The following is a 72,089-nucleotide window of genomic DNA, read 5'->3' as shown; positions in this document are numbered from 1 at the left end:
ACTTTTGTCATGTTTTTGTTTTTTTTAGAATGTGCCGTGGGCCTTTAAAACATTAGCTGCGGGCTGCAAATGACCTCCGGGCCACACTATTGAAACCCCTGCTATAGATAATGCAAATATTTTATCTGATAAGTCTATCGATAAAGAGCAGAGCCTGGCGGCACATGCGCGTTTATCATAACGCAAATTCAGCATCTCTGCTTCAGTAAACAATGACGGTGATGACGTCTCTGTCAGCAACATGAGCGACACTTGCTAATTTGTCAGCCACTTCTCCAAGAGACTCCTTTTGAACATTCCTCGCACATTAACACTTCAAAATGCACATATTTGCCCCGTTTGTTGACCTGCAAAGTATGTTTTTGGGGTGAAGGAGTCTGGTCAGGTGCTGGTTAGCTTGAAGCTAACAGCTAGCCTGTCAGATGGTGCCGGTCATTGATTTCCAAAGTGCACAATTAAAGCAAGTAAGCTACAAAACTACAAAACATTTCTGCTGGGCGGTGGCGGATTCTGACTCAGCGTAAGGGGGCATGGTGAGGAGGGGTTAATTTGCATCTAACAACACCGCCTCTCAAAATATGGCTTACAAGTAAGTCTGTAAAACAAAATGTATGCACATTTTTCACTAAAGAACCATCATTACATGTTATGTAGAACAAAATGAAGTGTTTTAAAGATTAAAAAAACCCATAATATAACCCCTTTAACAAAATAAATTACATGTGGAAATTAAGCAAGAATGTGACATTTAGTAAGCGTTTTAAAACTTTTAATAATCTTTTTGTCATTTCCCTAGAACAGGGGTGCTCACACTTTTTCTGCAGGCAAGCTACTTTTCAATTGATCAAGTCGTGGGGATCTACCTCATTCATATATATAATTTATATTTACTTATTTATGAAATATATGTTTTTGTTAACAAGTTAAAGGTGTTTAATGATAATACAAGCATGTTTAACACATATAGTTAATATTGTTAAAAAATTAAAGGTGTTTAATGATAATACAAGCATGTTTAACACATATAGTTGATATTGTTAATAAATTAAAGGTGTTTAATGAAAATACAAGCATGTTTAACACATAGAGTTAATATTGTTAACAAGTTAAAGGTGTTTAATGATAATACAAGCATGTTTAACACATATAGTTAATATTGTTAATAAGTTAAAGGTGTTTAAAGATAATGCAAGCATGTTTAACACATATAGTTAATATTGTTAACAAGTTAAAGATGTTTAATGATAATGCAAGCATGTTTAACACATATAGTTAATATTGTTAATAAATTAAAGGTGTTTAATGATAATACAAGAATGTTTAACACATATAGTTAATATTGTTAACAAGTTAAAGGTGTTTAAAGATAATACAAGCATGTTTAACACATATAGTTAATATTGGTAATAAGTTAAATGTGTTTAAAGGTAACACAAGCATGTTTAACACTTATAGTTAATATTGTTAACAACTTAAAGGTGGTTAAAGATAATACAAGCATGTTTAACACATATAGTTAATATTGTTAACAACTTAAAGGTGGTTAAAGATAATACAAGCATGTTTAACACATATAGTTAATATTGTTAACAAGTTAAAGGTGTTTCATGATAATACAAGCATGTTTAACACATATAGTTAATATTGTTAATAAGTTAAAAGTGTTTAAAGATAATACAAGCATGTTTAACACATATAGATTCCTTTCTTTCATGAAGACAAGAATATAAGTTGGTGTATTACCTGATTCTGATGACTTGCATTAATTGGAATCAGACAGTGGTGCTGATAACGTCCGCATTTTTGAATGGAGGAGAAAAAAAGTCCTCCTTTCTGTCCAATACCACATGAAAGTGGTTGGTTTTTGGCATCTTATTTATCCAGCTTCCATACTCCTTTGTATACACTTTACAAGAAATACATTGTCGGCAAACTCCGTAGCTTGCTAGCTTGTGCACGCCAGCTTTCTGAGACTCTTATTTTGTTAGCGCAGGCAGGATGAAGAAGAGCTTTTATTGTGCAACTGTGCAGTCGGTCTTTGGAGTTTTGACGACAGGTACGGCGCCAGACTCTGTTGAAATAAAGTGTTTCTCGCCTTCCTGTCGGTAATTTTAATGAACTGGCAGCAGCCAGCGTCATCTCAGAAGACCCTCGGGTGCCGTGAATGTCAATCAAGTGACGAAAGTGACGTCATAGTGAAGATTTATGATCGCTAATTTTTAGGATTTTTTTTTTAATGCCTGGCTGGTGATCGATTGACACACCCTCCACGATCCACCGGTAGGTCGCGATCGACGTAATGAGCACCCCTGCCCTAGAAAATATTCTAGTGAAACTCAGAATATTAGAATGGTTAGTTTACAAGGTGAAACTATCATATACATAAAATGCAACTTTAGATATTTCAAGCCTTTTTTTGATATGTTAAGGATTATGGATTACAGTTTATGAAAACCTTAAATTGAAATTCTCAGAAAATGTAGTGCCTTCAAAAACTGTAAACTATGATCATCAAAATTATATAAAACAAAGGCTTGACCTATTTCACCTTGCACGAGTTAAAATCACATTTTAGTTTCACATAGGAAATTGAATTGTTGAAATAAATGGACTTTTAAATTGTTCTAAATATTTTTCAAATTTTATGAATTTCACTTGTAAAATGGAAATTACTTTTCTCAGACAACAATTGAACATTCACCTCTTGAAAATCGGGAGCACTGTGGCAAATGGGTTCAAGCTTTTGACCACAAACTTATTTACTGCTTGATGACATTCGTCGTTCTCGGCCTGAGTCATTGCACTCTTCCTTGCCACGGTGAAAAGAGAAGCTTGTGCCGGGTGGCAGACGTGGACTGGAGGTAGTACTTACTGCCCGCCTTGAAGCCAGTCAGAATCTGTCTCTCGTCTTGCTAATCTAAATGAGAAAGCAATCATTTCAATATGATAAGCGGTGAGTTAATCAATCAATCAATCAATCAATCAATCAATTCCTTTATTGTCATTGTCATAATAACACTTGAATCATACATGAACAACGAGATTTTGTTTGAGCTTTGTCCAGCGGCATAGAAACTGCATTGATGACAATAGTTTACATTTTAGCATTTTAGCATTGTCAGGAAGATGGCGAATAGAGGGACGTGGGGGTGAACAGTCGAATGTCTGATGGGTGTTACGTTGATGTTGCAGCAATGCAATGTCCAGAGCACAATTATTGAGGTGTTGAAGAGTGAGGTAATAAGATGGTCCGGGGCAGCAAAGGGGCAGGCTGTTCATTTAGCAGTCTCACAGCCTGGGGATACAGACTGTGAGACATTCTGGTGGTCCTGCCGCGAATCGATCTATACCTCCTTCCAGAGGGTAGCAGGTTGAAGAGGCCATGTGCTACCTGTTGTATTTACGGCAGATGACGTGGTTACTACTATTGAGATGAGATCCAGATTCAAAAACGCGACTTTCATTTATAGTTATTGCATGCTGTATGTTCAAATGTTTCAGCATAGCTCGTATGTCCTCTTGATGAAATAGAAATCTGACAATTATTACAAGTAGCGCTGTTGCAATCTATTCTTGCAAAATGCAGCCAAACTTCAGAACGTTTGTTCTAACCGGGCGCCATCATTCCCATCCACTGACATCGTAAAGGGAATCGTTTTAAAAACTGGCAAGTGATTCCAAGGAATTGAAACACTGGGAAGCAGTTCTGAACAAGAACCTTTTTTTGATTCCCATCTTTAGTAGCTCTGTAACAATTAAGGATACAGTACATGGCTAGAAAACACAAAATTAAGCATGTGTCTGTTGTGCTGTAGCTCTGGGTACTTTAGTATTTTCCTTTTCTGTCTCTCAGTCTCTTCTTAAATAGAAATGAGCTCTTAATTAGGGAGACACTCTTTCTCCTCTATTGTTGCTCGTTAGCAAATCCCATTCCGACTGATGTAGTTTTTATAGTTTCCTGCGACTACTGTTTTTAAGTGGAAAACCAACTGCCCCAAAATGAGGTGAGTTTAGCAGGGTAGTGTTGTGTTCAACTCAGTTGATATCGTGCAGAGGATATGAGGCACAAGCCGAGCTTAATGCCCACTGAAACTTCTTCGGATACAATTAAATTTCCTTTATTTAACCAGGTAAAAAGTCTTGAGATTAAAATCTCTTTTTCAAGAGCGACCTGACAAAGTTGGCGGCACCAACAAAGTTACAATAATAATTACAACAAGACAATACAAACGTACAACAGAACAACAGCAGTCATACCGCAACAGGTCAAAAATGATTTAAAACGATTAAGTATAAATTCAATTTAAAAGCAAGTATATTTTCCAAGAGAACTGGTTTCTCAATCTTTTAAAATGGACTTAAACTCCCCCAAAGTGGTGAATTCTGGTAGCCTCAGGTCTTTATGGATGTCATTCTATGACCAGGAAGCAGCATAACTGAATGCTTTTATTCCAAGTTCTGTGTTGGTTCTACGAACCAACATGTGGAGGACATCCTGTGAGCATAGGTTGTAATAACTGGAGTCTCGACACACAAATGAACACAGATAGGTGGGGACAAGTCCAAGAAGACATTTATATATAAACACTATCCATCGAGAAGGTCCTCGGGCAGTTAAAGATGGACAGTTTGCCTCTGCATACAGAGTACAGTGGTGGACAAGATTTCCACAACCAGTAATAAAACATAAGGCACAGTGATATACCGTGTCTAGTTTCTTCAAGTAAGCGCCTGGTGCATCCATAAAAAGCAAGTCTCCATAATCAAGTAAAGGAATAAAGGTGGATGAGATCAGATGTTTCCTAACTTTTAGGGAAAAACAAGACTTATTTCTAAAAAAAAACCACACAATTTAATTTTAAGCTTAGACACACACTTTTCTTTGTGTGCTTTAAACGATAATCTCTCATCAATAATAATTCCTAAATACTTATATGTTGAGACCAACTCAAGTTCGACCCCATGAGCAATCAATATTTTAGGGATGTTCAATGGCAGCCGTTTGCCATTTGAGAATAACATCACCTTAGATTTGTCTGCATTTAGCACTAGCCTAAGTTGGGTCAGCTGGGACTGAACAATATCAAAAGCAGACTGCAAGAGTTCAAGGGTTTGCACTGCAGAGGGGGATGAACAATATATGACCGCATCATCTGCATAGAAATGGAGCACAGCATCTGATATTTTATCACAAAGATAGTTCGCATAAATGGAGAACAACAGCGGTCCTAATATTGAACCCTGTGGTACGCCCTTCAACACAGGGAGGAAAGATGAAGACGACCCAGCAAACTGGACACATTGTGTTCTATCAGAAAGGTAATTAGAAAACCAGTTAACAGCATGCCCAGATACGCCAATCCTGTGCAATTTATCTGCTAAAATCGCACGGCTGACTGTGTCAAACGCCTTTGACAGGTCAATAAATAGAGCTGCACAATATTCTTTGCAGTCCAATGCTCCAATAATGTCATTCACAACTTTAATGGCAGCGGTTATTGTGCTGTGACATTTCCTAAAGCCTGACTGATGTTCTGATAGAAGACCATGGTTGTCTAAAAATTCATTAAGTTGTTCGCTAACAAACTTTTCAAGAACTTTCGCTAAAATACATAATTTAGAGATGGGTCTGTAGTTGTTAACAGCTGTGGAATCACTTCCTTTCAACAAAGGTAAAGCATAGGCAGATTTCCATTTTAGGAATCTCGTGACTGGACAAGGAAAGATTAAAAATATATTCAAAAGGTTCTGCAATAAAATCAATGGCTGACTTCAGAAAAAAGGGCTCAAGTTTGTCAGGACTTGCAGATTTACCAATATCCACTTATTTTAATGCCCTCTGGACCTCAGACACATCAAGAGGAGTAAAACTGAATGTTTGAGCCATATTGGTATAATGGGTTGATGAGGTACAAACCTCCTGAACATTTGAATGTGAAGGTAAGGAGTCAAATATGGAACCTGAAGAAATGAAATGTTCAATAAAACAATTAAGAATAGTTGAATTATCAGTTAGACTACATGGGGGTTTCACTCCCATCAGTGGCCTAGTGGTTAGAGTGTCCGCCCTGAGATCAGTAGGTTGTGAGTTCAAACCCCGGCCGAGTCATAACAAAGACTATAAAAATGGGACCCATTACCTCCCTGATTGGCACTCAGCATCAAGCGTTGGAATTGGGGGTTAAATCACCAAAAAAGATTCCTGTGAACTTAGTGTATATATACACACCGATATTCTCAAAAATGCTATATGACATTTTCTCCACATGGCTCATCCTTCCTAAATTGTAACTTTGGTCTTAAGATGTAACAAATCATGGATCTTAGTGTTTTATCAATAGAGACGACCCTTTTGAGCACCTTGGAGAATCTTTTCATATTGGAATTAACTAGTGCAAATTCCCAGGAATTCAACTTCATGTAGGGTCGTTAACACCTTGAGAGTCACTGAGGTCACATGATCTGTTGACCCGCTGTATGAGTCATTATGGTCACATGAGTCAAGTGTGATCATTAATGAAGGCTTTAAATGGTGGAAACTGCTGATAAGTAGTGTTTTACATCAGTTATTATGTTTCATGAGTGCAGAAAACAAATGTGAAAAAAGAGGGGTGATGACAAAACATGTCAACATGGACAAGAAGGTCAGGCTAGTCCAATGATTATAGTATTGAGCCTACAAATACAGTGCATGGAAGTTATAATATACAGTGTAGGGTTGTCCCGATACCAACATGTTGGTACCGGTATGGGTACCAACATGTATTTCGATACTTTTCTTAATAAAGGCGACCACCAAAAAATGGCATTATTGGCTTTATTTTAACAAAAAAAATATTACGGTACATTTAACATATGTTTCTTATTGCAAACAAAGAACAATTTTGACCTTAAATAAAATAGTGAACATACTAGACAACTTGTCTTTTAGTAGGAGGCAAACCAACAAAAGCTCCTAATTTGGCTGCTGACGTATGCAGTAAGATATTGTGTCATTTCCCATTCTACTATTTTGTCAAAATTTTGAAGGACAAGCTGTAAAAAAATTATTATCAATCTACTTGTTCATTTAGTGAAGTGAAGTGAAGTGACTTACATTTATATAGCGCTTTTTCTCAAGTGACTCAAAGCGCTTTACATTGTGAAACCCAATATCTAAGTTGCGTTTAAACCAGTATGGGTGGCACTGGGAGCAGGTGGGTAAAGTGTCTTGCCCAAGGACACAACGGCAGTGACTAGGATGGCGGAAGCGGGGATCAAACCTGCAACCCTCAAGTTGCTGGCACGGCCGCTCTACCAACCGAGCTATACCGTCCCGTTTACTGTTAATATCTGCTGACTTTCTCTTTTAACATGTTCTATCTACGCTTTTGTTCACATTTAATAATCACTTATTCTTCTGTTGTTTGGATGCTTTACATTAGTTTTGGATGATACCACAAATGTAGGTATTAATCCGATACCAAGTAGTTACAGGATCATAAATTGGTCATATTCAAAGTTCTCATGTGTCCAGGGATGTATTTCCTCAGCTTACAAACATGATATACATTTTTAAAAAAGGTAAAAGATTTTGTGATGATAAAAAATATCGATGTAATCATTTTAGTATCGACAAGATACGCTTTTGTACCTGGTATCATTAATTTTTTTTACGTTGAGGAGCGCTAGCTTTTGTTTGCGATGACGCCGGTGAGCTATCGTATTTTCGTACAGTGTGTAGTGAAGCATGGTTAGTTAGTCCTCGTCCTGCAGGGATAATACTTGTAAGAAACAGTTAATTTGTTGCCATGGAGGCGAGAATTTGTGATTTAGAAGTAGTTAAAATACTGCCGACTGCGTATGGATGTTAGCCGCTAGCTAGCTAGCCATGTTTTTAAGCACTTTTTGTAGAGCGGCGTTTCAGTGTTATAGCATAACATTTTAAGCCAAAATGCAGCCATTCTCCCTTTTCTATCTACACACATTGTTCCCTTGTAAATACTCTGTGACTCTGCTTGTAAAACCAGCAAAGTCACGGCGTGACTACGGCGCGCCGTCATGCCCGTTAAAAATAAATAAATAAAACCTTTTTTAAAAAGGAACCGGTGTTTTTCAAACTGAGTATAGTACTGTTGTTGATTCATTAGTACCGCAGTACTGTACTAGTACCGGCATACCGTACAAACTTATTACAGTGATACCTCAATTTACGAGATCAATTCATTCCTCGTAACTCAAAACACCCGTATCTCAAATCAGCCACACCCATTGAAATTAATTGAAATCAATTTCATCTGTGCATTGCCCTTCCAAAACACCACAATTTTAACATGTAACATGCCTCCTTAAAAATAAAAACCTTTTAGATAAGACATATTGTATTGTATATAATATCATAGAATGTAGAACAAACAACTACAGTCGTTTTATGAAATAATGCAATAATATTGTTCAGAATTTACCTTGGGCTACAGACTTTTGTCGGTGTCTCCTACGAGTAACAATAATAATTGTTATTGTTATTTATTTGAGGAATTTAGGATCGATGCCTAATCAATCCAGAGGTGTTGAAATGTGACCGACACAATGAAAAGTATTGTTTAAAGTACCAATTATAACAGAAGTCGCAGATTTGTTGGTCCATTCACACACCTTCTGAGTTTTGCCAACAAGGGAATTCTGGGTACTGGGGCTCTGTGGCCGAGGGTTTGGGGATGGTGGGGGGTCGAGTTGTGTTCTTCTGTGGAGGCTGTGGTTCGTTTACGTTCCGTCCCGATGGCTCGCCTTGGGGCCCAATGTGTAAAAACTTTCAGTGGTGTATACTGAATACAAGTAGTAAACAAAAGTATATATGTATTTTTCTGATGATTGTTGTGATGTGGTAGATGGGTGGGATTAAATAAGATATGTTTCCTCCTTCTCCTTTTTGGATAAATTGAGATGCAAAACTGTTAAATGTAGTTTTTTCACAAATGTAACCTGGCTTGTGTGTCCGTAATGAAATGAATTAAACTGAATGTTGCACACGGATGTTTGTTGAGCTACGGACCGGAGGTCAGAGTTGACAGCAAGCAATACGTATGTCTGTGTGCCAAAGGTAAAGCATGATCGTTCAGTTTGTTGAGTCAGGACTTGAGAGAATTTAGATGTTTCTGACTGCATGCGTGGGGAATGGCTGCAGCTTGTCTGATGCAGATTGACAATTTTACAGTCGGCCTGACTCACGGGTTGTGTTTTATTTGTTTGTTTCTCTGATTCGTTTGTCAGCTTCTTCTGCGCTGCACTAACTTTCTCAGTTTCGTTGGTTGGACGGCAAAATTGTTTTGATCTCTGTAACTGTGGACAGTTACAATTTTAACCAGCTGAAGTGAGGCTCGTTACTCAAATTATGTTTGCAATCTGGGGAGGCGTGGCTCGGTTGGTAGAGCGGCCGTGCCAGCAATTTGAGGGTTCCAGGTTCGATCCCGCTTCCGCCATCGAACCTGTTGTGTCCTTGGGCAAGACACTTTACCGACCTGCTACCAGTGCCACCCACAGTGGTTTAAATGTAGCTTAAAGATGTTATTAATGGGTTTCACTATGTAAAGCGCTCTGAGTGTCTGGAGTAAAGAGCTATATAAATAATATTTCACTTCACAATTTAAAGCGTAATAAAAAACTGATAGACAGTTTATATCTTATAATAAGTAAGTTCTTGTAAGTTGAGGTACTTACAAGTACTTATACTTTGATATTGACATATTGTGTGAGCTTCACTCACTAGTCACATTCTATATTAACCCTTTGGAAAAGGTGTTTATGGAATGATAAAACTTGTGAAGACTTCAAAAGTTTGATTTGCTTGTGCAACACAAGCTTGCTAGCTTCTAGTGCTGTTTTTTTTTTTTTTTTTGTACAAATCCTTCGGGTCTGTACAAGGCTTTTCCGCTCCCGTCGGAGTGCAATTAGGTTGTTTGGAGTGATGTGGTGCCAGAGGCCTCAGTATGAGCTACTTCGCACAGGCCCTTCGAGAAATAACAGAACTCACCTCCCCATAACTCTTTTAGTTCACTCACCATGCTATCACACTTTCTTTCTATCTTTCAATCTCAAATCATTTTGTTTCTCCGTTTCTGTTTTTGTTGTACTGAGCAAAATGTCAGGGTTGAAATTAATTATTGATCAGAAAGCAGATTTTTAGAAATGAATGCTGTTAACTATGACATAAAGTAAAGTAAAAGAAAAGTTTTGCTTATATAATTATTGCAGACATTTCTGTCATGAGAACATCATTACATTTTCAGACTTCATTACGTTCATTTAAATAGATAATGTGTGACTACGTATAAGAGCTTATTTTCTAGATATCATTTTTATATTTCTGCATGAGATGACGTGTCAAGCTAATTATACCTCTAATAACCATACTGTAAATATAAAAACATCAGATGGTTATCCGGTGTTAAATTCACATTTATTATTAGTTTTAGATCTTATTTTAATAAACACTGTTCTCTTATATTGCAGTGTAACGATATAGGAGTCCCTCTCTTATCTGCTGTCAAGTATGATCTTGTGTTTTAAAGATCTTTTGCCTCCAGCTTTCCTCCAGTGAGACAGAATGCACACCTAATCATTTTATTCCAGGACAGCAACGTTTGTTTTCTAACGCACAAATACTAATAGTTTTTCAAAGTGAGCTGAATTTTCGAGAAAATCTTTTATACTCTCATTTGGCACATGTTTACACATTTTGTTATTTGTTGTATGCTGCAGTGTCCTTAATACACAGTATTCAAAGAGTATGACTTAATTACCCATTGGCATTGATTTGCCCCACAAAACCAAGGACAGGTGAAGAGCTTACTGAGTCACACTTCCCTTTTCTCTTTGTCTGACTAGATTAAATGGGGTTGGAGAATAAAGAGCTACAGTATAATAAAACATTAAAAGGGAAGGGGCAAAGTGTAATAGCCGGGAATTTGTATGATTACATAGAAAATGTGGCCATGAAATAGACAGGAAGTATATTTAGATTACTTTGACGTAGATTACTGTGGGCTACTGATGCTTCTACAAAGTAGGTTTTCTTGTAGGTAGGACTGTAGGTCTTGGTCAGAGATTTCCAAACTTTCCCCTACCAGGGTCTTTACAGAAACGTTCGAGGATGCAGGGACACTCTAGGCGTCTGTCAGGACTCTACGTTACTTACAAGATGTTACTTTCACATTATCACCTTCAAGCACTTGTTGCATGTGGCCAAGTCTGCATCTATTTAGCCCCAAAATGAGGTTTTAATAACTACTTTTTTTCTGGTCTGGTTACTACTGTTCACTTTGGAACTGGTACAATTATGGAACAGAGTACCATCCCGATACCCGTCCCTCATCTAAATGTCTATGTACGATAAGTGGAAGGGGAAAATCTTCCAGAGAAACATTTTTAAATAGACATGAGGTTTTTTCAATAAATAATTAAAACAGTGATGTGTCCAATTAGTTTTAGTACATTTTTAGCATAAAAACATTGTGTGAAGCTCCAACAACATAGCTTTAAAACGGAAAATGTGTGTGTGTATATATATATATATATATATATATATATATATATATATATATATATATATATATATATATATATATATATATATATATATATATTTGTGTATATATATATATATGTGTGTGTGTGTATATATATATTTGTGTATATATATATGTGTGTGTGTGTGTATATCTGTATATGTATATATATATGTGTATATACATATGTGTGTATAAATATATGTGTATATATATGTGTGTGTATATATATATGTGTGTGTATGTATATATTTGTGTACATATATATGTGTATATATATATTTATATATGTATAAATATATATGTCTGTGTACATATGTATATATATATATATGTATACATATGTATGTATATATATATATATATATATATATATATATGTATATATATATACATATATGTGTATGTATAACCCGAGCAACGTTAATCGGTGCCCAGTAGTACAGGCTAGTTTCGGTCTGTGCCAAAAAAGTACCAAATCCAGTGCTCACCCCAATTGACGAAGCTTGATAGTAATGTAAGACATTTTCAGTTTGTAAATGCAGATAAAGCGGATGTATAGCGTAGCGCTTTTATTTTAAAGCCGGAAAAGTGTGTGATTGCTTTGAGAAATGTCTTGACATGTTTTGATTTCGGTTCGACTGTTTGCAATACAACAGTCTCCTTTAGACCTCCTGCCTACTGTCTTTCATTTCTGTTAACTTTAATGTCATCTTACTTACTAAAGCAGTTACAGTAACAATCTAAAGTGTATCACTGCCCCTTAACCATAATCTGAACATGGAAGTGAAGAACCACTCACCTGAAGGACGCGCCCAACAGGCGTTTGCTGCAGGGATGTAGCCTCTTCTCACAGCGAAAAAGAGTCCTTTCTTCTCTGTAGAACAACTTGCCGTGGCTTTCTGTAGACTTTCTTTTGTCCCTTTCTGCTCGCTTGTGGCTAATGAATAACAAGTGAACTGCAGCCAAGTTCCCCCCGCTACGGCACTGCCCGAGGGTCAAAATTGACGCGTGTGCGTTAATTACCCGTTAAAAAATAAAACAATTTTAATTTATAGTTAACGCGTTATTGTGTTAACTTTGACAGCCCTAATATATATATATATATATATATATATATATATATATATATATATATATATATATATATATATATATATATTTGAACAAACAAAGCCAATACACTTGCAAAAAAGTGTTTGTGTGTGTTTGTCTCGAAGTGACCTATTCAATCAAGTACAGGTGCTGACTAATTAATGGAAAACTTATCTCTCTCCGACAGACGATGGCATTCAGTGACCTTGACTAGAAGCTAATTGAGGAAGGACTTAAGTGCCGTAAGACTAAAGTGTATTAAGTGTGCATGCATTTGTTGTCCAAGGAAACAACTGCACTTGCATCCCATGTCAGTTGCATTCTGTAACCCTGTTTCACATCTGTTCCTTGCAAGTGTGAAGCCTCCTCCTTGTTTTTTTGAGTCATGTGTCTTGTCCACTAAATTGAGGGTTTCACACCTCCAGTCTGTCTTCAGTCAGTCAGTTTCCTTGCATGTATGTGCTAATGCATGTTTAGCACATTTTAAATCCACCTGTTTTTCTTAAGGTTTAAATGCAGTTGAATAAAAGGCTAAGCCACAAAACAAAAAATCTTCAAGCTTGTGTTTGAATGTGTTATTACAGAGAAAGTAAATGGCTTGAAGCTGACAAAATGTGACAACTTCATGTAGCCAGCAGCAGAACAAAATGCTGACCCTGTGGAAAACAAACTGCCGTTATCCAAAATAGAACAACCACTTAGCGATGGGAGGAAGTAGGGCTTGTAGGAAACGGTGGGAAGTAAACACTCCTTCATCCATCTGCAAGGACAACAAAATATAGGCTTTACAATACAGTGTATCATCTAAGGTTTAAAAATTGTGACATTGTAAATTAAAATTAATTGAAATAGATCATTCCAAAGTCAAACGGTGTCAATCATAAAAACTAGAGATGTCCGATAATATCGGCCTGCCGATATTATCGGCCGATAAATGCGTTAAATTGTAATATCTGAAATTATCGGTATCGTTTTTTTAATTATCGGTATCGTTTTTTTGTTGTTTTTTTTTAAATCAACATAAAAAACACAAGATACACTTACAATTAGTGCACCAACCCAAAAAACCTTCCTCCCCCATTCACACTCATTCACACAAAAGGGTTGTTTCTTTCTGTTATTAATATTCTGGTTCCTACATTATACATCAATATAGATCAATACAGTCTGCAAGGGATACAGTCCGTAAGCACACATGATTGTGCGTGCTGCTGGTCCACTAATAGTACTAACCTTTAACAGTTAATTTTACTAATTTTCATTAATTACTAGTTTCAATGTAACTGTTTTTAAATTGTTTTACTTTCTTTTTTATTCAAGAAAATGTTTTTAATTTATTTATCTTATTTTATTTTATTTTATTTTTTTAAATACCTTATCTTCACTATACCTGGTTGTCTAAATTAGGCATAATAATGTGTTAATTCCACGACTGTATATATCGGTTGATATCGGTATCGGTTGATTGCAGACTTAACGCCTTTTTCACCAGCATAGCCGCAACTCTTGTCAACAAGCTGTATGGCGTCACATTAGTGCCAAAAATCAGAACGCATAAAAACTGTTATCGCGCGCTGATTCTCCACTTCGTGCGCGCGCGAAACCCTTTTGCGCGCGTGCGGTGCCTTTCTGCGCGCGCGGCGCCTTTCTGCGCGCGCAGTCTCGGTCTGTGCGCTCTCTGTGTACTCCTGGCATCTCTCCTCGCGCTGTCATGTTTCTTTTTGGCACTTTGGGGGCGGGTATGCTTCCTCTTTTTGATTGGTCAGGCGAAAAATGCTGAAAAATGCTCAGAGCCAATCAGAAGTATAGCAGGGCGGGTCATCGTCAATATGTATCAAGATTTACGGAGGAAGAAGTGGATAAAAAAATGTCGGCTGAAAAAGAGGTAAGTTGAGGGACACAGTTATTTACATTATTGAACTGGTTTGGAGTGATTGTAAGGGTTTACTGACTTGTTAGAAGAATGGAGGCTCCACTGCTATCTTAGTTGAAAACATTAAATGCACTGCACATGAGTTAATAAAAAAAGCACCTGGACTTGCTAGTTCACACAGCATCCCTGCTGTTAGCCATTCATGTGTGTTGTTTCGCTTGTTGCTTGTTTTATTACTTTTTTTCTCATCATAGTCCTAATACTTGTCAAGTATCCCGTTTTGGCCGGAAACATCCTGTATTTTACACCTCTTTCCTAGCCTGACTAGCCAGCCCATCTCTTTTGCATTCTGTTGGATTGCATTACAAAATTTGAATGTAAATGAAAAATCGTGTGGGCTGGCATTCCAGGCTACCTCTTTCCCGCCATATTAGCATTTTCCCTTAAATGTCATGTATTTTAATGTAGTAATAATTGAAATACAAGTTAAGAAAAAAAATGTTTTCTCTGCCTCTCTTTTTCATTAACATGTGAAAATGAGAAAAGTGTCATATTGAACCTGTGTGGTATTTTGCATTAGCAAATTTAACAATAATTGTCTTTATGATAGGACTTAATTTGAAATAATATTATCAAGATTGAAGTAGTATATATAACCATTTGGATAAAATATGGTGGGACGACTCAATACAATTTCCCATTTTTTTAAATCCAAAACTTCACAGGTAAGCCTTATTATAGGGGTGTTGAAAATAAATCTATTCTGGGAGATATGGCAATATTACGTTGCGCGATTCTCGTATCTATTCAAAATGCAGCCATATCGATTTTTTTTTTTAATTTTTAATTATTTTTTTTTTGTTATTAGGCCTAGGGAAATTGCTTAAGGTCCCACAGTGATGGCCCAGAGTGGATTTGAAACTGCAACCCTCTGGTTGCAAGCCCACTTTTGTAATTGTTTATATATATATTGCCTTATACTTTAATATCGGGATATATCGCGATGTATTGTATCGTGACCTTTGTATATGAATCTAATTGCCAGATGCCAGGCAATACACACTGCTACCTTATTATATATTAATGTTACTTTGTGTGGCTTGCTATGCTAGGTAGAGTTGAAGGAGACTGCACAGCGGCTGGCTTCCTTGCTGCAAGCAGTCCTGCCTGGGTCATCACCTACAAACAGTGAGGATTGTTATGTTCACACTCACATTGTCTATTACCATTTCACCATTCTGTATTGACACAATATTCCTTTACAATTTTTGTTATTAAAAACAATTCTGAAGATTCGGAAAACCAAGACCAAAATGACGGACAAGGATTCCGGCAGCAGTCCTTCTCAACAGAGCGGAACATGGCCAGGTTTGTCATAGGCAGACAAAGTTTACCATTATTTAAAAAAAATTGTGACTTCACATTGAATCAAATCTAAACCTCCTGCATGACAGGTGAGATTTCTACCATCTGGACCACCAGTGCATCCGAGGTAACATTGAGTCTTGTAAGCATCACATCACAGATATGAGATGGTTACTAAGGTATTGTAAAACTCAATGTTACTAAGGATGCACTGGTGGGTGAGTGGTAGGAGTCCCACTTGTCATGCAGGAGATTTAGGTTTGATTCAATGTAAGTAGAGAGATGATGCCTTGGAGATGTGTTTTGGATCAGTCTTTGCTCAGTGGGGATGAATGAACTCCAAACTCATTGTATGCGCAGTCGTTTCACATGTTCATGGCAGACAATGTATAGTTGTTCATTAGTCAAGTTTGGGTCAGTCAGATCAATGAGAGTTTGGAGTTCATTCAGCTCCTCCTCAGTTAGAGGGCAATCGTATTCAGGCACCACAATGCCAGTTTCAGGTTCCGAGTCGTTGCCATTGTAATCAGCCGCAGTCTCCCAATCAATGTCCGGCTCTTGAAGATCCTATGTGCCAAAAGAGAGTATTTTAGTTTACACAGATCATTACAGTGTATGGTTGTTATTTATTTTCAAGGTGTTCCATTCTTCCTGGATCTTTGTTCAGTAAACGCTAATTCAATCCTCGTGTTTTGATTGTTTTCTTTTTTTTTAGCCACAAAAATACTGTCGACAAAACACTTACTGCAATGTTCTCAGAACGAGCATTACTGTTGTTCAACATCTGTCCACATTCCCACATCTGCATCGGACTTTGGTTTCCCTCAGTGCGCATTGGATGGTGGTTCCAGCCTTCAGTGAAGATCTCCAAGTCTTTTTTGAGTCTTGGAAGAAATGCGTAGTGGACACAGAATATGTCGTCTATGGACGAGATGTCCAGTATTTCATTTTCTTCAAAAGAGTACAGAAGGTTAGAATACTTGAACGATACAGAGATCCACAAATCTCGCCATAACCGCTCTATCCTATTGAGGGTCACAAAAACATAAAAATTGAATTTCCATGAAGGCAAACATGAAATTGTGTTAATAAGTGAAAGCTAGAGGAATTGTACCTTTGATTGTGGACACTCTTTCCCGAGATGAAACTTCCACGATTGTTGCCACGGACTGTGAACATAAACCGGGCGATGTCCACGTTCTCTACGCCCTGGTCAGCTCGTACCCTGAAATTGGTTAAAATGAAGGAATCAACATAACAATGTATTTGTAACTTTTGTACATGAGTACACTATCCAATTCGTATTTTCAACATTAACAAATGTGCCCAGTAATAATAGTATGCATATAAAGTCCCCTTTGTGGTTACAGCTAAAAACATGCAGTGAGACAATAGCAAGGAATCATGAGCAAAGAATATGAACTGTGTGGAGAAATGGCATAAAATATGTTCCTGTCTTAGTTTTTTTAAATCAAATAGTATAAGCACTTAATGCTGTTGTTCAGCCAAAGGATGGGGTATATAATATTATATTTGTATCTGTCATTTCTGAAAATTGCCAATATGCATAGCATTGTAATAATCTGAATAACACTACCTTGAGGGTAAACCATGTTGTTGAGTGGCCTCCAGAAAGAAGTGGAATGCTGTTGAAGCACAGTTGTTGGTCGCTGCATTTAAGTACAGTATCTACAAAAGTCAAATAAAATGTAAACCAGTTTAAAGGCATGCGTGTGCACCTGCACCAAGATTACACTTGGAAACTAAAAAAAAGAAAAAGTAAAATAAACAAGATGGCAGTTTGAATACAATATGTGGGCAACTGCCAAATTTGAACAAATGCTTTGGATAAGTTGCCTCAATAATGTGAGATTCTGGCATATTGGCTACAGGGAAGGCGAGGGTGAAATTAAAAATTATGTACAAGATCCTGTCCTGGGAGGCTTAAGTACATGGAGCAATTGGATTGAGAATGGTACTATTGTAGCCTCAAAAAAAAATTAAAAATGAAACAATCCACAGAAAGACTAATTATTATAATGTAATTTATAAAAAACAAAAATTAGGTTACCTTTCTCGAAAAAACATCAATTCCTCCAAATATGACAATGTTGTATCTGAGAAGCAAACATACAACTTGAATTTAGTCATTTACGATTTGTGCACTATACAGTGTACAAACAGTGAAATTTGGTTTAAGTGGGTAAAAGGTCCAGAATAATGCATACAAATAAAAATATTCCATATATTATGTGAAATTACATATTCCCATGATGGATAGTCACTGTACAAATGAGAACTTGTTGATTATCAGATTAGATATATATAAACATCTTCAATACAAACCTGATCAACTTGTGATTTGTGTCCACATGTACCAGGGACAAGGGCCCTGGTACAGAGTAAACTCTGCGTATGACACAGCCAAGACTGTACAGTCTTGAGATGATACCCATGGTATCAACTCTGTGCATGCATGCAGCAACTCTTCTCCATGGAACTCTGTGTCCCAGAGAATCCAGTCGGCCTTTTACCATCCTGTAGCCTGCATTTGGTAAATCACGCTTAATGTCAGAAACCAAATAGTCAAGCTCAGCATCGGTGATGAGACTATACATGGCCCTGACAGAAAGCTCATTCTCTCTCATCCTTCGATAGATTGTCCTTCTTGAAACACCCATCAGTGTGGCTATGCAAGGCACAGGAAGGTGTACGCCAAGCAGTTCCTTCAAATGCTGTTCATCGACCAAAACTTTGGGGCGTCCTTTGGTGCCTGTCTTCTCCACTGTGACATCTGGGGCTGGATGTTCCAGTTGTGCTTTCAGAAGTTCAAAGAGTTCCTGCAAAGTCTGGATAATAGGAGCTGGTACTTGAATGTGGTTGGATAGGGCCTGCAGAAGATACAGCTCCTGTCGACAAACAAATTCTAAAAAGTCCAAATTTAGTGGAGTTGTGGAAAATGCCAATTAAATTTTATCTAAAAGTCTTTGAAGAAGGTAATGTCTCATCTGTTGGGGAGAACATCACATAGTTAATGAAGTGTCAAGATCAATATCTCTCTTTCCATACACATACAACCAGTCGACAGATGTCAGTCAATGATGGAAATTATATTTTCAAATATGTTTTCTTTCCTCACTTGTCTGTTTAAAAAAATATTTTTATTTATTTAATATTTGTATATGTAAATATTGAATGTATGCCACAATGTGGGACTATTAATTTTCTTTCCTCTATCTACTTTAAGTTTACACCAGAGTCTACCCGAACCCACTTATCTATGCGTACTTCATATCGGGACCACATGATTAGCATATGGGCCTAATTATTGATGTTATGATTGCAATTACTATTTTAGTAGAATAATGAATGACAGGTTATCACTACAATTAATGCATATGGTTTTAATATTACTATAAAAAGTATTTACGTTTCTGCAAACAACTCAAACTATTGAAAATTAGATATCAGCCCAGATCAGTATAGATGGCAGAGTTAAAAATATGTATTTAAAAAAACAACAACAAAAAAAGCTAGCTCCATACATTAGGCAAATTAAATCTGAGAGATAATAGTGTAAGACTTACTTGTTCAGCCATGATAGCCCGATGAAAACGTGATTTCCTTTCTTTTTAATCCCAGGGAACTGCCATGGACTTTTCATCATAAATATGAATAAACTTTCATCATAGATATGAATAAACACTCGATGTTTCTCCAGCGTGGCGGCCATCTTCACAAAATGCTCAGAGCCAATCAGAAAGAAGGGGCCGTCTAAGCATACCCGCCCCCAAAGTGCCAAAAAGAAATATGACAGCGCGAGGAGAGATGCCAGGAGTACACAGAGAGCGCACAGACCGAGACGGCGCGTGCGCAGAAAGGCGGCGCGCACGCGCAAAAAGGCACCACGCGCGCGCAGAAAGGCACCGCGCGCGCAAAAAGGCACCACGCGCGCACAAAAGGCGCACGATAACAGTTTTTATGCGCTCGGATTTTTGGCACTAATGTGACGCCATAAAGCTGTCCCACCACTCTGGTCGCTTTGGTGTAGAACACATTAAAGCCTTCTACAGAAAGCTAGGAGTATCCAACAATGATTTCAAATTAGAAATGGTCACAGCTGATGAGGTGTTTAAAAAATTGAGCGCGCTCCACCCAAACAAGGCCACCGGCCTTGACAATATCCCCTCCAGATTCCTCCATCATTGCCCCGATCATCACACACATAATAAACCTATCAATTACACAAGGCCAAGTACCAAAGGATTTTAAGATAGCAAGAGTAACTCCCCTCTTTAAAAAAGGAAGCAAATTGGAACCTGGCAACTACCGACCTGTTTCTATTCTCAGTTCCATTTCGAAAGTAATGGAGAAAATAGTCTATGAACAAGTCGGTAGTTACCTTACCACTAATAAACTCATGTACAAATTCCAATCCGGCTTCAGAACTAGCCACTCCACTGACACATGCCTTCTCTATCTGACCGACCACATCAAACATGAGGTGGACGCGGGCAAATACTGCGGCATGGTCATGCTGGACCTTCAGAAGGCCTTTGACACTGTTAACCACGCTATACTGTTGGATAAGCTCAGAGCAATCAGATTGAACAAAACCTCATCGAGCTGGATGCAATCTTACTTGGAGGGGAGGGAGCAGGTGGTAGAGGTGAACGGCACCGTGTCCCCCCCCTCTCGGTGAGCTGTGGAGTCCCCCAAGGCAGTGTATTGGGGCCTTTACTGTTCCTAATATACATAAACGACTTGTCATCGGCATGCGACTGTGAATTGTTCTTGTTTGCGGATGACTCGGCTTTGCTGGTATCAGACAAGGACAAGTCACAGGTGGAGAAAATCCTTAGTGCTGAACTCTGTAGAACATGCACCTGGCTCGCTGACAACAAGCTATCCATACACTTGGGTAAAACGGAATCCATCCTATTTGGGTCCCACATCAACCTTAAGAAAGTCAATGACTTCACTATAAAAGTGGGTGACATTGTTATCACCAGGAAAGATGAGGTCACCTTCCTAGGTTCCATTCTAGAGGCTAATCTTTCCTGTGATAAAATGGCAACCAAGGTAATCAAAAAGGTCAACCAGCAAACGAGATTTCTCTATAGAATCTCCTCTCTGGTCAACAAAAGCACCATGAGGATTCTGGCGGGAACTCTCGTTCAACCCTTTTTCGATTACGCATGCACCTCCTGGTACCCTGGCACCTCCAAAACCCTCAAATCTAAACTCCAAACATCCCAGAACAGGCTAGTCAGATTACTTCTAGACCTTTACCCCAGATCCCACCTCACTCCTACCCACTTCTCCAAAGTGGGCTGGCTCAGGGTGGAGGACAGAGTAAAACAACTTGCACTGAGCCTAATCTAAAAAATCCGCTACACCTCCCTGATACCGAAGTACATGTCAAACTACTTCCTTAACGTAAATGACCGCCATAACCACAACACCAGGGGGAGCTCCACTAACCACGTTAAACCCAGATTCCGAACTAACAAAGGTCTTAACTCATTCTCTTTCTATGCCACATCAATGTGGAATGCGCTCCCAACAGGTATAAAAGAAAGTGCATCTCTATCCTCCTTCAAAACCACAATAAAAGTTCACCTCCTGGCAGCTACAACCCTAAACTAACACCCTCCCGGGATTGTTAATAATCAAATGTAAACAATCAAATGCAGATACTTTTTCTTATGCCTTCTGATCTCTCTCTCTCTCTCTCTCTCTCTCTCTCTCTCTCTCTCTCTCTCTCTCTCTCTCTCTCTCTCTCTCTCTCTCTCTCTCTGCCCACTACTTGCTGTCCATATCCTACCTAGTCAGACCTACACTGTTCCAATATCCATTTCTCTGTTCTCAATTGTTGATGACTGATGATAATAACCAAACCTAACGATTGACATAGGCTTTTATTCAGCAGTTTCTGAGAACTCTTTTTAGACAGAGTGAATAAACAAATGGCTATAAACTCTATACTGGACAACTAGAGTAAAAAGGAAACGTATCGCAGGGCGCAAAACAATAAACGGAAAATCACTCCTGAGGGAGGAAAAAAGGCGATATCAAAATCTACACGGATCTAATAACAAAAAACAACAATCTACGATTAGCTGCACCAAAACAAAATCCCTCACAAAGACGAGACAAAAAGCTATAAACAGAAACTACACTATAAAGGGCTAAGAAAAATCTACAAATTAAAGCGCTCCAAGAGGAGGGAAAAGGAAGACAGAGCACTATGAAACTAGCTAATAAAACTGATCAAAAAACTTTAGCAAATCAAAATCACTCTTCTTCAGAGGGTACAAAGAAATCAAAGAATAAAGCAAGGCAATACTTAGCGACTTGGACAAGACTGTGGAAGACGGCTGGAGGTACACCATCAGACGATATACTCTGGCAACAGGACAGGGGAAGACGAGGGCTATATACACATGAGGGAGGGTGACACAGGTGGGCACAATCAGGCAATCAGGAAAGACATCAGACAGGAGGAAGGGCAAGTGTCCTGAAACGAGAGGAGTATTAGACTTTCAACATAAAACAGGAAGTTCGCCAGACAACCCCAGAACAGGACTTCCCTCACCGCAGTGTGACAGTACCCCGGCTTCTAGGGCCGAATCCAAACGGCCCAGGCTGTTCAGGGTGGTCTCTGTAGAAATCCTTGATGAGAGTAGGGTCGACAACGTGGCGGGACAGAACCCACTGTCTTTTGTCAGGTCCGTATCTTTCCCAATCCACCAGGAATTGTCTGCCCCGGCCCCGGTTGCGTACTGCCAACAAGCGTTTCACCTTGTAGACTGGTCCACCGTCGATCACTTCGGGTGGTGGAGGGGACGTGGTTACTGGGACCATGGTGCTTTCCTTGGTTGGTTTAACCTGACTAGCGTGGAAGGAGGGATGGACGCGGGGCAGACGAAGTCGAACCGCTGCACGTCCGACGAGCCCGATGATTGGGAACGGTCCTACAAAACGTGGTGCCAGTTTCTTTGATGAAACCTTGAGACGTAGATCGTTGGCTGATAGCCAGACTCTCTGACCGGGTCGGTAGGCGGGCGCAGGCCGTCTCTTGCATCTTGCCGCTCTCTTCATCCAATCTCCTTGTCTGGTCAATACTTGACGGGCGGCTGCCCAAATACGGCAACAACGTTAGACCATGGCATGGGCGGAGGGGACCGACACTTCCACCTCATTCTCTGGAAAGAGAGCGGGCTGGTATCCTAAGGCACAATGAAAGGGAGAGAGGCCAGTGGCTGATGTAGGCAGGGAATTGTGCGCACACTCTAACCAGACCAGGTGCTTGCTCCATGTGGAGGGGTTTTGGCAGACCACGCACCGGAGGCCGGTTTCCAGCTGCAGGTTAAGCCGTTCGTCCTGGCCATTGGCTTCTGGATGATATCCTGATGTCAGGCTGACCTTAGCTCCAATGAGTCGGTAGAACTCCCCCCAGAACCGTAATACAAACTGAGGCCCCCGGCCTGAAACAATGTCTTTGGGGAATCCATGAATCCGGAACTCGGTAATTTAGGCATAGCAATGAATCTGACCATTTTGGAGAACCTGTCGATCACATTGAGGACAGTGGTGTTACCTTGTGAGACCGGGAGCCCTGTGACAAAGTCCATAGAGATGTCTGACCACGGTCTGGAGGGGATGGGCTGGAGAAGTCCCATGCGGGACTTGGAAGACGTCTTATTCCGGGCACAGACCGAACGCGCCTACGTACTCCCGGACCTCCGTCTCCATGGCTGGCCACCAGAACCGCTGGGAGATCACAAACATAGTTATTTAACTCCCGGATGACATGAGAGCAGCGAGGTGTGAGCCCAATGAATCACCCGGGGGTGCAGCTCAGTGGGGACAAACAACCGATTATAAGGACATCCCCTAGGTGGCGGGGTCACACCGGGGGACGGCGTGGTGAAGTTGGGAGAGTGGCTGTGCAAGTAACCTGAGGGTTCCTGGTTCAATCCCCACCTTCTACCAACCTCATTACGTCCGTTGTGTCCTTGAGCAGGACACCTCACCCTTGCTCCTGATAGGTCGTGGTTAGGGCCTTGCATGGCAGCTCCCGCCATCAGTGTGTGAAAGTGTGTGTGAATGGGTGAATGTGGAAATAGTGTCAAAGCGCTTTGAGTACCTTGAAGGTAGAAAAGCGCTATACAAGTATAACCCATTTACCATTTACCGTTAGCTTGCTTTACCTCAGTTTCTATTGGCCAAGTTACCGCTCCTACCACACAGTTCAATGGAAGGATGGTCTCAGGTTGCTTGGCCTCAAGCTCGGGGTTGAATAGTCGTGACAGGCCTGGCGAGAGTTGAGTCTCTTAGCTTTCTTGATGTATTCCAGATTCTTGTGATCCGTCCAGACGATGAATGGGTGTACGGCCCCCTCGAGCCTCCTTCCCTCTAAGGCGAGCTTCACTGCCAGCAACTCCCGATTGCCGACATCATAGTTTCTTTCAGCTTTGGACAGCCGCCACGACAGAAAGGCACAGGGATGCATCTTCCCGTCCTGTTGAGAGCGTTGAGACAGGACATCTCCAACTCCTTCATTAGAAGCGTCCACCTCCACAACGTTCACCAGAATCAAAAATGGAATCAGAATCTTAAAAATCTTACCAATTCCAATCCCTACACAAAAGTGTAGTATTAGATTACCGCGTGGTCTGGACCACAATCTTTCTGACGGTGGTCAATCAGAGGTTGTGAACATCTGTATTAGAATCAGATGTGTCTTTAACTATGCTCCCTGAATATTTAAATGTGTTAATGGCCTGTCTTTTCAACTTGTCAACATTCTCAAAAAAGCATGACAGTGCATAAATCCCTCTTGCGCTATATGTTCATGCTAATTAATTGTTGAACTTGTTTCCCCTTTGATAGTGAAAATGATCAAAGTTAATGTAGGCAAGCTCTTGGCAGATTGTGTGTCTCCCTGAGCAGCACACGACGCTTCCTTGCTCAGTGAATTATTCAGTCCCACCTCGGGCCATTGTCTATTGATGTTCCTACATATTTCCCTAATGTAAAACTACTAATGTTGTCATCACTAGCCTCATCCAACAGCCTTCATCAATAGTCACTATTTTTAATGGACATGTTTATTTTAATATTCACAGTACTAAAACCAGACCAAAGTGAGCTTGAGTGCAGTGACATATTTTGGTTATCTCTTGCCTCTTGTAAAACATTCTGGAAGGAGCTAGTAATCTTTTTAGGTTGGATAATTCTTCTGGTATTACCACACTTTAAAAGACAAGGCTACCAGCTGACATGTGTTGCTACCCTATGTGAAGTTGGCCCCACCACCGTGTCCAAATCTCCCCAATCTGTGACACATAGTCATTTTGATAGTAGGCTAATATAGACAATTACATCATGTGTTGCCTTCTTTATAACATTTATAGAAGGTTTATTTTTTATTTTTTGCGGCTCCAAACAGATTTGTTTTGTATTTTTGGTCAATATAGCTCTTTCAACATTTTGGGTTGCCGACCATTAGTCTAACTATTATACTTTTTAAGTTATTAACGTTTCCACATTCATAACCAGCCCACCGACCTTGCAAAACATCCCCAAATCAGTCCCAATCGTTTGTGCTACATTTGTACTGCAAAATTTTTTGGTGTAACTAATATAGTTTTTAAGTTATTAACATTCTATGGGTTTTTTTTGTTAACATGTAATTACTGTGTTATTAAACGTAACTAGACCCACCCCCCCCCACCACCCCAAGTATGTCAAAATCCCCCCATACTTGTTCTATTCGTTTGTGCTACGTTAGTGCTGGATTGTGCTGCAAAAATGTTAGGTCTGATTAATATAGTTTTAAAGAAAAACTATATTAAAATATTTGTCTGTGCCATTACGGTTGTTAAGTTATTGTTTTATTGATCTTATTAACGTGTTATAAACCATGACTAAACCCTAATTATGTCAAAATCTAATTTGTTTGTGCTACATTTGTGCTGCAAATAATTTTGGTCTAATCATTATAGTTTTTAGTATGTGAAGTTGCACCAAAATATTTTTGCAGCACAAACGTAGCACAAACAATTGGTTCTGGCTTGGGGATGGTTTGACAAGGTGGGACGGGTATGGAGGCTGCTTATAAATATTGAAACATTAATAACTTCAAAACTAGAGTAGTTAGACGGAAAATGTTTGCAGCACAAACTTAGCACAAACGAATGGAAACACTTTCGGGCGATTTGGGGTGGTGGATGACATCACAAGTCAGAAAATGTATTTTAAAATAACTTAAAACCGTAATGGCACAAACAAAAAATTTTGGAGCACAAACAAAGCACAATCGATTGGGAAAGGTTTGTGCATCGGTTGGGGACATCTCTGCGCTGCTGACCCGTCTCCGCTCGAGATGGTCTTCTGCTGGCCCGACTATGGAGTGGACTCACTATTATGTTAGATCCACTATGGACTGGACTTTCACAATATTATGCTAGACCCACTCAACGTGCATTGCATCCGGTCTCCCCTAAAGGGGGGGTCACCCACATCTGCGGTCCTCTCCAAGGTTTCTCATAGTTATTCACATCGACGTCCCACTGGGTTGTGAGTTTTTCCTTGCCCTGATGTGGGCTCTGAACCAAGGATGTCGTTGTGGCTTGTGCAGCCCTTTGAGACACTTGTGATTTAGGGCTAAATAAATAAACATTGATTGATTGATTGATTGATTGGGTAGATATGGACCAGGTGGGGGGGCAACTTCAAACAGGCGTGTTGCTGTTATACCTTACATGCAAAAATCAATTGCCCACAAGCAGTGCAAATTCTCTTCGAGACTCCTAAGTCTCAATCAATCAATCAATCAATCAATGTTTATTTATATAGTCTCAAATAATTCTCACTTTGGATTCAACAGGCTTGAACGTCCCAGGGGTGAAATAAAATTATCACTATTCTCTACAGGTCACCCTGTGATTGCTTTCTTTTACACCTTTCTTTCTTAGCATTTGTGTTATGTTCACCGAAAAAGTCAGCATGTGTTATTTTGATAATTATGTACCATTTGGTCTTACTTTAACTGTAGAGTTTAACATGTTCTTCTGATGAGAAGCACAAATATGTGTTAATGATATGTTTCTGGTCTGGTCTCATCCTGCATGAGGGTGAGCAGCTGTGTTTCAGGATATCTCACTGCAGGTGCAAAGCCCCTACACACTATGAACAGGAATTTATACCTCACCTGGGCCAGAACTCTCCTGTGTTCCATCCTGCCTCAGAGCCTGCAGCCTGGCAGGGGATCATACCTTCTTTTCTCGTTCTTTCTCCTCACATCCTTGATTTTCTTTACATCTTAGTGCCTCCTTAGACAACCTCTGCAGGTCTCATCAGGCATCTTTTGAGTCAGCACTTATTTTCTGTGTTACACATACACAACTTCAAAAACACATGCCTGCAGTGCCGTCTGCTTTTTGATATTTCAATAACCTCGCAGCTGTGTGGCCACACCTCTCTGTGGCAGAGAACCAGAGTGCCAATGTTTGCTTTCACCCTGGATACTTGATACAGTTCCATTACAGAAAAATGGCAATTTCTGTTTACATTTTTCAACATGGAAACATATTGCGATGTGGCGTAACATAAAACCATATAGATATGTACTTTCATAATTTCTACTCTGCTGTACATTGTTGCGCCTGATGCATTGCACCACACAGAAAACCAGACCACACACAGTACATAAGAATCAGAATCAGAATAGTATTTATTGCCATTGTTGGAGAAAGGGTTCACAAACTAGGAATTTTACTTGGTGCAATCGTGCAACATAAAACACATATAACACAGAATAGAATAACATGAGCTGTAACTGAGCTATCAGATCTCGTTATTGTTCATGTGCCTAATGGCCAAGGGGAAAAAACTGTTCAGGTGGCGGGAGGTGTGGGTCTGGATGGACCGTAGTCTCCTGCCTGAGGGGAGGGGGGAGAATAGTTTGTGTCCAGGGTGAGAAGATAAGGTAAGGAGATCTGGTTTTACAATCTGCACTACTTAGCTGAGTTAGACGAGTATATAATATATATATATATATATATATATATATATATATATATATATATATATATATATATATACCGGTATATATATATATATATGTATGTGTGGGGAAAAAAATCACAAGACTATTTCATCTCTACAGGCCTGTAGAGATGAAATAGTCTTGTGATTTTTTTCCCCACACATACATATATTGCGCTCTACTACGGTATCGAGCACTATTTTTTGGATAACCTTATTAAGACATATATATATATATATATATATATATATATATATATATATATATATATATATATATATATATATATATATATATATATATATATATATACATACATATATATATATATATATATATATATATATATATATATATATATATATATATATATATATATATATATATATATATATATGGGTGTGTGTGCGTGTGTATGTATGTATATTTATTAGGGGTGTAATGAATCATTTTAACAACAATTTGATTGTATCCGATATTCGTGGTTCCCCATACGATTCAGGCACAATCTCATTTTTTTCAAACGATTCAATCTAACACGATTCAGGAAGTTAAAATCAATTCAGTAACCTTTTAGCCAAAAAATCAACCATGGTGAACTTTGAAATACGTACTGGGAGCTGGAGACTACAGGTGATGTTTCCTATATTCCTGTTATTTCTTGTAAGGGAATTAGTTATAAATGAATTATGGATACAAACAAGCAAGTAAACAGCAATTAATAGCCAATGCATTCACATAGTATTTGAATAAAGTGCAAGCAACACTTTAGGTTAAATCAACAGGAGAAAACCTTTTCTGTTAACAATTTCCAATTAAATTACAGTAACCAATTTTTTAAGAGTATATATACAGTCGTGGTCAAAAGTTTACATACACTTGTAAAGAACATAATGTCATGGCTGTCTTGAGTTTCCAATCATTTCTACAACTCTTATTTTTTTGTGATAAAGTGATTGGAGCACATACTTGTTGGTCACAAAAAACATTCATGACGTTTGGTTCTTTTATGAATTTATTATGGGTCTACTGAAAATGTGACCAAATCTGCTTGGTCAAAAGTATACATACAGCAATGTTAATATTTGGTTACATGTCCCTTGGCAAGTTTCACTGCAATAAGGTGCTTTTGGTAGCCATCCACAAGCTTCTGGTTGAATTTTTGACCAATCCTCTTGACAAAATTGGTGCACTTCAGCTAAATTTGTTGGTTTTCTGACATGGACTTGTTTCTTCAGCATTGTCCACACGTTTAAGTCAGGACTTTGGGAAGGCCATTCTATAACCTTAATTATAGCCTGATTTAGCTATTCCTTTACCACTTTTGACGTGTATTGGCCCCTCGCTTCCTAGTTTCCTTAGCTTCCTTGATCTATCTCTTGTATTTATTTGTTTCTCATGAAATAACTTTTCCTAGGCTGCCAGTTTCAGTGAGCCGCCGTAACTTGTTCAGCTGTCACTTTCGTTTTATCAATCGCGTCTTTTGTGGCTTAAAGTTGTGTTGCGGCTTAAAATTATTGTGTTGTTTGTATTTGTTGTAGCTTTTTCAATCGTGCTGTAGCTGAAAGTTGTTGTGTTTGCGTTTGCATTTGTTGTGACCTTTCTCAACCACTGTAGTTTTTGGCCATTTTTGTTTTGATGACGGTACAGATGGGCAAAATAGATGTAACGTTTAACTTCCTTAATTAAAAAAATGCTTAAATCCAATGTTTTCCTTTTTCTAGTATCAGTAAAAGCAATCGATTCCTTTTTAAAACGATCTTGGATCGATACCTATCTTTCGAAAGGCAAACTTGTGGAACATAGATCGATATACTTGAAATTTAGGAATATAAATTGATCTATCGATACATCGATCAATCGTTACACCCCTAATCAGTGTTGGGTTAGTTACTGAAAACCAGTAACTAGTTAGTTACTAGTTACTTTATTTCAAAAGTAACTCAGTTACTAACTCAGTTACTTACACCAAAAAGTAATGCATTACTGTGAAAAGTAACTATTTAGTTACTTCTTCTACTTTTTGTTTTTAAAGCTCCCATTAATGCCCTTTTAGCCTTCATTTCAGTACTGTTATTGCACTGGAGAATAATACAATCTTATGATCAACTTGACATGCATTTGCATCACTGAACTCTGCTAAGCAATGTGCTCTACATACAACACACAAAGACAAAGATATGTTTCAAAGGGCCAATTTATTTCAGGCCAGAACAAATTGACAAAACTATTTTAAATAGCTGCAACATAACATACATAAGTAACAAACAGCATAATAACACTAACACTAACACTAACACTAACCACGTTAAACCCAGATTCCGAACTAACAAAGGTCTTAACCGTCCTCCATATCCTACACCCCGGATTGTAAATAATTCAATGTATATACCCTGATGATTATCTTGTGTGATGACTGTATTATGATGTTAGTATATATTTGATACTATATATCTGTATCATGAATCAGTGGACCCCGACTTAAACAAGTTGAAAAACTTATTGGGGTGTTACCATTTAGTGGTCAATTGTACGGAATATGTACTGTACTGTGCAATCTACTAATACAAGTTTCAATCAATCAATCAATCAACAACATAGCTGTAAACCTGGCTTCACCTAAGGAAGACACACGTGACATACACAAAGCCTAACCAGGCAGATTTGAATTGTTGTTTTGGGCAGGAGACGGGATCTTTGATCCAAGACACAACTTACATTTAACTAAAATGTTATTTTCTTTGTGCTCGACAAAAGAAAAGAAGTGAGAATATCTCATACTTGCCAACACTCCCGAATTCCAGTGCCTCTCCCCGGGACTACCATTCCCCCAAATTTCTCCCGATTTCCAGCCGGACTTAAGGCACGCCCCCTCCCGGTCCGTGCGGATCTGAGTGGGGACAGCCTGTCGTCACGTCCGCTTGGCCAACCAAAAAGTAACCACAGAACACTATACCGTATAGTCGTATAGTGTTCTGTGGTTACTTTTTTGTTGGCCAACGGTTTACGTTGTATTGCGCACCCCCCTCCCCTCCCCTCCCCTCCCCTCACACACACACACACACACACAGAGAGCGCAGAGGAAGAATCAGAAGCATGTCATTGCTTCGCTGCCATAAAACACGATCATATCCTCAGTTTCTAGCCGATACTACATAAAAAATAACGTTAAATAACGCAGTAACGGATCATGTAGTAACGGTAACTGAGTTACTGAATATAAAAAATAACGCGTTAGATTACTAGTTACCGCCGAAACTAACGGCGTTACAGTAACGCGTTACTTTGTAACGCGTTAGTCCCAACACTGCCCCTAATATACAGTATATACTAGGGCTGTGAAATGAATACAATTTTTGAATCGCGATTAATCACAGTTAGCCCTCATAGCTGGAAATGTTTACTGCTTCTTTTGATGTTTTCACTCTTTTGAATTACAGCAATTTCTTTGGAGAACAGTACCCCTTGACAGTAGTGAAGTATCTCATGGCCTGCTTCCCTTAAATTGTCCATTGTGAGCTGATGAAAGTCGGGGCTCAAGATGTCTGCCTTGAAGCTTCTCATTTTCTTTCTATATTTAATTAGAGCAAGAGTAGCGTTTAACTTCTTCCTTTTCTGGCTCAGTGTCAGCACAGTATTCCTAAATTTAAGAAACCAAGTAACCATTTTCTTTTTCTTTTTTTTTGTGTCCTGTCCAGCCACTCAGGCAAATCATATGTTGATGTAGATACTCATATCTGCTGTACAGATTTAATTTACAAAAGAGAAGTGTGGGATACTCCTCTCGTTGCCTTATTTGTATTAGACTTTATTAAATGGATTTATATTAATGTTTGGCACAGCCGGACCGGAGCAAGAGAGGATAGAAAGAAGAAAAAAAACAACAACAAAAACAGAACAACATCAGCAAATATGATATGTACAAATATGATACGAAAAGGGATAGCAGAGAAGCAGTTAGCGAAGTAAATATTAATAACACAGAAATGACAATGAACATTATTGAAGCAATAAAAACAACAACAGAATTAGCACTATTGATAATCAATAATAATATTTACCTCTATTCTCAACAATACAATTGTTTCAAATGCAACAATATGTAGCATTCAAGCAACCACAGAAGAGAAGTACTGTAGGAACTCCAGTAATATCCCTATGATCTTAAGATGAAGTAGTGCTCGTTTCGCTAGTCCTACACCCCAGTCTACCGGACACCACACCTTAGTCATAGGGGACTCTATCACCCGGAACATACAGCTTAGTAAACCAGCCATAATTAAGTGTGTTTCCTGGGCAAGAGCACCCAACATTGAAGCTAGTCTTAGGGTGGCTGAAATCTTTGCTGGTCTACCTGAATCCCTCATTTTCCACTTCTTAATCAGCATTTGAGCACTGCTGATTGGCATTCTCAATTCCTTGGATATCTTTTTATACCCCTTTCCTGTTTTATGCAGTTCAATTACCTTTTCTCGCAGATCCTTTTGACAATTATTTTGCCTTCCCCATGACTCAGAATCCAGAAACATTTGTGCAGCTTTGGATGAAAGATGCAATGGTCTGTCAGAAGCCCACAAACTCACTGACCTTTTATACACACACATTAATTACAAACAAACATGTCACGGGTGAGGATTGGAACCTTGATTAGCCATTAAAACCTGTTTGTGTCAACTTTTGTGCATGTTATCAGATCAAAGTCACTGGGGTATGTAAACTTTTGATCAGGGTCATTTGGGTACTTTCTTTTGTCATTGTGATTTAAAATGAGTAAACACAGTTGTTTGCCAATAAATAGCTTCACACAACCATTAAGCATGAGTGGAAGAAAGGTTTTTGTGTTATCATTCATATTATCTGAAGAATGGCCAAGAAATCATAAATTCTCCCAGGGTATGTAAACTTATGAGCACAACTGTAGCTGTGGTCTTACACAAATAATACATGAACACAAGCATCGCAACGGTAATACGATAGACCTAGTCTTTCTCCGAGGTGTCACCATCTCTAAAGTAATGTCCGATCACTATCTTAGAAAATTTGAAGTTCTGACTCATAGCAAGCTACTAATAACCAATGCATTAGCAGCCGCAACATTGATGCTGTCACAACTACAACTCTTGCTGGCCTACTGCCTTTGGTAATGGCACCATTCCCAAACTATGTGGGCTCTATTGATAACCTCACTAGCAAATTTAACAATGCCCTGCGCAACGCCATTGATAGTATAGCACCGCTAAAGCTAAAAAAAAAAGCCCCTAAAAGGCATACCCCTTGGTTCACAGAAGAAACCAGAGCTCCTAAACTATCATGTAGAAAGCTGGAATGCAAAGGGCGTGCGACTAAACTTGAGGTTTTCTATCAAGCATAGAGTGATAGTTTATTAACTTATAAACACGCGCTTACCTTAGCTAAAACAACAGGGACTTATCCCAGTAGCTCCACCCACTCGGTTGATGACTTTATGCAATTCTTTGCTAAGAAAATTGAATGCATTAGAAATGAGATTAAAGATAACGCGTCCCAGCTGCAACTGGGACGCTATAACTTTATATGCCCCTAAAACTGACCAACACGCTAGATTGTAGTCACCTGGAGGCGTGTCTAAATCAAATTAAACATTGGATGATGTCCAGCAATTTTTAGCGTCTTAACGCTAAGAAAACGGAAATGTTGAATATCGGCCCTGCTAGACACCGGCACCTATTTAATAATACCACCTTAAAATTTGACAACAAAACAATTATACAAAGCGACTACTGCATCATCTTGCTGCTTTCCGTACTCCATGCCTAATGAACAATAACGTGTACACAAGGTAGCTATACAGCAAGAAGCAGCCAAATAGGCCTGTATCCCTTCACAAGGAAAGTGTACCTAATGAGCTGCCCAGCACTTGACACAGCAGTCTTCTTGAAAGAGATGAGATTTGTTCTCACGTCCCTTGTATGTTTTATTTTAGTCTACTGATCTCAGATCCAATACCTGGCCATGTATCCACTTGAAGCCGAGATTTTTTTTACAAATGTGGGGGTTGAGGTTAGACGGTACCTTGTTTTACTCGTGTGCTCCAATTGAACTGAAAAACTTCCATAGCACTCCGATGCAAAGAAAATAAAGGTTTATTCAACTTAACTTTATCAACTAAATATATAGTTAATATATGTATGTATGTATGTATATATTTATATATATATATATATATATATATATATATATATATATATATATATATAGGTATATATTATGGCAGTCAACGTTAAGGCGTTAACCCCTGTGAATGTGAATGTTTCCGCACATCATTAACTCTCAGTCACAGCAGCTGATGGACGCTGTATTGAGAAAATAAGAGCAAATAGTTTTCTCTTTTTAGTGTGGGACAGATGCGTCCGTCTCCAATATTGTCCACATCTGTCTCTATCTAAAAAATTGCAGTGCGCTCTTAAACGCACGCCGAGACTTCAAGGAAATGAAGCGAGGGAAAATTAAGTTAAACCAAGCGCTTGGCTCTGTTTAATCTGAGGGGAAATCTCGCTCCGCCATGATTTTCAACCCAAACAACGCTAGTGCGCATGCGCCAGCGATGCTGCGACTTCGTTTCCAGGAAGTAAACAGTGTTGCCTAAAATGCATTAATAAATGACGGTTTTTCTATAATTACAAATTTAAACGGTATTACTAACCGTAGGAAATTTTACCGCAGTTTATCATTATACCGTTTACCGTTACATCCCTAATCTCGGAAATGGCAGATTTGCCACCAGCTCGTCTGTGCCTCTACAAGCCACCCTTCTATTTGACTGGATTAGATTGTTTCGGCCTTTTCACAGTGAAGGTTGGTTGACGGACAGAAAACCGTTGGGGCATGGTTTTCAAGTACTTGACGACATGTTGTGTGCATTTAGATCTCCTGGAAAGTCTTGATGCCGATACTTTCCTGATGACCCTTTGGCGCTTCATTGACAGAAGAGATAAGCCCCTTGAACTCCTGCCTAATGGGATGAATTTTGTTGGGGGAGTTCGAGAACGGACAGAGGCCTTTGAGGCCATGGACCCTCAGCTGAAGGAACAGCTGGCATAACAGCAAATTCTGTTCTGTTTCAACCCTCTAAGTGCTCCTCACTTTGGTGGAGTTTAGGAAAGAGAAGTGAGAGCTGTGAAAATTGCTCTCAAAGTCGTCTTAAAGGAACAGACCATGCCTGAAACTGTGCTCTCGAACAGTCTTAGTAGAAGTGGAAGGCATCATGAACTCAAAGTGTCTAGGACACAAGTAATATTCTTAGGCGCCGACGATGGAGACATAGCCAAATTCTTGCCGACCACTTTTAGTCCAGATTCATCAGTCATTACTTGCCCAGTTTACAAGAGAGGCAGAAGTGGCAAAGGGATGGTAAATGCTTTGTACCCAACCAAGCAGTACACATTGATCCCCAACTCCCACGAGTTTCATGGCCTGTTGGAAGGGTGACAACTACCTACCCTGCAGCGGATGACTGCCCCCATTAAGGTCAAGGATAGGAAATATATTCATCCAGTTTTCTTCCAAGTAAACCCAACAACCTGCCTTTTAGATCCAGTTCCAACATCACTTTTTAAATCTTTTTATGGATTATTTGAGGAACAGCTTTTACATATGTTATATTACTATTAACTCTCTTCAGATAGGGGTCTTCCCTGCTACTTTTAAAACGGGGGTGGTAAGGCCCCTTTTGAAAAAGAGCAGTTTGGACCCAAATGTTTTAAATAACTACCGACCTGGGTGGTTTGGTTGGTAAAGCGGCCGTGCCAACAACTTGAGGGTTCCAGGTTCGATCTCCGTTTTCGCCATCCTAATCACTGCCATTGTGTATTTGGGCAAGGCACTTAACCCACCTGCTCCCAGTGCCACCCACACTGGTTTTAATGTAACTTAGATAATGGGTTTCACTATGTAAAGTGCTTTGAGTCACTATAGAAAAACACTATATACATATAATTCACTTCACTTCACCTGTATCCAACTTAGAGTTCTTAAGTAACATTTTAGAAATGCTTGTTTTTAACCAAGTTAGCAACATTTTAAATAGAAATAACATTTTATAAATACATCAGTCTGGTTTTAAGATGAACCACAATACCAAGACAGCACTTTTAAAGATTTTAAATGACATCAAATGGAATTCAGATTTCAGAAGTACTAGATAATAAAAAGCTTACAGTGTTGGTTCTTCTGGATCTAAGCGCCACTTTTGATACAGCAGACCATCACATTTGATCAAAGAGACTTAGACACCTGTTGGGCCTCTATGGTACTGTTTTTAACTGGTTCCGCTCTCACAGATAGATGTTTTTATGTAAATATGAATGCATGTTCCTCAGGAACCCATGAGATACGCTGTGGGGGGTCCTCAAGGCTCAAATTTAGGTGCCATTCTTTTTAATCTTTATATGCTGCCTTTTGTGGACGTCATTAGGAGACACGGCATTAGTTTCCACAGTTATGCTGATGATACACAGTTGTACATTGCCGTGTCTCCTGATGACACAAGACCAATAGATACCCTTTTTAACTGCATTGTAGACATCAAGTCATGGACGGGAGTGCAATTCCTGCAGCTCAACCAGGACAATACAGAGGTTTTAGGTATGAGCCCTGAAGACCAGAGGGAGAAACTTTTTCCAAAAATACAAGATTTTTAAAACAACAGTCTATTTAAAATCTGGGCAGGATTTTGGATTTCGAGCTGACTTTTATCCCACATATTAAATATATTATAAAAATAGTTCTTTTGTCATTTTAAGAACTTAGCCAGTGTCAGCCCGTTTCTCCCTCAGGCCAATACAGAGATGCTAATGCTTGCTTTTATTTCCTGTCATTTAGACTATAGCAATGCCCTGCTCTCTGGCCTTCCCAAAAACAATATCAGAAACCTACAATTATTATAAAACTCAGTTCACGCGTTCTGACAAGAGCCAGAGGGTCGGAGCACATTACACAAGTTTTACATTTGCTGCATTGGCTCCCTGTCCGCTTCAGCACATATTTCTAAAGTTCTATTAATAGTTTTTAAATGTCTTAATGGCCTTGCGCCTTCTTACCTATCTGACCTGCTTTCACCGTATCAATCCTCACTGAGGTCCTCTGGCACTGGCCTTTTAGCTATACCAAATATCAGAACAAAGACCCACGGTGAGTCTGCATTTAGCGACTATGGCCCCCACCTGTGGAACAGCTTGCCAGAGAGCCTTAGGACTGCAGAGAGCATTGACTTTTTTTTTTTTTTAAAGTCTAAAGACACCTTTTTAATCAGGTTTTTTACTGATCATCTTAAACTCTTATGTGTATTTATTATTTTATTATGTCATTTTCTATCTAAATTAATAATATTACTGCTATTATTCCGTCTTATGTTTTTATAAACGTATTAATGTAATTTTTATATTATAATTTGTTTCATATATTTATACTATTTTTATATGCCGTTAATTAGATTTATTGACCAGTGTAGACACGTCAAAGGTGACGTTTTTCCTTAAATCCTCCGTGCCATGCCATGTTTTGTTTTTGCTTTGTTACTGTCAATAGTGCTGTGTGTGTGTGCGCGCACGTGTTTGTGTGTGTGCATGTGCAGCACATTGTGTTTGCCACTTGCCTGTGTATGCTATATAAGAATAATTTGATTTGATTGATGGTTTATTGACACCCGTCACGTCTCTTGTCAACACACTGGCTTCTCGTCAAGGCACCATGTCACACACACACGCACACAGAAATACGCACACACACACAAACATGCACAAAGTTCCGGATTCACAATATAAATGTGATACGCATACTTGCCAACCTTGAGACCTCCAAATTCGGGAGATTGGGGGGGGTTAAGGTGGGCAGGGTTGGGATGGGTGGGCCCGGGGCGGGGTTAAGGGGGGAGGAATATATTTATAGCTAGAATTCACTGAAATTCAAGTATTTCTTATATATATATATATATATATATATATATATATATATATATATATATATATATATATATATAAATAAAATAAATACTTGACTTTCAGTGAATTCTAGCTATATATATATATATATATATATATATATATATATATATATATATATATATATATATATATATATATATATATATATATATGTATGTATTTTATTATATATATATACATATAAATAAAATAAATACTTGAATTTCAGTGTTCATTTATTTACACATATACACACATAACACTCCTCTTCTCATTGTTGTATTTGAAAGTGCAATGCGGACACGGACCTGGAGGGAGCGTGTCTTATGTCCGGCTGGAAATTGGGAGAAATTCGGAAGAATGGTTGTCCTGGGAGATTTTCGGGAGAGGCACTGAAATTCGGGAGTCTACTGGAAAATTCGTGAGGTTTGGCAAGTATGGTGACACGTCACGTCATAAATGACCTATTCCTCGCAAAGATTATTAACAAATCTGTCTAAATCTGTGTTGGTGAGCACTTCTTCTTTGCCGAGATAATCCATCCTACCTCACAGGTGTGGCATATCAAGATGCTGATTAAACAACATGATTATTTCGCAGGTGTGCCTTAGGCTGCCAACAATAAAAGGCCAATCTGAAATGTGAAGTTTTGCTTTATTGGGGGTCTGCAGGGGATCAGAAAAGCAGTCAGTGTCTGGTGTGACCATCATTTGCCTCACGCAGTGCAACACTTTTCCTTCGCATAGAGTTGATCAGGTTGTTGAATGTTAGTCTACTCCTCATCAATGGCTGTGCCAAGTTGCTGGATGTTAGCACGATTTGGAACACGCTGTTGTATACGCCGATCCACAGCATACCAAACATTTTTAATGGGGGACATGGTGACTATGCAAGAACTAGGATGTTTTCAGGTCCCAGAAATTTTGTACAGATCCTTGCAACATAGGGCCGTGCATTGTCATGCTGCAACATGAGGGGATGGTCTTGGGTGAATGGCACAACAATGGGCCTCAGGATCTCATCACGGTGTCTCTGTGCATTCAAAATGCCATCAATAAAAAGCACTTGCAATCGTTGTCCACAACATACGCCTGCCCATACCATAACCCACCCCCACCATGGGCCTGTCGATTCACAACGTTGACATCAGCAAACCGCTCTTCCACACGACGCCACACACGCTGTCTGACATCTGCCCTGAACAGTGAAGAGAACACCTATCCAACGTGCCAGACGCCATTGAAAGTGAGCATTTAGAATAGAATATAATAGAATAGAAAGTACTTTATTGATCGCTGGGGGAAATTCAGCACCACAGTTCGCTCACAATAAACAATAAACACTTAGGTATTTTTTTTACATGTGAATATTATAAATACAGTCTATTATACAGCAGTATTCACATGTGAATAATATAAGTCCAGTCTATTATACAGCATCATTCACATATGAATAATATAAATACAGTCTATTATACATTTAAGTACAGTCAAAGAGGAACATATGCATTATACAGTCTGATGGCTGTCAGTATGAAGGACTTCCTGTGTCGTTCCGTGTTGCATTTACGGAGTCAGAGCCTTCCACCAGTCCTCCACCAGTGCCTTGTATTCCTCCTCATCACCATCTTTAATACACCTCACTATCGCAGAGTCATCAGAAAACTTCTGAAGGTGGCAGGACTCTGAGTGATAGTGGAAATCGGTGGTGTAGATGGTGAAAAGGAAGGGGGAGAGGATTGTGCCCTGTGGGGCCCCGGTGTTGCTGACCAGCCTGTCAGACACACAGTCCTGCAGTCGTACGTACTGTGGTCTGTCAGTCAGGTAATCAACAACCCAGGACACCAAGGGGGTTTCCACCTGCATCGTCTCCAACTTCACACCCACGTATGGTATTGAAAGCACTGGAGAAGTAAAAAAACATGACCCTCACACTGCTTGCAGGCTCATCTAGGTGGGTGTGGGCTCGGTTCAGCAGGTAGATGACCACGTCCTCCACTCCCAGTCGGGGCTGGTAGGTGAACTGGAGTGGGTCCAGGTGGGGCTTTATCGTCGGGCGGAGTTGTTCCAGGACCAACCTCTCCATGGTCTTCATGATATGGGAGGTTAGAGCCACCGGCCTGTAGTCCTTCGACGTGCTGGGTCGCGTGCACTTGGGGATGGGGACCATGCATGAGGTTTTCCACAGTTTGGGGACTGTCTGCAGCCTAAGGCTCATGTTGAAGATGTGCTGAAACACACCACACTTCCTGGGGCTCACACCGTCAGGACCCGCAGCCTTGCCTGTGTGTAACTTCTTTAGCAATATATATATATATATATATATATATATATATATATATATATATATATATATATATATATATATATATATATATATATATATTTTTTTTTTTTTTCAATTTCTTGTGCGGCCCGGTTCCAATCGATCCACGGACCAGTACCGGGGACCACTGTGTTAGGCTGCTCACAACAAAAGGCCACTCTGAAATGTGCAGTTTTATCACACAGCACAATGCCATAGATGTTGCAAGTTTTGAGGGAGCGTGCAGTTGGCGTAATGACTGAAGGATTGTCCACCACAGCTGTTGCCCATGAATTGAATGTTCATTTATTATTCTTTCCGTTATAAATATTTATGGTTCCTACATTATATATCAATATAGATCAATACAGTCTGCAGGGATACAGTCCGTAAGCACACATGATTGTTATATATATTGTTATTGTTATATTTTTTTATGACAAAAAAAACCCCCGAAGCCCCCCCAATGAGTGAGTGCATAAAGAACCATATGTTTAACATATATATATATATATATATATATATATATATATATATATATATATATATATATATATATATATTATATATATATATATATATATATATATATATATATATATATATATATATATATATATATCACTTCAAACTGCACTTTAGGTTAAACTGTTACTAAGTTTTAATAAATGATGCACATTCAAGTAAAAAAAATGTATACATTATATGACTTTCTGTCCCTTTTTTAAGGGAGTTTGAATTATGCAAGCGAGTAAGAGCCTGTGATTAATCAGGATTAATCATAATTCCAAAGCGCGATTAGTTTGAAATTCAAAGTCAAGTCCTTTATGAACTGAACTGGCGACATCTCCAAATATGTCTGCAGAATTTGGGATCTTTTTCCAACCTTGGAGAACCTTAAACTCCTGAGTAGAGCAACTAATCATGCTTTCTCTCAAGGGAAATAATGTACAGTATATTATTAGAAGTAATGATATGCATACAACGTGTTGATCATTTGTGCAGTGGCAACAACACATAAATTATTCAAGCTACTTTGACAAATACCGTAAAACAAATTTCACATGCTGTCAGTAGGCTACTACACTGAGAAAAAACAATTGAATTGAAGCAGGATTGTACTTATTTTTTATCTAAAATAAATGATAAACTACTGTATAATTAAGTTTAGTTTGCTGATTCTGAGTTTGTTGAAAGGCTGCGCATTTTAATTATTACTTGTTGATGCTAATATTGTCCGTAGGCAACATTTAGTATGAAGTACTGTATTTTCCAAACAATAATAGTATATGAGCCGCACCAGCTAAATTTTACGAAATATTTTTTTCTCCATATATTGGTTGCACCAGACTAAAAGCTGCAGATTTACACATCGTGAAATTAGTTATTTACACATTTTGTAAATGCTTATTTATATACCTTAATTGTTTCCAAATGATGTTTGTAACACGGCAGTAAAACGGCTGATCAAACAAAACAGCCGTCATCGCCATGGACTCACTAGCTGCTGAAGCTACCTCTCCAATCAGGTAAACAGACTCACTAAATATATGGTGATGTCTTGTTTAATTTACTGAGTAATTTGTGAAACTGGAACAATACAAACAGAATGCCATTGTAAGTTAATAATACTAACACAGACACTTGTTAACGATGCTAGCTTCATTTTATTACGATAGTTTAGTTTAGTTTTAGTTTAGTTTATTATTTCTTCGGTCTATGGTCAACAAAATAAACAAACAGTTTTACATAAACAAACAGATGTACATTCATAAACTAACAGTTAAAAAAAATAAAAAAATGTTGCAGACCGAAAGGGTTAAGGCTGAAGTTGAACACTTATTGCGCCTAACCCTATAAACAAAGTTAAGTACGAGATGAGCTTCCAAAAAAAATATGAAATTTCCTTTTCACAACATATTATAATAATAACTGGGATTTATATAGCGCTTTTCTAAGTACCCAAAGTCGCTTTACATGTAGAACCCATCATAAATACACATTGTACACAACATAAATACTGTTCAATTGTATACACAGTAAAGGCTTGTGGAATATCCTTGTACACATGTTAAACCTTTGCACCAATTATATACTATATACTATATACAGACAATTATACTTCCATTATATTTATATCCCACATTTAGTTTTTCATAGTATTAACTAATGTGTTGATTCAAGAGTGATATATTTTTCCAAGACATTGGTCTTAAAGTGTTTTTTAAATGTGTAAATGGAACTGGAAAATTTTAAGGAATCATCCAAGCTGTTCCACAGTTGAACCTCCCTGACAGAAACACATCTACTTTTTAAGCTCATTCTTATGTTTGCTTTCTGAAAGACAGCTGAATCGCTGAGGTCATAGGGACTCTCCCTAGGTTTGAACCTCTCCTGTAGACACTGAGGCAGCATGTGGTTATAAGCTTTGTACGTCACAAGAGCAGAGTTGAGGTCAACAAGATCGTACAGTTTTGATGTTTTTAATTTAATAAACAGAGCATTGGTATGGTCATGATAATCCGCATACTTTACAATTATAATCGCTTTCTTTTGAAGTAAGAACATAGAATTGATGTTTGATTTGTAATTGTTACCCCAGATTTCAACACAATAATTAAGATTTGGGAGTACGAATGATTTATATAACATGTTAAGAGCCTTTTGATTTACAGAGTTTTTAATTTTATGTAACATAGCAATGATTTTTGCCATCTTTGTCTTGAGTATATTTATGTACAGTTTCCAATTTAATTTATCATCTACAGTATATAGATTCCCAAAAATGTTGTTGAATACACCCTTTCTATCTCCATATCATCAATTCTTATATGACACTGTATGTTATTTTTCTTATTTCCGAAAATGTATATATTTTGTTTTATTTAGGTTGATTGATAGCTTATTGGCATCAAACCATTGCTTTAGTGTGTGGAGTTCACTCTCTACAGTCTCTAGGAGTTGGCCAAGGTCTTGCCCAGAACAGTACACACTTGTATGATCAGCAAAGAGAATACAGTTGAGTTTTTTAAAGATTTTACAGATATCATTAATATACAATGAAAACAATTTTGGTCCCAGTACAGAACCTTGGGGTACTCCATGTGTTATAATATTTTTATCTGAATCTACATTGTTCATATGCACATACTGTTCTCTGCCACCAAGATAACTTTTCAACCAATCATGAGCAAGACCTCTGACACCATACCTCTGCATTTTGTTTAAAAGTAATGTGTGATCGATGGTGTCAAAGGCCTTGCTCAGGTCAATAGAAACGCCAACAGCAAACTCCCTCTTATCAATTGCAGTGGTTACCTCCTCAACTAATTCCATCACTGCCATGGAAGTGGACCTGTTTGATCGAAAACCGTATTGGTGTTCACTTAGCAAGTGTTGCTTATCAATAAAACTGTCTAATCTTGATACAAACAATTTTTCAAGGACTTTTGAAAATTGTGAGAGTAAAGAAATAGGCCTATAGTTGGTGAACTGATGTTCATCTCCACTTTTGAAGATGGGAATAACTTTTGCCGTTTTCATCTTCATTGGGAAGACACCTTTTATAAAAGCAATCTTGCATATATAAGTGAAGGGAACAACGATAAAATCAACCAGTAAACCAGTTGACTTCTTGTTTTTCTGAGAATTTACAATTTCTGTGATTTCACTTTCATGAAAGGGAGAAATAAAAAACGATTCTAAATTGCTTTGAATGGTTTGTTCATTAAATTTGACACTGTTTTCGGGTTGTACAATTTAATTTGCTAAATTGGGTCCAACATTCGCAAAGAAGGTGTTGAAAGCATCCGTTATTTCCTCGGGGTCATTTATAGTTTGATTATTTTCTATGAAATAGCTTGGATGTTCCTTATTTGTCATGTTTTTGTTAATGATACCATTTAAAACTTTCCACGTACCCTGGATGTGATTTTTATGTTGTTCTAATAGGTTACAGTAATATGTTCTTTTGCTGTGCTTTATTATTTGTGTTAACTTATTTTTGTACGTTTTATATTTGTGTTCAGTTTCTTTGGTTCTGTACTTTAAATGTCTTCTGTAAAGATAATTTTTCTTTTTGTAGGACTTCAATATTCCCCCAGTGATCCACGGTTTGTCTTTAACAGTGCTGTCCTTAATGTCATGTTTTTGAATTGGACAGTGCTTATCATACAATTGTATGAAAATGTTAAGAAAAGTTTCGTATGCCTCATCTGGGTCTGTGGAGGTATAAACCTCCCCCAGTCTTGAGCACATAACTCAAACTTGAATGCTGCCATGGTTTCTGGTGTTTGATGTCTAACACATTTATATTGAACTGCTTTTTTGGTTTTTCTCTTATCAAAGAAATTGTGGAAAATGCTGAATACAGGTAGATGATCGCTCATGTCATTGAGTAGTAGTCCTGCTGTTATTTGATTCTCCGGTTGATTGGTGAAAATGTTATCTATCAGTGTGGCAAAGTCTACTGTTATTCTGGTTGGTTTTGTGATAAGGGGAAATAAATTATTGCTGTACAATCCTGTTATAAAATTTGTTGTTTTGGTACTGTCCATGGGGTTCAGAAGATTAATATTAAAATCACCGCACACAATATGGATCTTGTTTGATTAACTGAACAAATAATCCAATTTTTGATTGAATGTGTCTAGACATGATCCAGGCGTTCTATAAACATGACAGTTTTATTTTTTTATTTTTTTACTTCAATTTCTACAGTTATACATTCAAAGACTCCAGCTATAGCAGTTGATTTGCCGTCAATCTTCCAACAGTTTAAATCTCGATTCACAAAAAGTGCTACTCCTCCTCCCCTTTTTCCAACTCTGTTTGTAGTGAATAATTCATAACTTTAGAATCTCATTTCACAACACTTGTTCTCATCGATCCAAGTCTCTGAGACTGCAACAATACTAAATTTGTTGAACTGGCTCAGATATTCTCTACTGTTGTCATAGTTTTTATACAAGCTTCGGCTATTAAAATGTATTACGGTAAATGATTTGTTCATATTCACACATTTAAATTGTTCATCTGTGTAGTACTCACAGTTTCTAGTAATATTATTGTAAAGATTACAATCGGGATCTATGTCACTGCCAAACTCATTTGAATTGCAGTTGTAATTGATATTGTCATAAAAGCCTAGTTGGATGTTATTAGAATTTTTATACAGTTCACTACTATGATTATTATCAGTACTTCTACATTCTAATTCTTTATCACCAACATTGGTAAAGATACTTTTTAAGTCACTTCCCATTATATTTTAGTTGTTTCTTTTTCTTTGTACAGATAACACATTGGTATCCACCTCCACTGAAACACACACACAAACACACACACACACAAACTCCAAAAACATAAAAAACATAGATTAGCAAACCACAAATTATGCACATTTTTCCAAATCATTTAAACTCCTGACTATTAGCACTTGTGCCTGCTCAGGTGCACCATTTAGCTTTATGTAGACTTTGCAGTTGGACGACCATGTTGCTTGTATTTTTCCCTGTTTGCGTAGGTACCGAGCTCTTTTAGCAATATCAGCATTGCTCTTGGTTAAATGTTCATTGAGATAAACATTTGATCCCTTGAGCATCCCACTGTGTCGCAAAAGATTGATTTCGAATTTTCTATTTGCAAACCTCATAATGATGGTTGCCGGTTTGCTTTTATCTTTTTGAGGGAATAGGTGACAAGCTTCTATATTCTCCTTATTTATGCTAATTCCCTTTTCTTGGAGGAATTTCACCACCTGCCGCTCCACTGAGTCCAAATCTTGGTCCCTGGGCAATAATCCCTGGACCTTGGACCTCACTTCAGCAGCAAATGACGCAGGTCGCGTTGGCAGACCAGTAACAATGACATCGTTCATTCTAGTATACTGTTCTACAAACGCCGTCTCCATTTGAGTTGGGAAATTGTGTTACATGTAAATATAAACGGAATACAATGATTTGCAAATAATTTTCAGACCATATTTAGTTGAATATGCTACTAAGACAACATATTTGATGTTCAAACTGATAAACATTTTTTTTTTTTGCAAATAATCTTTAACTTTAGAATTTGATGCCAGCAACACATGACAAAGAAGTTGGGAAAGGTGGCAATAAATACTGATAAAGTTGAGGAATGCTCATCAAACACTTATTTGGAACATCCCACAGGTGAACAGGCAAATTGGGAACAGGTGGGTGCCATGATTGGGTATAAAAGTAGATTCCATGAAATGCTCAGTCATTCACAAACAAGGATGGGGTGAGGGTCACCACTTTGTCAACAAATGCGTGAGCAAATTGTTGAACAGTTTAAGAAAAATCTTTCTCAACCAGCTATTCCAAGGAATTTAGGGATTTCACCATCTACGGTCCGTAATATCATCAAAGGGGTTCAGAGAATCTGGAGAAATCACTGCACGTACGCAGCTAAGCCCGTGACCTTCGATCCCTCAGGCTGTACTGCATCAACAAGCGACATCAGTGTGTAAAGGATATCACCACATGGGCTCAGGAACATTTCAGAAACCCTCTGTCAGTAACTACAGTTGGTTGCTACATCTGTAAGTGCAAGTTAAAACTCTCCTATTCAAGGCAAAAACCGTTTATCAACAACACCCAGAAACGCCGTCGGCTTTGCTGGGCCTGAGCTCATCTAAGATGGACTGATACAAAGTGTAAAAGTGTACTGTGGTCTGACGAGTCCACATTTCAAATTATTTTTGGAAACTGTGGACGTTGTGTTCTCCGGACCAAAGAGGAAAAGAACCATCCGGATTGTTATAGGCGCAAAGTTGAAAAGCCAGCATCTGTGATGGTATGGGGTTGTATTAGTGCCCAAGACATGGGTAACTTACACATCTGTGAAGGCACCATTAATGCTGAAATGTACATACAGGTTTTGGAGCAACATATGTTGCCATCCAAGCAACGTTACCATGGACGCCCCTGCTTATTTCAGCAAGACAATGCCAAGCCACGTGTTACATTAATGTGGCTTCATAGTAAAAGAGTGCGGGTACTAGACTGACCTGCCTGTAGTCCAGACCTGTACCCCATTGAAAATGTGTGGCGCATTATGAAGCCTAAAATACCACAACGGAGACCCCCGGACTGTTGAACAACTTAAGCTGTACATCAAGTAAGAATGGGAAATAATTCCACCTGAGAAGCTTAAAAAATGTGTCTCCTCAGTTCCCAAACGTTTACTGAGTGTTGTTAAAAGGAAAGGCCATGTAACACAGTGGTGAACATGCCCTTTCCCAACTACTTTGGCACGTGTTGCAGCCATGAAATTCTAAGTTAATTATTATTTGCAAAAAAAAAATAAAGTTTATGAGTTCGAACATCGAATATCTTGTCTTTGTAGTGCATTCAATTGAATATGGGTTGAAAAGGATTTGCAAATCATTGTATTCCGTTTATATTTACATCTAACACAATTTCCCAACTCATGGAAACGGGGTTTGTAAATCAAATAATTTACTTTGCAGTTGCACAATCATATTGTCTTTCTCTTCATTTTGCTTCTTCAGTTCCTTAATATCATTTATCATGCCCATCAAAGTGTCTTGCTTACTTGTCATTGCTTCCATTTGGTGTGCCATAAACTCCACTGATTTCCGTAGCTCCTCATTAGATCTCTTTAGTTTTCCCATGTCTCTTTTGGTGGCCATTGTTGATGATAGCTGCTGGGCTTCTGTTGAAGCCTGGAGCCGACCTTTGACGTGAAGTAATTGGAGCCTGTTCGTGCGCGTGCGTCCATGCGGAGTCCTAATCCAGACTAGCCTTAGCTTAGTTTAGCCTAGTGAGCTAGCAAGGTGGTGTTGTAGTGTGCTAACAGCGACTAGCTAGTAGCTGCTGCTCCTCTCTTGGCAACAATACAAAAAATGACGCCTTTCCGTTTGCTCACACTAAAGTTTTTATAAAGATAAAGAAGTGAAGTCTGATTTCGGCACTTGACCAAATTTTTAAAGTCCAATGCGGGCCCCAGGAAAAGAAGTTTCATCATCTGCACCGCACTGACACTGCTCACCTCTCTTTTGTCATGTAGCATGTACACATTTGCATGAAAACACTCCTACAGACATCACACATCGGACGGTTTAGTGGGTATAAACAGTTTTAGTTATACTGTAAAACTTACAAACGTTGTTTGGAGTGATGAATGAAGAATCCAATTGAGTAGAAATGCTGTGGACGATTAGAAGATGGAACGGCACTTCTACTTCTGGTTCAAAGCTTCCAACAACGGGAATTCACATTCACTCAGCAGCACCTGCAGTGAGCAAAATCGGCCAAAAGATGGCTTCATAGCACAAACAAAAACACACCATTTAAGTGCCTTTGCATGTTTTTAATTAAAATGATTAGCCTTTTCGCCGGTCAGCAAGAAAAATCCATAAATTAGCCGCACCATTTTATAAGCCACAGGTTGCAAATTGTAGGAAAAAAGTAGTAGTTAATAATTCGGAATTTACAGTATGTGGGTCAATATGTTTTCTGTTTTTTAGACAGATTTTTTCACATAAATAACTTGCATCTGTGCTTCAAGCAACACCGCAAAGATATGAATATTTCGCTTGAACCTTGTTAGTGATTTAACTGAACTCATCACAATGTAGCTGTTCCACAGGTAAAAGCATATCATCGTTTTGTCACAGGTAAGACAAAATCATCGTTTTGTCTTGTCCACAATTGCTGTGAATTTAACAAGTGAACTACAGTTCACGTCTTAAGCCGACCAAGGATGAGCCACAGCGTGTGTCAGCAACCTTTCTTGGCTTTTTCCATGATCAAAGGCTATAGTCAGCAGCACCAGCTGCTGCAGGTCCGAACCTTCTGTCCTTCTTACTCCATGTCAAGGAGAACAAAGGCGAGCGGGAGAAGGACAGATAGAGGAGAGAGGAGAAAGTGAGACCAGAGATGGAGAAAAAAAGCAAAAGGCCATGCTGGGAGGTTATTTTTGATGAGAGCACAAAATTGCCATTGGATAGACAGTGAGAAGAGGTCAGCTCCACTCAGCCAAAACAGAAACAAGGAGAAAGTAGAGATGGGACAAAAAATAGGGAGAATGTTTGGATGGACTTAGGAGAAGGGAAGCATTAGAATGAAGTCAAAGATAGGGAAAACAATGACAACAAAAATGTTCTGTGATTGGTTACAATTCCAGTGCAACCTCTTGCCCAAGATCTGCTGACAGAAGCTGCTGCTCACCCACGACCCTGAGTAGGATGAGAGTTAGAACATTAAGGATTGTTATTAATTATATGTTGTGCAGTGTAGCATTGTTGTCAATTAAACATTTAAAAAAAAACATGTGTATGGAGCGTGTCATGATCTCACATGACAGTTTGGATTTTAATTTCAGTTTCTGTATTTTTCCTGTGCAGTGCGATTATTTTTTGTTTCCACTTTCCCAGCCTGAGCACTGGCTCCTTCACCTGTCCCTGATTGGCAACCAGGCTGCTTCTTCTGCCAACACTGTCCTCTCTATTAGTTGAATAATTGTTGCATTGTACATCAATATACCATATCTTTCTTTATGATTTCTGTATATGGTTACTGTTTGTGCACTTCCCCTTGTACAAGGGTTTCTACTGTAGCTGCACTTTGTCTGCTGTCTCTGCATCCTGGGGTCCAAACCAACAACACCAACACGGACGGCAACAGAAAGAGCCAATAAAATCAGTAAAAATGAACATAATTACCACTTGGTTTCAGCCCAAACTAAAAGGTTGTGCAGATACAATGTAAAATGCTACATTACCATAACATTGCTTAGTGCTGACGGCCAAAAAGGACAATTGGACCATAGGACAGTGGAATGATGAATTCAATTAATTCTAGATTATGCTTTTGCATAGTCATTATGTCACCCCTCTTACTATGTCTTGATTCTTTTATTGATGTTCGTCCGTCGAGTGTGTGACTACAATTCTCTGCTGAAATGCTAGGGGCTGTGTTTAATGGAGAGTCAAGCCAGTGTGCAACCACAACTCTTATCGACCGTTTAACTTGTTAGCTTCCTTCCTCGGGAGCAAATAGTGGTAATTAAAGACAGACAAGACACTGCCATTGGTGCTTGAACTATTCAGTGTGTTTCAACAGTAATTTTTTTATGCAAATGTTGATCCAAAATGGAGAAGAAAGTGTTCATGAAGTTGGACTGTACCATCTCTGAAGAAATCACAAACAAACAAAATAATGTACTAAAAGCAGACCAATCACATGCCTTTACCGTCCACGTCGCCGTCACACTACGCAGTAGGCTTTGTAGGAGGCAGCAGATATGCTTTTGAAACGCGGATCCTACATTTTTTTGGCCTAAATTAACTGTTGAATTAGGTTTGATTTATGTATTACAGTGCGGTATTTGTCTTATTATCTATTAGTATAATGTTGTGGTTTACGTCCTGGGCATGACTTTAAAGTGCATCCGGCAGTGGAGGCTCCTCTATGGGGTCTTGGCGCACTAGGAGGTTAACCCCTTTACTACTGTTACCCCAGGTGGCCCTTGGCAAAGGCCTAGTATCTGACTGCCCCCTAGCCAGGGATACGGTGAAGACCTCAACGGCGGAGCAGGCGGAAGACGGTAGATGTAAGAACCACCACAACGGCTGGGATGGCGGAAGAAGGCACCCCCACATCCATGTGGGCCCAGTTATGAGGAAATAACAACCCAAGACCTCAATGGTGGAACATATGATTGCTAACCCTATGGAGCGTCACAACGGCTGGGATGAAGGCTGCAGCATAAAAGGGTCCCCAGTTGTCTTGGACTCCATGCCTCTGGACCCTGACCCGGATCTGTCAAGGATCGTGTGGTGACTGTCTGTGCACCAGTCTTCCCACGTTAAACAAAGTCACGCACAGGCATCCTCCATAAAGGGATACCCCCCTACCAGGAGGATCGTCATACTTGCTTCGAGTGACTGCCGATGATGATGATGATGAATGTTGCGGCGATCGATAAATATTCACCATAAAGCACGACTTCCGTTTCCCGGTCAAGAATGAACACTACATAACAGCAACACTGCGTTAATCCTGATGCTACTCTATCTTCAACGTGACAATCTCAATTTGACCAACTTTTGACAAGTGAAGCTTTTGATGAACTTCACCTTCAACTCCTGCCTCATCAATAACACATCCACCATTGGTGACACTTTAACGCGAGCGATTTCGAACGACAAAAGCGGCACACAGCATCGGACATTCTACGCCACACCTCAGACCAACCGAGACTGCTATCAGCTGTCCAGCCAAAGAGGAGATTAACTCTTTTGATGTACTTCATCTTTGACAAAAATAACACAGCTTTGGCATGAATAATGTAGACTGACAGCAAAGACATACAATGTAAACATGACATGCTTTTCATTGTATTTCAAAAGTGTCATGGCCGTCACCGATTGTTATGTTATCACGTCATTACGTACTATCCCTGTCCCACAGGAAACCATCATGCACCGTGTTAAAGTCCTGTGAGAAACACTTGACCAAAATTGTACCATCTAATTCCACGTCACCTGCAACATGACATAGAGAAATGTGAAGTGAAGTGAAGTGAATTATATTTATATAGCGCTTTTCTCAATTGACTCAAAGCGCTTTACATTGTGAAACCCAATATCTAAGTTACATTTAAACCAGTGTGGGTGGCACTGGGAGCAGGTGGTTTAAGTGTCTTGCCCAAGGACACAACGGCAGTGACTTGGATGGCAGAAGCGGGGATCGAACCTGCAACCCTGAAGTTGCTGGCACAGCCACTCTACCAACCAAGCTATACCGCCCCAATAAAGTTTTATAATTTTTAAACAACTTGTTTATTAATCATATGTTATTACATGTCTTAGCTGTAGTTGCTGTATAGGTAAGCAATGGCCAGTACAAATTTGTAGGTCTCACTTAATTAAAATGCACAAACATTTATGAGTGCACTGCTTTAAACTGCCAAGTACATTCAAAAAACGAAATAATAATAACCATAAGCTGTTTATTAATCATATTTTGTAGGCCTTTGGATGAGCTAAATTTAGCATACAGTACTGTACTTACAAACACAGCACGGTGAACAGGGGTTAGTGCATGTGCCTTACATTAAGAGGGTCCTGGGTTTGATCCCATGGCTTGGGATCTTTCCGTGTGGAGTTTGCATGTTCTCCCCATGACTGCGTGGGTTCCCTCCGGGTACTCCGACTTCCTCCCACCTCCAAAGACATGCACCTGGGGATAGATTGATTGGCAACACTAAAATGGCCCTAGTGTGTGAATGTGAGTGTGAATGTTGTCTGTCTATCTGTTTTGGCCCTGTGATGAGGTGGCAACTTGTCCAGGGTGTACCCCGCCTTCCACCCGAGTACATCTGAGATAGTCTCCAGCACCCCCCGCGAGCCCCAAAGGGACAAAAAAGTTAAGTTAAAGTACCAATGATTGTTACACACACACTAGGTGTGGAAAAATTATTCTCTGCATTTGACCCATCACCCTTGATCACCCTCTGGGAGGTGAGGGGAGCAGTGAGCAGCAGCGGTGGTCACGCCCGATAAACATTTTTGGTGATTTAACCCCCAATTCCAACCCTTGATGCTGAGTGTCAAGCAGGGACGTAATGGGTCCCATTTTTTATAGTCTTTGGTATGACTCGGCCAGGGTTTGAACTCCCAACCTACCGATCTCAGGGCGGACACTCTAACGCCTCTGTCTATGGTGCTGAGGATGAGCACCATCGGATAGGGGTGGGGCATGTGCTGACGGCGAGACACAGCTGGCAGGTGATTAGATTTCACAGGTGGTACGTGTTAATCTAATCATCTGTTGTCTTTAACAGTAAGCGTCCGGGAGCAGGAGGGGAGAGAGGATATGGACGTGGCTGAAAAGTCGCGTCCTGCTGGAGAGATAACTTTGTTAAAACATATGATTATTAAAACCTTGTTAAAACCTGCACGCTTGGCTCTTGTGCCGTGTATGACAGTGGGACTGCGAGGACGCAACCTCCACAGGACCTAATAAGGGTCCATTACTATTACTATCCGTCCTTTAGCTGGGGACACCCTACAACTACTCATAGGGGTCCCTGCACGCTAATGTATGTATGTTTTTTAGTTTGCCTTTTCTTTGGCCCACCCATATAATGTTATTCATTTTCTCTACCTCCAGTAAAAAAAAACAGCATCTGACATATGTTGTTTGGGAACAGTTGGTAATGGTTATGTGCAGTAAAACTTTTCATGATCTCAACTCAACTAAATTTGTGTTCCACGTCTTAGATTAAGAGAGCAATTGAGTTTTTGTTATGGTTTTGGTTTAGACAATTAACAACTAAGGTTTTGGGCATTATTTTCTCTAAATGCATACATTTGTCTAAATATGGCCAAAGACACGCATTGTTGTGGGTTTCCTGGGCGTCTTCTTCATTACTAAAAGTTCAAATCTAATCTGCGGTGAGGGATGATGTTTGATAAGAAATTATCGAGTTCGAGCCTATTATCGAATCCTATTATCGAATCCTCTTATCAAACCGATTCCTTATCGTTTCTCTTATCGAGTCCAGATAGGTTGTTGTATATGGAAATAAACACACACTATTTGGTTTAACAAATCACTTCACATTCTCTACTGCTCGCTACTATAGTATTACCATATCTGAGTTATTGTGCAGAAATGTGGGGAAATAACTACAAATATGCGCTACATTCGTTAACCGTGTGACAAAAAAAAGGAATTAGACTGATACATAATGTTGGATATAGAGAACATACCAACCCTTTATTTATTGAGTCAAAAATATTAAAGTTCGATGATTTGGTAAAATTGCAAACAGCTAAAATGATGTGGAATTAAATGATGGAATGGATTAAGTAAAGAAGTTAAACATTGTACTGATATGATCCAGTTTAAGAGGTTGTTCAAATGAATATTGCTTACAAAGTACAAAGAAGAAGAATTATGAGAAATACTTTCAACCTTATTGAAAATAAGATATTCTTCATCTCAGTATATTAATAATGACTGAATTAATTAATTAATTACATATCACAAAACTGTTGTATATACTAATCACAGATATTTTATTATAAAAAGGTCAGTAAATGATGTATATATTTGTAAACGCTATGAAGTGGGAAAAAGGGTAGGATTAAATAAGCTTTACTTCTTCCTACTCCTGTAAAGTGAAATGATATGAAACTGTGATGTATTATACTGTAAGTGTGTTCATGTTCCAAATAAACTAAAGAAATAAAGAAAGCACTAGTTTATTAGACAGACTTGCAAACTCTGTCGTGGTGTAGGCTACAAGATAACGTTAACGTTATCAGACACATACAAAAAGGCTCACGTTAACGTTACCGTTAGCCACTGACTATGCTTAGGTAACGTTAGTCTAGCTAACATTACTGCAGTCCTGGTTGACATAAGAGGTAACGTTACTGCAAGGGAGCAGATATGGAAATTAACCGGCAACAGTTAACGTTAGTTACTCACCGGCGTCACCGCCACTGTAGCTGGGACCGGGGCAGCTGGCAGAAGAAGAGGGGCGTTCTTCGTCGTCTCTGCCGCTGCTTCAACACGTGTCGAAGACACGACACGCTTGTTGTGCTTCCCCCCTTACACGACAGCGAAGCCTGGCAATAATTGCATATTGCCGCTTCCTCGTTTTTTTTGGTGAAATGAAGCCATGCCTTGGAGCGCTTTTTCCAGTCCATTTTTTTCCTGCTTTCCCCATCTGCGCCTAATGACAGAGCTACGTGACGTCATTTCTTGTGATGTCCCACGGGGCATTTCTTGTCGATACACATCATACATTAGCCGCACCGTTTTATGAGCCGCATGGGTTCAAATCGTTGGAAAAAAGTAGCGCCTTATAATTCCGAAAATATAGTATATGTGAATATTGTATTGCTCTCCATACAAACTACTGTACTCTATTTTTTGTACCAGCATATTACCTATCTAAGAGTATGTCTTTATTTTTAAAAGGCATGTTGCATGCTAAAATGGTGATGTTTTGGGGGGCCAAGCGATGGATTAAATTGATTTCAATTCATTTCCATGGGTGGGGATGCTTTAAAATAAGAGTATTCGGAGTTAAAAGCATTATTGTGGAACATAATGTATTCGTAGGTTGAGGTACCACTGTAAATATTAGATTACAAATGATTCTAAATATGCATTTGCACAAATAGAAAATGCCTGATATGTTCTGCATCTGAGAACAGTATGAACACTCCTCTTCCTTTCTGCTCGCTAACCTCATTAAGAAAAATATTGGACAATATGTTAAAGTCAGTTGATTAAAATATTTATTGCTTTCCTACCCATGTGTGGCTTTTGTCATTAAACATTAATTGTGAGTTAAATATACATGCCATAATCAAATTAGGTTTATAGCATACATGAGAAGCCAGCTGTGGCGCTCCAACCTGCAAATATAAACGTTTACTATTTATGAATTAGGTGCAAACGTTGATTTGCATACAACGTCTGGGTAATTGAATTACTGCAGACAATAATAGCAATAAGGTACCAGTGTTGCAGAAGGAGTAAACCCTGTCATAGCGGGGGCTTATATCATTATGTTCTCTCTGGTCATTTGGGAAGAGTGAGCTGTCAGAATGAGAGCTTGGCTGTTTCTTCGCTGTGTATCCAATGTCCCATCGCCATTCTCACTTTTTACTGGTACCGTTGCTGCAAACCCCCCACCCCTCATTTTCTTTTAACACCATTTTATCCGCCTTGTGGTAATTCCCACTGGTGCTTCCCACTTGTGTACATCTATATAAGGGTTTTTTCAAACTGCAAACTCTTAAAAACATCAAGAGTTCTACTTCCTTGAAAGAAAAAAACAAGGTTTTTTTTTCTACTGCTCAATGACTTAATATTGGGCATAGATTTCATTTGAGTTGATTAAAAAGTATGTTGTTATTTAAGGGAAGAGTCAGGTTTTGGCGGCGGGTGGAGTGCCAATGCGGCTGCCTTGAGGGAAGACAGCAAGAGCAGGATGTATGTACCAGCAGCAGCAAAGTCCGCGGCCAAGTCTCAGGCGTTGCTGTTGATGCGTAGGACGTCCATGGAACAGAAAACCTTGTAGCCAACGTTGAGGTAGTCGAACGCAGGTTACGTGCCTCTGCCACCCGCTAGAACAGACCTTGGAAAATTAAGGCCCGGGCGTTAAGCTTTTCAATCTGGCCCGCCGGACATTCCCAAATAATTTTTTTAGACCTTTAAGATGGAAACTGTAGCTGCCATTATGATGTGCAGTGATGTTTTAAAATTTTACCGTAGGTCTTGAACTATACAAATGTATTTCAATGGTTGGGGTCAGCGCTTTTGCATGATATACTAGTTACTATGGTAATCTAAATCACAGCAGCTCAGACGAGGCACCAAGACCTGTGGGTGGGGAGCGTTTCCACAGAGTGTTTCCAGAGCAGCCAGCCTGAAATGCGGGTTTCAGAGACAGATGTGGAAGGAGATTTTTACAACAAAGTTCTAAATCTTAGTGATGTATCAGATATATCAGGTGGTAGGTGTTTTTTTTTTTTACCCTTCGCGTTCATATTTCGCTGTGTTTGTTGCATTTTTGTTGCCTTTCGCTTGATTGTAAAATTAGTCGATTGAGAGGGTGTGTGACGTTCATATGTTGTCAATATTCAGTGTTTTATCGTTCATAGTTAATATTGTAAATCCCACTGTGAACGTCTTCTTAACCCTGGGTTCTTCTGGACCAACAAGACACCGTCACACCTCTCAGGATGCAGAGTTACAATAGTCTTTTAATTTTTCTTTACAAAGTTTTTGCGCTTTTTAGCAGCCTTCAGTTCAGGTGCTTTTCAGCAGTCTTCAGATCGTCTCACTCCCCCTCAGTCTCTGCTCTCCTCCCCCCTCTCATGGTCTCCGACACTGCTAATAAAGAGACAGGTGATTAGATAACTCGTTCCAGCTGAGGTATCCACTCACCTGTCTGCTACTTCATGGCCGTCTCTTGCACGTTCCCCCGCAGGGAACGCGTGGACCACGCCCTTCCACATGCCTCCACCGTCAGACTCAGGCCGTGCAGCTGTCCGGCCGCGTCTACTCCCCTCCACCCCCCTCCCCGTAGAGGGGCGAGAGAGGAAGTCGACTACGGCCATCTGCGTGCCCGGTCTATGGACCACCCGGAAGTTGTAGGGCTGCAACGCAAGGTACCACCGGGTGATCCGCGCGTTGGCATCCTTCATGTGATGGAGCCATTGGAGCGGTTTGTGGTCCGAGCAGAGACTGAAGGCACGCCCCAACAGGTAGTAGCGGAGGGCCCCGACGGCCCACCGGATGGCAAGGCACTCCCTCTCCACCGTGCTGTACCTCGCCTCCCGGTCCGAGAGTTTTCGGCTGATGTACACGACGGGGCGGTTGACGCGTCTGCCTGTAGACAGAAAGGGATGGTAAAGTCAGGCATGTGTAGTACCGGCTCCTCGCAGAGTGCTGTTTTCACCTTCTCGAACACCCGCTGGCACTGCTCCGTCCACTGGACCAAGATCTGGAGAACCCTTTCGGGTGAAGTCAGTCAGTGGGCTGGTTAAGGCCGCGAACCAGAATGAACCGGCGGTAATAACCCGCCAGACCCAAAAACTGCCTCACCTCCTTTTTGTTTTGGGGGGTGAACAGGCTGTGATCGCCGCCGTCTTGTCTACCTGTGCACCCCCCCCAAGTGGTACCCCAGATACTGTACTTCCCTCCGGCCAACCGCGCACTTTGCCGGGTTGGCGGTGAGCCCCGCCCGCCTCAGGGACTCGAGTACCGCCCCCACCCGCCGCATGTGTTCTTCCCAGCTGCTGCTCTGGATGATGACATCATCCAGGTATGCAGCCGCGTATGCCGCGTGGGCGCGCAGCACTCGGTCCGTGAGGCGCTGGAACGTGGCGGTTGCACCGAACAAACCAAAAGGAAGTGTCACGAATTGGTATAAACCTTCCGGAGTGGAAAATGAAGTTTTTTCCCGGGACTCTGGTGACAAGGGAATCCTTGACTAGCCCTTGGTTAAATCCAGTGTGGTGAAAAAACAAGCAGTGCCCAGCCGATCCAGGAGCTCGTCGACCCGAGGCATTGGGTACGCGTCGAAACGTGATATTTCATTCACCTTGCGGTAATCCACACAGACCCATCCGTCTTCCCTACCAGAACAATGGGGCTGCACCACGCACTGTGGAATTGTTCTATTACCCCCAACTCAAGCATGGTTTTTAACCCTCGTCTGGTGTTCGGGTCTGTGGGACCCGTTTTCGAGTTTTATGAAAAGAAAAATGATACAATTAATACATTTGTCAAACTGAGACTCACTGGCTTTGGCTCATTTTCTGTGAAGAACATATATCAGAATACATATTTAATGAACACACACCAAACACCCCCCCACACATTTCTATTACATATAAGATGTCCGGGCTAATAGAAGTGTGGAAATTGATGGTCTGTGTACCATACACACCCACCCACCCACCCACACACACACACACACACACTCACACACACACACACACACACACACACACACACACACACACACACACACACACACACACACACACACACACACACAGCAGGCCTAGACAGGAGGAGGACAGAGTGTAGGTACACAGAACATCAGAAGGTCAAATGTGCGAGAAAATGAGAGCAGACAGTGTTGACAAACAATGTTGCAGCCTTGTGTGGGAACCGCAGGTGCAGAAACAAAAAAGAAGAATCCCTGTGGGATGCAGAAACTGGCAGAGAAATGTCCATGCAACGTTCATATTGTTGTTACTCAGCCAGTGTTTGTGGGTCTTAGACTTAGACTTACTATTTATTGTCATTCAAATTTGAACTTTACACAGGCATGTGATTTTTCCGTCTAAAGTCGGAATTCCGTCTTTTTTAATCTCGGGGGAAAAAAAAGATTATCTCCCGTTTTTCCGTTATTTTTTCCGACCCTAAATCAAGATTCGAGACGTAGTTTATATTACGCCGTAGTTGATTGGTCGATATGTTCCTTGTGACCAATCAGGACATCTGTTATGAATGATGGCGTTAATAACGTCATCATTCATAATGTTTATTACCGCCATTTTCCATATGTAAACAATGTCGGTTCTCGAGAGAAAGGACGCTTTACGAGTAAAAGAAATTGATAAACATGTCAAAAATAAGTTTCGAAGGGACTGGATGGAAAGGGAAATCACTGATATTGTTGGGAAGAAGGAAGTTACGACTTTGTTCGGTGATTTTATTCGGAAAATCGATTGTCCCGGAAAGGTTTTGTGCACGTGGTGTCATGATAATATTGACTATGGATCTTGAGGTTTCAAGGCTTTGGAAGTACATGCGAAACGCCAGAAACATATGAAACAACTTGAAGCAAGGAAAACAAACTTTTCCCTAGCTGGTACTTTTGGATGTCAACCGAAAGTGAGCAAACCTTACGGACTTCATCCTTTGTTTACATCGACAACTGCCGTAGACATCGAGAAGAAAGATCCATCCAAACAACCCACTTCAGTTGCAGACAGGGTTGTTAATAATGTGGTAAGCTAAAAAATATTTGCTTGCAAAATACGCATGTTTGTTTTAAATATTAACCAATTATTGCTTTGCGAAATATAAATGGGTTTTTCTAAAAATAAAAAGCCACGTGAAAATATATTATGAAATTACAGAAATTCAAAGAGTCGCATTATTGATTCCAGTTAACAATTTATTTGAAAAAATTTGCATATAATACTATTTTGTAATATTAAGTTCTTATGTAGTCTCTTGAAACAATATTGTCAGTGGTGTAACAATCTTGAAGGTAAATATTTTCACACTTGTTTAATGCAATATGTCAGTGTCCTCACATTATTATTATTTCCTATTTTCAAATATGAGTAAACAATACTAAACATGTTTAATTATTTTCATAAATTTACATCCTATTTTGGCGAAAAGAATGAAATGTTTACATTTGGTATTTTGTTATATTTATAACTAAACTTGTAGGCAATTAGGCATATACATTAAAACTGTGAATTGTTATTAGTGGTTATGTATTTTACAATTAATGCTACTTTCTGATAGCATATATCATGTAATAGTCTTAACTTTAAAATATATTTTGTATAATAATAAATCTTGGCAAACCTGTTACACCACTGATAATTTTTTAGTGACTAAATACTGTTGGGACTGAACCATATACAGTGATTCATTAGGATAATTGGGTTATGTATGTTCTATTAATGATGTTTTCATGTCTTTAAACACTAACATATTTTCTTCAAATGGTGCTGTCTTTGTTAATTTTAGCATGTTAAATTGGTGAAAAACCAGGAGCTTCGGGGGGCGTCGCCCCCCTTGTCCCCCCACCAGGGCACCGCCCTGGACCTTCGTCCCTCAGACCCCCGGAAATTTTTTCAGTCATTTTCATTGTGGTCAAATCACAAGCCTGTTTACAGTACAGATAAGAACAACATTTTGTTGCATTAGCTCATGGTAGTGCAGGATAAAAGAGCAATAAGGTGCAGATATAAATAAATAGTTTACTGTTTAGATAAATAAATTGCACTTTTGCATATGCATCCACGTTTATGGATATATGTTATATTAGCTTTATATTCCAGCCAGTTAATCCATTGTTGGGGTAATTGAGGGGATTATTATGATGCGTTCAAGAGTCTTACAACCTGAGGGAAGAAGCTGTTACAGAACCTGCAGGTTCTGCTACGGAGGCTACGGAACCTCTTTCTAGAGTCCAGCAGTGAAAACAGTCCCTGGTGGGGGTGGGAGGAGTCTCTGCAGATTTTCTGAGCCCTGGTAAGGCAGCGGCTTTTTGCGATCTCCTGGATATGAGGAAGAGGAGTCCTGATGATCTTTCCCTCCGTCCTCACCACTCTCTGGAGAGACTTCCAGTCTGAGGCACTGCAGGCTCCAGTCCACACAGAGATGCAGTTGGTCAGTAGGCTCTCTATAGTGCCTCTGTAGAATGTGGTGAGCATGGGGGGAGGGAGCTGTGCTCTTTTCATCCGACAAAAAAAGTGCATGCGCTGCTGAGCTCTTTTTACAAGAACTCTGGTGTGTAGGGACCAGGTCATATTGTCAGTTATCGGCACCCCCAGGAACTTGGTGCTGCTTACGATTTCCACTGCTGTACCATTGATGAAGAGTGGAGCGTGGCTGGACTGGTGCTTCCTGAAGTCAACGATGACCTCCTTGGTCTTGTCGACGTTCAGGACCAGGTTGTTGGTTCTGCACCAGTCAACCAGATGTTTCACTTCCTCCCTGTCGTCCATGTCGTTGTTGTCACGGATGAGGCTCACTACTGTTGTGTCGTCCACATACTTCACAATGTGGTTAGTAGTGGACCTGGCACAGCAGTCATGGGTCATCAACGTGAACAGCAGCAGACTCAGGACGCAGCCCTGGGGGGAGCCGGTGCTCAGGGAGATGGCACTGGAGGTGTTGTTGCCCACTCTCACAGACTGGGGTCTGTCTGTGAGGAAGTCAAGCAGCCAGTTGCATAGGGGGGTACTGAATCCAAGGGGGGCCAGTTTGCTCACCAAGTGCTGCGGGATGATGGTGTTGAATGCCGATCTGAAGTCCAGAAACAACATCCGCACGTGTGTGTCCTTTCCTTCCAGATGTGGGGGGAAGTCTGGAGACAGTGTATTCCTTTACCAGCCTCTCGAAGCACTTCATTACAGATGTTTTTTGGGATAAGGTAAACATCTGTTCAGTATTTTAACATAAAAGTATTTGATTGTGAGGCATTAAAAGCCACAAAATGCAACGGGTCCATCAGACCCACAAACACTGGCTGAGTAACAACAATATGAACACCACACAAGGGTTAATTCCTCCGAACTACTTTGCGTTTGTGTTCGGGGAGCCTAAATGGCCGAGATCGCACCGTAACACCCGGGCTGGTCTCAATATGATGCTGAATGAGGTTCATGATGCCGGGCCGAGAGGAGAACACATCAGAAAAGCGCCGCTGCAACTTGGCAACGTCCGCTCTCTGTGCTAACGTGAGCTGGTTATCACAGGGTAGGGGAGAGGGCGGGCCAGAGCGCGGGATCTCTGGCCCCAACTAAGCCTCCTCCCTCACTACCGTTACCATGGAAACAGGCCCCGCCTCCTCCCATGCTTTCAGTAGGCTCAGATGGTATATTTGAGTGTCTCCGCCCCGGTCCGATTGTCGAACCTCGTAATCCACATCACCTACTTGCCGAGTGACCTCAAAAGGTCCTTGCCACTTCACAAGTAATTTTGAGCTGGAGGTTGGGAGTAATAAAAGCACTTTTTCTCCCGGTGAAAATTTTCTTAGCTGGGCCCTCTTGTTATACGCGCGCTGCTGCCATCCCTGGGCGCGGAGCAAATTCTCGCGTGACAAGTGCCCCACGGTGTAGAGTTTTGCTCGCATGTCCATGACGTACTGAATTTCGTTTTTGCTGGAACTCGGACCCTCCTCCCAGCTTTCCTTAATTATGTCCAGCACCCCGCGCGGCCTTCTGCCGTACAATAGCTCAAAAGGCGCAAAGCCTATGGAGGCCTGGGGTACCTACTGCATCGCAAACACTAGGGGATCTAGCCATTTATCCCAATTTGGTTTGTCCTCGTGCTTAAACTTACGGATCATGGTTTTCAGCATTTTATTTAACCGCTCCACCAGCCCATTTGTCTGTGGGTGGTATACGCTGGTGCGGATTGCTTTATTTCCCAATAAACCGTATAGTTCCTTTATCGTGCGTGACATAAAGGAGTTAAAAGCATTAATATTATTTCTGGTCAGTCAGAATCGCTTTCGGGATTCCGACTCAGGAAATGACCTGAAACAGAGCTTGCGCGACACTCTTGGCCAAGATGGAGCGCAGGGGCACTGCTTCGGGATAGCGCGTTGCATAATCCACCAGGACTAACACAAAGCGATATCCCTGTGTGCTCGGGTGGAATGGTCAAATGAGGTCCATTCCAATTATCTCGAATGGGACCTCCATGAGCGGCAATGGGCGCAAGGGTGCCTTCGGGATGGCCGCCGGATTCACCAGTTGGCAGTCTGAGCAGGCAGCACACCAATGGCGCACGTCTGCCCGGCAAATAGAATCGGACTATGACCCGATTGAGTGTTTTATCGTACACCATGTGGCCAGACATGGGATTAAAATGCGCCGCCTGGAAAACCATTTCCCAGCGCCGTTTTGGCACCAATAACTCGGTGTATTCCTCTCCGGTTTGAGTGTCACGGCTCACTCGGTATAACCTATCCCTAACAATTGAAAAGTGGGGGAATACCCGCGCTGTCCCCGGGCGCACCAGCTGACCGTCGATGTAATCCACCTGGTCCTAGGCAAGGTTTCATCACGGGACTGCTCGAGGGGAAAATCCTCCGTAAGTTGCCAATGTGGGCCGGGGGGACTTACTGCGAAGCCCCCGTCGGTTCTTGCTCGGCAGTGTCGGATGAACTTGCGTCGCCACTGAGAAATGCGCGGATATTCCCCTTTCCTATGGTCCGTGAACGCATCTCCACACATTGTGTCACCAGATGGTTAAACCCCGGCCAATTGGTCCCTAAAATTACGGGGTGCGTAAGGTACACGCTTACGGCAACCTTGACACTATGCTTTTGACACTTATATCAAATGTCCACTGGCACAATAGGGTACTCGTGCACATCCCCATGAATACACCTAATTTTTCCCCGTGTCGCCTGCCTCAACGGCCCGGGTCGAACCAGGTTTTGGTGGATCATGGACTGTTTGCATCCTGAATCCACCATCGCCGGGTATGTACTTCCTTGCACCCTTACCTTACAATGCGTCTCCCCAGATCAGGGGCGGGCGCTGGGGGGCCAACAACCTGTATCGCCTGCCCCACCTCCATCAAGGAGCAGTCCCGTCGCACGTGTCCAGGCTGTCCGCACCCCCAGCACACCGGCCCTGGTGTCCGAGGTTCCATCTGCGAGGGAGTCCCCCTCCAGCAGCGCCGGTACCCTGGCTGGAAAGAATGAGCAGAGGAAAGATTATCACCCCATGCCCCCCTCCCCCCCCTGCTGTTGTACCGGTCTGGGTGCGTGTGTGTGTGGGCCGGATGTCCGAGTGGGGAACCCGCTCGCGGGTCCCGGGTGCCTCGGCCGGGTGGGGTCGCGGCTCCAGGGGTACTTCCTCCTGCGGCGCGAGTCGTCGGCGGGGTGCTGGGGTGGGTCTTTCGGCCGGCCTTGCGGCGGGGACGGTGGTATTTCACCCACGCGCAGGTCCTGGCCGGGATAGTAGAGTCAATAAATTGTTCTAATACCACTAACTCAAACTTGTGGCTGTCTTCTACCTTGGGTTGGAGCCACCGGGTTGCCGCGTTCCTCAGCTGCTGTGCCAACACAAAGGGGCGGTCCTCGGGGCCCAACTTCAGGGCCCGGAACCGGCGTCGGTGGTCCTCTGTGCTGCTGCCGACCCGATCCATGATGGCACGGCGCAGGTTGGGGAAGTGCATCCAGGCGGCCGCCGGGAGACTCAACGCCGCCCGCTGCGCCTCCCCCGCCAGGAAGAGTGGGGCGTGAAGCTGCTGCCGTGGCCTCGAACACGTCAAGGTACGCGTGGGGGTCCTCTGCCTCCGCCATTCGCTGCATGGAGTTTTCCGCCCTTGCTTCTGATGACCCTGCCGCCCTGTCCATCAGCATTTGCAGCACACACGTTTGCTGTTGGGTCACCGCAGACGCCTCGGCCAGGACCCGACCGAGTGCCTCCAGGGGGGTTGTGGTGGACATTTCTGTGGTCCTGCGACGTTGAGCGCCACTTGTGAACGTCTTCTTAACCCTGGGTTCTTCTGGACCAATAGGACACAGTCACACCTCTCGGATGGAGAGTTACAATAGTCTTTTAATTTTTCTTTACAAAGTTTTTGCGCTTTTTAGCAGTCTTCAGCTCGTCTCACTCCCCCTCAGTCTCTGCTCTCCTCCCCCCTCTCATGATCTCCGACGCTCCTAATAAAGAAACAGGTGATTAGATAACTCGTTTCAGCTGAGGTATCAACTCACCTGTCCGCTGCTTCATGGCCGGCTCCTGCACACACCCTGCCCGCAGGGAACGCGTGGACCACGCCCCTTCCACACCCACATTCTTTATTTCCATGTACATTCTGAATATCCCATTCAGTAAAAAAATTTAAAATTCCATTGCGTTTTTTAAGGCGGTCTGTCATAACATTTTTAGCATTCAATCAGACATTATTGTGAGTTTTTGTATTAATGTTCCTAAAAATAGGACCCAAGCACACATACTGTACAGCAGATTTTCACAGCTTACATATATATATATATATATATATATATATATATATATATATATATATATATATATATATATATATATATATGTATGTATTAGAGATGCGCGGAGAGGCAATTATTTCATCCGCAACCGCATCAGAAAGTCGTCAACCATCCGCCATCCACCTGATGTAACATTTGATCAGAACCGCACCCGCCCGCACCCGCCCGTTGTTATATATCTAATATAGACGATGCAAGGCATTAGTGAGGTTATAAAGCTTTTGCCTGTTAAAGAAAGGAGACTGATCCAATGCAGCACAGACATTCGCGTGCCACGCTGTCACGACCCAGACGCACACCAGTGCGCAATCATATGGGAGCCGCGCTGAGCGCACCTCCAAGCGCGTCTCGCTGCCGGCGACGGCTGGGTATGTGCCCGACGCTCCAGCGCCATCCATTTTCAGGGCTAGTTGATTCGGCAGGTGGGTTGTTACACACTCCTTAGCGGGTTCCGACTTCCATGGCCACCGTCCTGCAGTCTATATCAACCAGGGTGAGCCCCACCCCTTTCGTGAGCGCACTGCGCGCCGAGTGACCCCTGTTACGCGCCCCCGGCAACAGGGGTGGCGGGCAGGTAAGCTGCGCGGGCGGAGCGCGCGGAGTGACCCCTGTTACGAGCCCCCGGCCACGGGGGTGGCGGGCAGGTAAGCTGCTTACCTGCTGCGCGTGACGCCGGCCGCGGCGAAGGCGGACGAGGCGGGGTGTCGGTGCGGTGGGCGCGGTGGTGACCCTGGACGTGCGTCGGGCCCTTCTCGTGGATCGCCTCAGCTACGGCTCCCGGTGGGGCCCTCTCGGGGGAAGGGGCCTCGGTCCCGGACCCCGGCGAGGCGTCCCTTCTCCGCTCCGTAAAAGTGTCCATCTCTTTTTTTTTTTCTTCTGTTGTGGCATATGCAGTAGGTGCCTGCTCGTTTTTCGTATGTGGGTAACAACATTTAACTATGTATATATATTTCCGAATTGGTTTAACTGCCACCCGCCTGAATCTCTTTAAAATCTTTTTTATTTTTATTTCAACCACCCGACCCGACCCGACCCGACCCGACCCGACCTGCGGATAAAATCTAATTTTTTTTAATTTCATCCGCCCGATCCGCGGACTCCGCGGTTGTGCCCGCAAACCGCGCATCTCTAGTATGTATGTATGTATGTATGAGTATATATATATATATATATATATATATATATATATATATATATATATATATATATATATATATATATATATATATATATATATGTATGTATGTATGTATGTATGTGTATATATATATATATAAATAAATATATATATCTATGTATATGTATGTATATATATATATATATATATATATATATATATATATATGTATATATATATATATATATATATGTATGTGTGGGAAAAAAATCACAAGACTACTTCATCTCTACAGGCCTGTTTCATGAGGGGTTCCTTCAATCATCAGGAGATTTAACTAAAAAAAAAAAAATCTCCTGATGATTGAAGGAACCCCTCATCAAACAGGCCTGTAGAGATGAAGTAGTCTTGTGATTTTTTTCCCACACATACATATATTGCGCTCTACTACGGTATCGAGCATTATTTTTTGGATAACCTTATTAAGACATACAGTTAGGTCCATAAATATTTGGACATTGACACAATTTTCAGTATTCCAGCTCTGTACAGCACCACAATAGATTTGAAATGAAACAATCAAGATGTGCTTTAAGTGCAGACTTTGAGCTTTAATTTGAGGGTATTTACATCCAAATCAGGTGAACGGTGTAGGAATTACAACACATTTTATATGTGCCTTCCACTTTTTAAGAGACCAAAAGTAATTGGACAAACTAATATAATCATAAATAAAATTGTCACTTTCTAATACTTTGTTGCAAATCCTTTGCAGTCAATGACAGCCTGAAGTGTGGAACCCATAGACATCCCCAGACGCTGGGTTTGATCCCTGGTGATGCTCTGCTGCAGCTGTCTTCACTTCCTGCTTGTTCTTTGGGCATTTTCCCTTCAGTTTTGTCTTCAGCAAGTGAAATGCATGCTCAATGGGATTCAGGTCAGGTGATTGACTTGGCCATTGCAGAACATTCTACTTCTTTGCCTTAAAAAACAATTTGGTTGCTTTCGCAGTATGCTTGGGGTCATTGTCCATCTGCATTGTGAAGTGCCGTCCAATGAGTTTTGAAGCATTTGGCTGAATATGAGCAGATAGTATTGCCCGAAACACTTCACAATTCATTCTGCTGCTTTTGTCAGCTGTCACATCATCAATAAATATAGGAGATCCAGTTCCACTGGCAGCCATGCATGCCATTACCACCACCATGCTTCACTGATGAGATGCTATGCTTTGGATCTTGAGCAGTTCCTTCCCCCCTCCATACTCTTCTCTTTCCATCATTCTGCTACAAGTTGATCTTTGTCTTATCTGTCCATAAGATGTTGTTCCAGAACTGCACAGGCTCTTTTACATGTTTCTTGGCAAACTCTAATCTGACCTTCCTGTTTTTGAGGCTCACCAATGGTTTACACCTTGTGATGAAACCTCTGTATTTCCTCTGGTGAAGTCATCTCTTCATTGTTGACTTGGACACAGATACACCTACCTCCTGGGGAGTTTTCTTGATCTGCCCAACTGTTGTGAAGGGCTTTTTCTTGACAAAGGAAAGGATTTGTCTGTCATCCACCACACTTGTTTTCCATGGTCTTCCAGATCTTTTGGTGTTGCTGAGCTCAGCAGTGTGTTCTCTCTTTTTAAGAATGTACCAAACAGTTGATTTGGCCACACCTCATGTTTTTGCTATCTCTCTGATGGCTTTGTTTTGATTTTCAGGCCTAATGATGGCTTGCTTCACTGATAGTGACAGCTCTTTGGACTTTATATTGAGAGATGACCTCCCCAGATTCCAAATTAATATACCACACTTGAAATGCCATCTAGGCCTTTAATCTGCTCTTTGTAAATGAAATAAATGAAAAAAAAACAAGGGAATAACACAAACATGGCCATGGAACAGCTGAGTAGCCAATTGTCCAATTACTTTTGGTCCCTTAAAAAGTGAAAGGCACATATAAAATGTGTTGTAATTCCTACACCGTTCACCTGATTTGGATGTAAATACCCTCAAATTAAAGCTCAAAGTCTGCACTTAAAGCACATCTTGATTGTTTCATTTCAAATCCATTGTAGTGTTGTACAGAGCTGGAATACTGAAAATTGTGTCAATGTCCAAATATTTATGGACCTAACTGTATATATATATATATATATATATATATGTGTGTGTGTGTGTGTGTGTGTAAATATGTATATATATATTTATATATATATTTATGTGTGTATGTATACATAGATAAATAGATAGATATACTGGCCCCCAGACACATTAGTTCTCTAAATGTGGCCCCCAGGCCTGCGCTAGAATGATGATTCCTCATTAGGCATGCAAGTAATGCGCCATGTGGACCCTTCGTCAGCTGATGTAGAGGTCAAGCGGCCAGTGTGCGCTTCTGCAGTCTCCAGCCTGGACTGCAACAGAAAGTAGCTTTGATGTCGTCCCGGCTGAGCCAGCCAATAGAGAAAGGAGCGACAACGGCATCATCTCGAGCAGCTTCATCGGGATGGTTAAGAAGTGGCGGCTTCTTGGGTTACGTCGCTATAACAGGCAGGGGCGGGCGGTGACACCACAGGAGATCTCACCGGAGATGGAAGGCATGGTGAAAGGGGTGGCATTGCTGTCAACTTTACCGGAACAGAATGGAATGGTGGCAGCAGCGTTGACAACCTCACCGGAGCAGGACTGAGTAATGGCGGCAGTACTTAAACAGCCTCCTCGGAAAAGGGGAATATTGTGCATCCCAAGTCCCGCGTCTTCATTTGATAGAAGAACATTCATCTTTGTTTTACATCGATTGCATAACTTTTGCATTGTCTAATTGATTATTAATTGTATTGTATTTCTGTTTTGTAGAAACCATTGGCATGAATATAAACACAGACTTCTTCATTACAAACATCCTCAATAAAAAAGACTGGCATGATTCTCAATGCCACTTACCATAATTGCTTTGGTCAGACAACCTGAGGAGATTGGGTTTTGAATCCGGTTCCTGATACACTCCTTTAAAAATCACACGTTTGGAGTATATACCAACACCTCCCTCACAAGGATTTTTCCCAAGAATTCCTTATTATTAAAGTTAAAGTTAAAGTTAAAGTACCAATGATTGTCACACACACACTAGGTGTGGCGAGATTATTCTCAGCATTTGACCCATCACCCTTGATCACCCCCTGGGAGGTGAGGGGAGCAGTTTAGGTGTTAAGGAGGGCATGGCGGAGGTCTGAGTTATTGTGGACATGTCTGTGTAAGCGCATCTTACAAAAAATTGTGCCATGTGTTTTTACTCTGCTCTGCTCTTCACCCCAGATAATCTGCCCACCACCCCCTGGACCTGCAGCCCTTTCCTCTATCAGAACATCCCTCTCTCACCTCAGGCGCTGCTCTCACCTCGCTTACTCAGCCTTGTTAACCATTCACACTTGGCCTGTGAAATCACACTCTCTTCACGGGGGCTCTCCATCGTGCTGTGTTATCGCTCTCTTTTCTGGTCTCTGCCTCTGTCCCCCTGAATTTTAATTGGCCAAACAATTAAACCGTCTCTGCCTCGCTCGCCTGGAAAAAACAGAAAGATAACTGCTAATTTTCTTTTTTCATTATCCCAGTAAGTCATATTTCATCACCTGGGCTATACTTTCATTTTAATTGCACACAGTCAGTATGTTTACATGTATTAAAGAAAAACTGACTTTTGCATGAAGTATCTTAAAACCAGCTTTCTAAAACACATATAAACACGTTAATATGATTGTGTTAGGCTCTTTAAAAATCAGATTATCAAATGTAGATTATGCATTTTGGTAAATTATTGTTATCTGTTAGCTGTCACTAGCATAAGCTTTCACATCTATTAGTTATATGGTACTTGAATGCACAGTAGCATACTCTTCCTCTACTCATACAGCTAAATGTAATAAAATGTGGCACGCACGGTATGGTCAACAGTTTAATTGGTGATTGTGCATGTAAATTGAGACTTTACCTACATGCACGTATCAAAATAGAATACATTTAATTATTGGAGAACTCAAGATTAATTAGGTGCATGGAAATGAACTGACTGTGTACATGTCTACTCCTCGCAGCAACACACAAGTCAGAATGGTTCATCTCATTTCCAATGCCTATGTTCTACACTTCGCTGTGACGACGGTGTATAGTGGCTGTTGGCGTGATCCCAGAATGCAGAGAAGGCAAGCGACATTAGGCAGAAGAAAAGTAACAATGGTCGAGGAGAAACTCAGAAAGCAACAAACACTGTGGTATGCACAAGATAATGAACCTACAATGAGGGCAGAACAAGATGGACTTAAATATAACTAATTAACAATGTGAAACAGGTATGCTGGCAGGACAAGGAACATAAAGTAAAAGTGCTGCAAAACAGAGACTAAACAGAATATAGTAACAAAACAATGGCACAAGGACAATAAATAATACCAAACAGGAAAATGTAAAACAAAGTCTAAACTTCCATTGCTGGAACGCACAGCAAATGAAATTAATTTCATTAACTTGTATCCATGACCCATAGTTTAGGTCAATACCCAGAGTTCATGGCCATATGGGACCACAAAGATTGCAGTTTAGTGACGCCTTCAAGACCACACTCTCTACAAATTGAGGTAACTAGTTCAACTCCTGCTGTGATTTTAAAGAGACCAATTCGTTTGTAGTAATGGCCTTTGGACCTTCTTACTCACACAGTGGCATGGCTTTTCTACAAAGCACATGTGGGTTGTTTGAATGTATGTTGGAAACATAATTTGAAACTTTGTTCTTTTACAACTGAACACTCACAGTTTTAACCCAGACATTACTGGCTGGTTTCTTAAAATCAGAGCCGCCAGAAAGACTAGTAACTTAAACTCAGCAAAGTCCTTAGGAGCATTTTGAAGAAACTCAAGAAACCATCTGGGAAGAGATCTAATCAGCCTCCTACACAATTCACGCCGCAGTAGAGCCAGTGGAGTGCTGGGGACTGCTGAGGGGTTTGGCGGTGTGGCATGGTGCTGCACAGCGTAGAATTTTGCTGTGCTATACTGTGAGGGATAATGATCCATGGCTGTGTAAGCCATTAGTGAGTAAGCGGTAATGTTGGAGCCCCTGCATCCTGCTGTCACTTTGATAAATAGAAGCACTCAAAGGCTCCCAAATGAGTCTGTGTTCAGCTGCAGACATAGGTGTCATTTAGTTCATTATGTTCTTCAGGATAAATTAATTGTCATATATTTTTTATTTATTGTGGGAATCCAACTGAGTGTGACATTGTTTATTAGTGTGTCTCTAAGTGTGTAGCAATCAGTTTGACAGTGTGTAGTACGTTGTTTCACTTGGCATTTCCAGGGACTTGCATAGTGGCCCGCAAGGGAGGAACTTGTGATGAAAGCCTTGTGAAAAGAAAACGACAGCCTAAGCTCTGACATGCATATCCACTGTCAGAGAGGGAAGCCTGC

Source organism: Nerophis lumbriciformis, linkage group LG06, assembly GCF_033978685.3.
Source record: "Nerophis lumbriciformis linkage group LG06, RoL_Nlum_v2.1, whole genome shotgun sequence".
Taxonomy (NCBI): Eukaryota; Metazoa; Chordata; class Actinopteri; order Syngnathiformes; family Syngnathidae; genus Nerophis; species Nerophis lumbriciformis.
Note: the sequence above shows the minus strand (reverse complement) of the source record.